This window comes from Zea mays, chromosome 2 (assembly GCF_902167145.1).
Source record: "Zea mays cultivar B73 chromosome 2, Zm-B73-REFERENCE-NAM-5.0, whole genome shotgun sequence".
Taxonomy (NCBI): Eukaryota; Viridiplantae; Streptophyta; class Magnoliopsida; order Poales; family Poaceae; genus Zea; species Zea mays.
Genome location: NC_050097.1, coordinates 104,902,268 through 104,974,356, shown reverse-complemented (window position 1 = coordinate 104,974,356; position 72,089 = coordinate 104,902,268). Strand labels below are relative to the sequence as shown.

The following is a 72,089-nucleotide window of genomic DNA, read 5'->3' as shown; positions in this document are numbered from 1 at the left end:
TATGTTTAGGACCGTCAGTATAGAGCTTATCTGTACTAGTGATAGTTATAAGACCACGGTTCGATTCCTCACAACCGCGTAGCGCGCGAAAAATGCCGCGACTTGCGACTTTTAGAATGGCGGGTGGGGTGGTCCTAATACAAATAAATTTTTTTACTATTTTTAGAATCTGTTTTATGTTTTCTGAATCGATTTTCACTGGCGGTTACGAAAAACGTCACTGTAAATATGTTTAGGACCGTCAGTATAGAGCTTATCTGTACTAGTGATAGTTATAAGACCCAATCGACCGAAACTTGACGTAACGTAAAATACAACAATGAATACGTGTCAAGATTCTGAAAGTTTTGTCTCATTATTGCCTATGCATGATTACAACGCACTTTGTCTATTTCAAATTATACGTCGTGTCTTCTACAGTTTTTACTATAATGAACAAGGTACATAGAAAAACTACACACATACCAAATTAAACCAAAAAAAATTGTCGGAAGTAGGGGTGAAAACGGTCGCAAATGATCGGTAAACACTAAAACCATTTTTGTTTTCATATTTTTCTCGGAAACGAGATCGAAAACAGTAACTCCGAAAACGAAAACGACATCGATAATTCGTTAACATTGGAAACGAAAGTTCGGTATGAAAATTACACCATTTACGATCGGAATCTAAAATTCGAATAGTAAAACTGTAACATGTACCCTCAATTGACTTAAAAAATTCACGCAAGTCAAACATTCATATAAAATTAATAATAATATATAAGGTAGGAGGTCACAATAAATATATAAAGTTAGAAGTCATACAATAATAAAATCATTATTATGTATTTAAATAAAGTAGAATCAAGATGTGTATAATGATATGACACTTACATTATATTTGTACTCCTACTACTTGGCGTAGTCAATATAATTAGTGTCCACTTGATATTCTTAAGTACTCGTGCAAATTATGAATATATGTATCAAGAGTAATAACAAGTAAGAAAACATAAATAAGATTTATAAAAGTTTCAAACGATTGTAAACTATATACCATTAGCTAGATCTTAATTTTAGAAAAATAATAAAATTAGTTTCATAGTTTCTAAGGTAAGATGAATTTATAAAGATCAATTTAGATTTAATATTTTTCTGAAAAATACCGAATTTATTACCGACGGTAAAATACTGAATAAAAACGGTAATTTCCGGAAACGGTCGGTAGAGACCCAAACCGTTTCTGTTTCCAATTTTGAATTTTTCTACTAATTCCGTTTTCGTATTTTCGGTGACCGCTTCCATTTTCTTTTAGACCTAAATTCCGGTAAAACTTCAAAAACGATTCTCGGTATTCGAACAGTTTCATTTTTCACCCCTAGCTGGAGGGGACATTATGGATGAATTTATGGTCTATTTAGCAAAACTTCACTTCTAGTTTTTCTAGCTCTGTACTTTATAATCTTGTGTGATTCTACTTGATTATGGTGGGAGAGTGGGGTGTGTAGAGTAGGTGACAATTTATTCCAAATAGCATTGGAGAGCAGTTTTTTTTAGCTCTCACGTCTAATAATTCTAATAGAGAAATGACATATTAGTGTCCATCCTCATGCTATCTTCTGCAACTCTCCAATCTTATCTCGTATATCAACTTCTATTTTAAAATTCACTCTGCAATTGTCAACAGCGTAAATCAGTGTTTTACACGACTATATGCATGATTAGTTCGATACAGCCTCACTTGAAGGTATGTAAGATTTAGTTGTTTGGCTAGAAACGAGAATCAATTCCGGTGGCAATCAAACTGATTCTTGCGTTCTCTCTATAGAATCTCTTTAAACGGAGAAGTGATTATTATCTAGTGTCTACCCCACATTTGAATGTATGCGAGACTTAGCTATTTGACTACGAAGGAGTAGAATCACTTCCGAATTCCAATGGCAATCAAATTGATTCTTACGTTCTATTTAGAATCTCTATTACTGAAACTACAAATACATTCCAACCTATTTGTATTCTTCCCTTTTCTGAAAACAATTGTAATAAATATAAAAAGGGAAATATGCCATATGATATTTCTACAAGTTTTGGTGATTAAGTGCCCAACACACCATCTTGAACTAATTTAGTTAATGTGAGTATGAGCACAGATCCATTAAAGTCAATTTGAAGAGATCAAGTTCAAAAGAGCTCAAACAAAGACCCAAATATGCAACTTGAAGTAAAATGATATATTTGTGAGGTTTGCACTCTTAGATATGTTGTGTAGGGCCATTCCAATATTTCTATTACTTGTGTTTGGGATCAAACCCCTTTTTAGAGAAAAGTGCAATTCGGACTTGGTTTGAGAAAATTCAGAAGCTTCACTGAAAATCTAAGAAAGAGGTATGGTTCTCACACTCAGTCAATTTGATTAGGTACTAATAATGTTTATCTAAGTGTTGGGGTCTGCTTCATCGCCGAAGATCCTGTAAGAAGAAACACCTTCGGAAGATTAACACAGAAGCAACGCCGAAGCTACTATCCGGGGAGCTTTGGCATAGTGACACGCCTTGAGACGAAGGGTGACACCGACTTAAAGATGAAAAGATCGATCGACCCATGATAATCTGTGTCATGATTGTAACCAGTTATAAAGGACATGAATGTAAATCCACACAGGCTGCGCCATGTGCCTATAAATAGATGAACAGTACCCCCGTACTATTCACGCTGACTGGTGCTCGCTTGTGCATCGCGCTTGTACTTTCTGTCTTCTGTCAAGCCGAAGGTACAAATGTAATTCAATATTGCTCTCATTCATTTATAATTATATAATAGAGGATATATTATGATGTCATATAATTATCCATGTTATTTCTCTTGTTTCATATGCTTCATCTTTCATTGATATATACTGTGATGATGAAGGTACGTCCTTCATAACCTTCGTACGGAGATCGTTATATCCTTGAGGAAATAATGCTTCGAAGGACGAAGGACATTAACCATTAACCTGTTTTTGTGTTGCCTTGTTCTTAATTCATAGCATTTGAGAACAAGTCCCAAACATTGGTGCCCACCTCCGGTGAACTCACTTCCACTTTCGAGCTGATGGCTTCGTTCAACAATCATGTCGAAGCACCTTCGGCTATGAAGCTGGTGCTTCCGATAACAGGCGGCTCAGGTTCATAACCGGCTAACAAGAAGCAGAAGAAAGAAGCACAGAGAAGGGTATAACATGTTGGGGTGCAGGGACCCTTCATCAAATCAAAATGGTCCCATATCCCAATCACCTTCTCCCAAGATGACCTTCAGCTCAAAGATTACCCTCACAATGATGTTATGGTCATATCTTGTGTAATCAAGGGATTTCTGGTCCATAATGTTCTGGTTGATATAGGCAGCGCAGCGGATATCATATTTTCTAAGGCCTTCAGACAGATGCAAGAACCAGAGAATAAGATTCATGATGCTACACATCCTCTATGTGGCTTCGGAGGAAGGCAAATTGTAGCACTCGGCAAAATCACAATGCCAGTAACCTTCGGCTTCGTTCATAACACAAGGACTGAACATGTCGTATTTGACATTGTTGACATGGAATACCCCTATAATGCAATCATTGGTCGTGGAACACTTAATGCTTTCGAAGCAATACTTCATCCAGCATATCTATGCATGAAAATACCTTCGGAACAAGGGCCCATTGCTATTCATGGAAGTCAAGAAGCTGCCAGAAAGGTCGAAGGAAACTAGACAGATTCAAAGGCAATCCATAATATAGATGGAGCCGAAGCCTGTGAGCAGTATAGATACAAAAGAGAGAAGGCTGCTTCGGCGGATCAGCCGAAGTCTATGCTTCTATGTGAAGATATAGCAGAGCAAAAGGTACTGCTAGGGTCTCAGCTATCTGAAGAGCAGGAGAAGAATTTGATAAGATTTCTATTCAACAACAAAGATGTCTTCGCTTGGTCAGCCAATGATCTTTGTGGTGTCAACAGAGATGTCATTGAACATTCGCTCAATGTGGATCCATCTTTCAGGCCAAGAAAACAAAGGTTTCGTAAAGTGTCTGACGATAAAGCTGAAGGTGCTCGGAACGAAGTAAAGAGGCTTCTTAGTGCTGGCGTTATCAGAGAGGTGAAGTACCCAGAGTGGTTAGCCAACATTGTTATGGTGAAGAAGGCCAACGGTAAATGGAGAATGTGCATTGATTTTACAGATCTTAACAAGGCTTGTCCAAAGGATGAGTTTCCATTACCAAGAATAGATTCTCTAGTAGATGCAGCAACTTTGTCAGAGCTCATGAGTCTACTAGATTGTTACTCAGGCTACCACCAAATCTGGATGAAGAAGGAAGATGAGCCGAAGACTAGCTTCATAACCCCTAGTGGTACATATTGCTATCTTCGGATGCCTGAGGGGCTTAAAAATGCTGGAGGAAGCTTCAACAGAATGACAGCCAGAGTCCTTCATTCTCAAATAGGCAGGAATGTGCTGAACTATGTTGATGATATCATAGTTAAAAGCACGAAGCAAGAAAATCACATTGCTGATTTGCAAGAGACATTCGCCAATTTCAGGCAAGCTGGTTTGAAGCTAAATCCAGAAAAGTGTGTTTTGGGGGTATAGAAGGGCAAGTTCCTTGGATGTCTGGTATCAATGAAGGGAATTGAAGCCAACCCAAGCAAGATTGAAGCTATCCTTCGGATGGAACCACCAAGTACAAAGAAAGGGGCTCAACAGCTGGCAGGCAGATTAGCATCATTAAACAGATTCATATCCAGATCAGCAGAAAGAAATCTGCCATTCTTTGAAATACTGAAGTCAGCCAAAGTCTTTCAATGGGGCCCGGCTTATCAAAAAGCCTTCGAAGAATTGAAGCAATATTTGATTGATTTAAAAAAATTAACTCCACCTTCACCAGGGGCTCCATTGCTCTTATATGTTGCAGCTTCGCATTCTGCAGTAAGTGCAGCACTTGTGCAGGAGAAGCTAGATGGTCAAGTCAAAAAGCAAGCTCTAGTAAACTTCGTCTCCAAAGTTTTAAGTCTGTCAAAGAAAAATTATACAGAATTGGAGAAGATGCTATATGCTGTGTTAATGGCCTCCAGAAAGCTTCGGCATTATTTTCAAGCATATCGCATAATTGTTCCTTCGTCACAGCCTCTGAAGGACATTATGAGGAACAGAGAAGCTACTGGAAGGATTGGAAAATGGGTTGTAGAACTTAATGAATTCACCATTGACTATGTGCATAGATCCTCAATTCAGTCCCAGGCGTTAGCAGACTTCATTGCTGATTGGACGCCAGAGGCTCAGGAAGAAGAAATATACCAAGACGCCAAAGCTTGGATGGTGTTCTGCGATGGATCCTAGGGAACCTTCGGTGCAGGAGCGGCTGCTGTCCTAGTGGCACCTTCAAAAGTTAGAACATGTTATGCAAGCAAGCTTGACTTCAGTTGCACAAATAATATTGTTGAGTACGAAGCACTTCTGTTGGGGCTTTGGAAGTTGAGAGCAATGGGCATAAGAAGGGCCATCCTGCAAACTGATTCTCAAGTCATTTCTAGCCATGTAGACAAAAGTAGCAAGGCCAGAGACCCGAAGCTTGAAAAATATCTGGATACAGTCCGAAGATTGGAGGCTTCCTTCGAAGGGTTTACTGTCAAGAATATTCCAAGAGGTGAAAATGAGCATGCAGATTTGCTAGCCAAATCAGCGGCTCAGGGGCTCCCTCTACCTTCGGAACTATTTTTTGAAACAATAAAGGCACCTTCGGTTGAACTCATGGAGAGAGTAGTGCTTACTATTTCTCCAGTACATAGTGAAGATTGGAGGACTGAAATTATATCTTTCCTTCAAGGTAATTGCCTTTTAGATGACGAAGCTTATAATAAGAGGATGGAGGCAAGAACAAGACCGTATGTGATAATAGAAGGGGAATTATATAAATATGGAGTCTGTTCTCCACTTCTCAAGTGTTTATCAAGAGCTGAAGGTGTTGAATTAATGAAGGAGATACATGCAGGTCTGTGTGGATCTCATATTGGGTCTAGGCCATTGTTGGGAAAGGTGTTTAGACAAGGATTCTACTGGCCGAAGGCAACTTCAGATGTAGCAAAGTTAGTTAAAAAATGTGAAAATTGTAAAAAATGTGCAAGAGACTAGAAACAACCTTCATCTCTCACTCAGTTAATACATCCCACCTAGCCATTGCAAAGATGGGGCCTGGATTTGCTAGGCCCACTTCCACCAGCGCAAGGCAATTTGAGATATGTTGTGGTGGTTGTCGAGTATTTTTCTAAGTGGATTGAAGCGAAGCCTTTGGCAACAATAACTTCGGTCACAATCCAGAAATTCTTCTGGTAGAATATTGTTTATTGTGACACCCCAGTGTCACCTAGGGTTTCTCTCAAATACCAACCCAAGAACCATTATTTCATGTGAATCAAAGTAAGCATGAGCATCAAAATAACTTAAGTAATAAAGAATTCACCAAGTACATACTTATAAGTATCATGATCAAAACAGTTGAGTCTTTGAAAAGGGTAAGAATGTGCAACCCTAATAAAAACCCTAAGTGAGCCCTATAAGCAAAATGCAAGAAAAATAAGAAAAGGGGGATAAAAAGTTTAAGATTTTGACTTGAGCCAATTATAAAAATTAAAGTATATTTAATGAGAAACAAGAAATATTGAGAAAGCTTAGCCAAAATAACTCAAATAAATCCCCAAATCAGCCCTTGAACTATGAACCCTTAGAGAAATTCAGATTTCTGAATTTCTGAATTTCAGACCTCTTCCCAATGATCATCTGCGTTCTCTGTTTTTCGAAACTCAAAGCCAAGAGATCCAAATATCAAAGTTGTGCCAAATTCCCTTGAACACATCCTGGAAAAGTTTGAACTCAAACCAAATTCATTTGACACGGTTTTGGCGCAGTTTGACCTCGGGACCAGGCATTCTGACACTAGCACCTTGGTGACGCTACAACTCCCTGTCCCTAGCCTAAAACCGCGCGATGTCCATACACAAAAGACAAAGCTTGGTCAGGTGAACAAATCCTTCACAGCGATCTTGCCCAAATTCGCGAAGATTTGCACCCAATCGGCGCTTGAACATGGGCAGAGGCAACGGGAACACGTGTTCGACCGTGGCTGACACCCCCGGTTCACGCCCGTTCGCGCACCGCGCCTCCCAGTGCACGCCCGCGCGCACTCGCTGGTCCACGATCGCCCGTGCACCGCGCCGTGCCTATAAAGCCTTCCCAGGCGCGCCCCACTTCGCCCCGCACTCACCCTCACCGGCCAGCCACTTTCTCTTAGCTCCGGCGAGCTCAATTCCGCCCGCCATTGCCGCCAGAGCTTCGGCCACCGTGGCCAGCCCACTCCAGCCATCCTCAAGTCGAGCCAGTGCTTCGGCTAGCTCCGCCAGTAGCCCGTGAAGCTTGCCAAGCCCTCGGACCCGGTCGGACTTCACCGGAGGCCCGAGATCGACCTCACCGGACTTCGGTCTTCCGCCGCCGCGCGTGGACCGAGCTATCCAGTGAGTCTCTGCCCAATTCCTTGCGCTCATATCTTCTCTGGCATCTCGTGAACCTCTCTGACCCATCCAATTGAACTATCTCGCCGTGACCAGGCCAGACTCCTCGCCGCCGACGAGCATCCCCGCCTGCGCGCGTGGACCGATCGACTCCGGCCATCTCCGACGGTGACCCGCACACCGTTGTGATCCCCGAGACCTCCCCTTCGTCCTTGACCACTTCACTGGAGCAATCTCGCCGCCGGTAAGCCCCTCCGCATTTCTTCCGCCGCGGTTACTGTTTAAGGTAGAAGAAGGACCTCGGGTTAGGATTTGTAGAACCCGAGGGGTTTTCTGTAACGTTAGTGACTCATGTGAATAGTAGCTTAAAGATTGATTCGCGAAGAAAACTTAGAAAACCCGCCAGGGACCCCAGTGCAAAGTGGATTTCCATTAAACCAATTCTGTTATTCTTTTTAAAATGACCAGAGAACTTAGAAAACCCATAACTCGATGAATTCTTCATAAAAAGTTATCAAACCAGTTTTGCTAGCTTTTGAATATTGTGAACTATCATTTAAAAATGATAAACCCTATGCTTTCTGTTCTAAATTTTAGAGTTTAAAATTAAAAACAGAAACCCACCAAACCTTGTTTAATTAAGGAAAATTAGTTTTTCTTCTGTGCTGAACTTAAGAAAATTTGTAGATGTTCAAACCTCATTTAGACACTGTTTAAAAATAGTAGGAACCCCAGCATTAGAAATTATGATGTAGTTATTCATTTAAAGCTATTTTACCCAAAACTTAGAGAAAATCAGAAAGGCATTAGAAATTAATGAACAGTGATTAAGATTATTTTTCCTAGTTTACTTATGTAACAGAGAACATAGGAAAAACACAGAGACCATTAATTTGGACCAGTTTTAAATTAAAATGTTTTATTTAGCCTTGTTTGGACTAAAAATCAATTATTAGAGTAGCAAAACTATAACCAAAATGAATGATAAAAATCCAGTGGACTTACAACCACCAGAGCCCCACTACAAAAATAAAGAACACCTCAGCCCAACTTTTTAAGTAAGGAAAATAAATACAAAGTGATAATAGGGCATTTTCCAAATAAATCATAAACAACCCCTAATAATGTGATAATGGGCAACCAAAAATTAGCTAAGTCCATGATGAGATAAACTACCAGGGAAAAATGCAAACCCATGAAAAAGAAGCAAACTTACACCAATTGCTAATGAGTTAAGAGAAAGGCCACTCAATTCAAATAATGCATACCACCCCTTCCCTTAAGCAAAAAGATGCCAACCTTCAGAATGATTGCTCTTGCACAAAATAATAACCAAGAAAAATAAGAACTTTGTTGTTTGATGTTTTTCAAATATAGTGGTAGTAGAAAGCACCTATTTGGCTAGAAACTTGAGAAAACCATAGAAAAATAATTAAAAGGTATTAATGACTCGAAATTTGTATCAAGTCATGTTATAACACCTAAAAGCCAGCAAAAATAAGTTTTGGAGAATTACCCACTGTTAAATAATAGTTGTAGTTCAAAGCACCCCTTCTGCCCTAGAATTTAATAATTTTGTCCAGAGAAAACTATTCACTTTCTGATCCCCACATTTTGAGACAGAGAAACATACACCAGTACCCAGCCACTGTAATTTTTGCAGAATTTTTAGAATTTTATAAAAGCAACTTGTAGTTCAAACCTACCCCAAAACATTAAAGAGAATAAAAGAAAAGGGAAGAAGAAATAAACCTCACCCCAATAAGTCTAACTTGAGAACTTATCAATTCTCCCTAGGACTTAAAAGGAATTCAGTGGAACCCCAAAAATTTAATCTACCACTTCCCTTAGCTAAGTTTAACCCGAATTACCAAGTATACCACTAAAGGGTCTTACATAAGTAAAGTTAACCTTGTTTAACTCAAAAGATCATACACCTTTAAAGTTGTGATTTCTAAAAGCACATATCATATCATGCATATATCTTACGCATTGCACTCATTAGATTGCAATCTTGCCGACGGAGAGTACGTGCTCATCCCCGAGCAAGGACCTATCCAAGAGGAGGACCAGGAGCAGGCTTCAGAGGCTGCTATTGAGGATCTCCCCGCAGCCACAGCAATTGAAGGCAAGCCCCGTATTATTATATGCTACTTTACTACACTTAATGCTTGTAGGATTGAAATGTGCACTTAAGTGTAGGAGTTGCTTGAAACCTCTAGTTGCATGAACTTAGGATTCCTTTTTGAGATGAATACTAGTATGCTAGGTCGAGTAGCTGCTTGCTAATCAGGATCTCGGTAGAAGTCGAGTGATTTTTCTAGCACTCGCGCGAGGTCAGGAATTGATTGTATTCATCTTGATAACGGGATATATGTTAGTCTATGGACTTGGATCTAGGGAGGATGCCTTGTCCATGAGACGGGAAAAATGAATTAAGGATTAATGTGTGGATACCTGAGTCAAGCTTTTGAACGTACTAAGCACATGCCCGGAAAAATGGTAACCGGTAAACCTAGTACCTGAGTGAAGCTGGGCGCGGACTTTATCCCTCATGCGACCTGAGACTGGGTCTCCCATGCTAGCTATGGTGGGTACAAGTGCGGTCACTGCACGGCGGCAGCCGGGGTCAGTGGAGCATTGTATGCCAAGGCGGTGAGGCCTGGACGCGGACGGGGAATCGATGGGGACGGTTGTCATGTGTGGGGTCGGAGTACCCTGACATGCCGTGTGTTTAGGTTTACCTTGCAAGGTTAAAACTCGATTCGAATCGTCTGCTTCTCGCAGCTAATGAGACTGCTTGATTCCTTGTACTGCATCGAGTAAGAAGTGAAATGTGGTTACATGAGATAACTTGTTGATTGAACTAATTGATTGTTACCATGTATGTTTAGAAGGAGCAAATCTAGCTAAGTTAATGATGATAGAAATTGAAAAGCTAAAATTTGCTTTTAGAAACAGCTAGTGCTTTTAGCAAACCAAACCCCTTAGCCAAACAGCTTTTAGAAACAGCTGCATGTAGAGGAGTAGACTCCTCACACCGGTTAAGTCTAGCTGAGTATTAGTATACTCAGCCTTGCTTGTGGCACAATTTTTGCAGGTACCATTCAGGAAATGGTTGATGGTGCGACTTGGCCTACCACCCTGCCACCGGGTTGGACGGTCGAGTGGGATGTTGCTCCGGCAGGAGAGGAGCACGAGGAGTTGTGGGCTAGGCCTTGCCCATTTCCTCGTTACCGACGACTTCGATTATCCGCTGCACTTTATGTTGTGAACTTTATTTACTACGCAAAAACTCCGATTGATGTAATAACTCCGCACTTAATTTGAGGTTTCCTGCTTTATTGTATTTCTTTTGTGACTCACCTTCGAGTGAGATTGTGGAATTTGATCCTGGTTAAGTGGCTCCATCAGACTAGATCTGAAGGACTGACGGGTTATTCCGATTTAAGTGTGTTACGGCCCCTGAGGCGTGACATGGGCACTTAAGCTGGAATAATTCGGGTGGTTCTGCCACAGCTGGTATCAGAGCAAATTCCACAACAGAGAAGGACAATAAACCATGAACACCAATTTTCAAAATCTAAAACTTGCCAAGAAACTGCTATGGATCGTCAGGACTAGACCGCTAGACCTAGGACGAAAGGCCTTAGGCATAGAGGGAGAAATAGGTGGCTAACTAATTAGGCCCCGTGGGCCAGTGCTTATATTTTTAAGGATGCCCTAAAAAGCACCCTATTTTCTTTTTGAGAGGCAACGTTACTTCCAGCATGCATGCATTATAAAACCCAAAGAGGAATTAAAAACTTGAGCTAACCCACTTTCTTTAAAACCATCCGGGCTCTCTTTTTTCTTTTTCCTTCCACCATAATCTTTACCTTTGATTCCCTTCCGCAGATGAATTCACCCACCCCCGCCAGTGGAGGAGACTCTCGTTTCAGTTCTGACTTCCTTTCTCGCGATGGCTTTCCTTCCATCTTGTGGGAAGTGCTTAACTCTGCCGGTTACCCTACGCCCCCTTTGTACACGGTGCAGTTGTATGAGGAGCATCGGGTACCTCGTTGTCGGGTCTGGCTGACTTTGGAGGCTCATCCCCTTCAGCCGGGTTGGCGTTCTCTTGACTCTGAGACGATTGGACTCAGGACGGACGACACCGTTGAGGCAGCAGCCATGAAGACTCTGACGACTTTCTGTGGCTACCATCCCCTGGAGATGGTGATGCACCCCTTGGGACTCTTTCCTGCTAAGAAGAAGGATGATCCCATGTGGTGTAACCACGTGAGCCATGTGAAGGATGTGTGGGCGATGTATCCTGACTTGGTTGGGAGGGTCACCGTTCAGTGCATGAGTGCGCTGTACCGCCTTCAGGCCCTTCAGAGCGATGCTATGGCACTTCTTGCCAACACCGCTCAGACTGCCAAGCTCACTCTCAACAGTCGGGAAGATTTTGTGGTCGACCTATCCACGGAGTTGGTGGAGAAGGATCTGCAGGTGGAGAGGCTGAGCCAGCGCATTGCCACCTTGGAGCAGCAGGTGGAGATCCGAGACAACACTATTGATGTCTTGGAGAACCAGCTTCACGATGTGTAGAGGGAACTCGAAGAAGCAAATGACCACTTGGACATGCACCACCTGGAGATGGAGGCCAATGAAGTAGGAAGTGAGGGAGAAGAGGCTCCCGAGAAGCTAGGACCAGCCCCTGGTGCCAATGGGACTACCTCCGCGATGCCTCCTCCACCCGTATCCAGTGTCGCTTCCACCGCTTAGGGTTAAGCAGTCACTTCGACACTTTTAGGCGGATAGAAACCTATGCGAGCTTAGAAATATCACATTTTGGACTAGGCTTATGGGTACTTTCCCCTGATTGATGTAACCCTGTAAACTTTTGAAATCTGTGGGATCTTTGTCACCATTTTATCTTCATTTCGAACCTAATATTATGATTATGGCATTTTTCCTTCCATATGAGATGATATCTTGTCGTTCGAAACCGTGAGTTGGGATAACAATGGCGGCAATCTCTGTTTTCAGATGGCAGCTAGGCAGCGTCGTGGGCATAACGAGCAGGTTCCCCCGCCATCTCCTCCAGCTCCCACAGTGCAGGAGCTGATGGCCCAGCAGAATGAGATTCTGCGACAGCTCTTGCAGCACCAGCCCCACCCTCAGCAGCATGGTGGAGGCCAGCACCAGCGACCTCCGGCAATGGCAACTTACCAGGAGTTTCTGAGCACGCAGCCACCCTTGTTCACCAAGGCAGAGGATCCGTTGGACGCCGACGTGTGGCTTCGCGTCGTCGAGTCCAAGTTTCCCCTCCTCACGGGAGACTGCCCTGATGAAGCCAAGGCTCGCTTCACCGCACAGCAGCTTCGCGGCCCTGCTCGGACTTGGTGGGACCACTTCCGTGCTATGCTCCCCGCTGATCGTGAAGTATCTTGGGAGGAATTCAAGACTGCCTTCAGAGGACACCACATCCCAGCTGGCATTCTTGATCGGAAGTTGAATGAATTTCTGGCCCTTAATCAAGGAACCCGCACGGTACTGCAGTATGCGCAAGCCTTCAACGACTTATGCCAGTATGCAGGGTATCATGCTGATTCTGATGAAAAGAAGAGGGATCGCTTCCGCAGGGGTCTCAATACCAAGCTGCGGGAACGACTCAACACTGTCCGGGCTGATAGCTTCAATGAGTTGGTCAACATGGCCATCTCCCAGGAGGATTGCATTGTTGCTCACCGGGCAGAGAAGAAGAGGAAGGCACCAATGGCAGCACCATCCGCTCAGGCTCAGAGGTTCCGGATTGTTTCTCACAATCAGAGCAGGGGTTTTCAGCAGTAGGCAGGCAGATGGGTGATCAGGCCACCTCAGCAGCAGCAGCCGGCACCCAACCGCTATCCAGCTCTCGCCCCAAGGAACAATCAACCTCCGCAGTAGCAGCAGTTCCGCCAGGGCAATGGGAACAAGTTTTTCACTTGTGGCAATGTGGGCCACTATGCCAAGAATTCTCCCAGGAACCAGTAGAGGCAGATGCCAGCACCAAATCAAGACAAGGGAAGAAAGCAGAAGGTGCAAGTCACGCAAGGGAAGCTTAACTTCACTACTCTGGAGGAAGTACCTGAAGGAGCTCCTATCATGACCGGTACCTTTTCAGTTTATAATCAACCTGCTTTAATTCTGTTTGATTCTGGTGCATCTCATAGTTTCATTAGCCAAAAGTTCAGTGCAAAATGCAAACTGCCATTCTCTCACTCAAAAGGGTCATTCATGATAGTCACACCTGGGGGTAAAATTTCAACTAATCAATTAAACCAAAGTGTGCCTATTCAACTGGGAAGCCACATTGTCAAAACCACTCTTCTTGTGTTGGGATTGGAAAATGTGGACATTATTCTAGGAGCAAATTGGATGACCTTGCACCAAGTTGTGCTCGATGTAGCCAGCCATACCGTGGAAGTTAATTCTCCATTCTGCGGGAATTTCACTTTAATTCTGCCTAGTCAGGGTTCTTCTCAGTCATGTGCTTTCTCTATGACGGAGCTACCTCTGAAGAAGATCCCAGTGGTCTGTGAGTATGCAGATGTCTTCCCTGATGAATTGCCAGGAATGCCACCAGACCGGGATATTGAATTCGCCATCGAGTTGCAACCGGGAACGGCCCCAATTTCCAAGAGGCCCTACCGAATGCCACCCGTTGAGTTGGCAGAGTTGAAGAAGCAGTTGCAAGAGTTGCTGGATAAGGGTTTTATTCACCCAAGCACTTCGCCTTGGGGATGTCCAGCACTATTTGTGAAGAAGAAAGATGAAAGCTTGAGGCTGTGTATAGATTACCGCCCTCTTAATGCGGTAACTATCAAGAACAAGTATCCTTTGCCTCGTATTGATGTTCTTTTTGACCAGTTGGTCGGGGCCAAGGTATTTTCCAAGATAGACCTTCGCTCTGGCTACCATCAAATCAAGATATGAGCAAGTGATATTCCGAAGACGGCATTCTCAACCAGATATGGGCTATATGAATTTTTGGTGATGTCATTCAGGCTGACAAATGCACCAGCATATTTCATGTATCTGATGAATTCTGTTTTCATGCCGGAATTGGACAAGTTCGTGGTGGTTTTCATCGATGATATTTTGGTGTACTCAAAGAACGAAGAAGAACATGCCGGGCATTTGCATGTAGTACTTCAACGTCTGCGAGAGCACCACCTTTATGCCAAGTTATCCAAGTGTGATTTTTGGCTAAAGGAAATCAAATTCTTGGGTCACACTATCTCTTAGGCTGGAATAGCTGTTGATCCTGATAAAGTGCAAGAGGTGATGAACTGGAGGCCACCAACAACTGTTCGCCAGATTCGGAGTTTTCTGGGATTAGCTGGTTATTACCGAAGATTTATTCTGGACTTCTCTCGAATTGCGAAGCCTATAACTGAGTTGCTGAAGAAAGAAGTCAAGTTTGTGTGGAGTCAGAAGTGCGAAGATGCCTTCCATGCATTAAGGCAGCATCTGACCACAGCACCAGTATTGGCGCAACCCGATAACAGCAAGCCTTTTGATGTATATTGCGATGCCTCTGGCACCGGGCTAGGTTGTGTCTTGATGCAAGACAACCGAGTCATTGCGTATGCCTCAAGAGCACTCAGGCCTCATGAGCAAAACTACCCCACTCATGACCTCGAGTTGGCAGCAGTGGTTCATGCATTGAAGATGTGGAGGCACTATCTAATGAGAACCCACTGCAACATCTTCACTGATCATAAGAGCCTTAAGTACATTTTTACCCAGGCTGATCTCAACATGAGGCAGAGAAGATGGCTAGAGCTGATCAAGGATTATGACCTGGAGGTACATTATCACACAGGAAAAGCTAATGTGGTAGCAGATGCCTTGAGTCGGAAGTTGCAATGCAATTGTGTTCTGATGGATTCTCGCATTAACACCTTGTGTGATGAGTTGAGCAAGATGCAAATTGAAGTAATTCCTTCTGGTTCATTGTCTCACATTTCTGTTGAGCCAGCTTTGCAAAACCAGATTATCATGGCCCAGCTCAGTGACAAGGGAGTGCAGATTATCAAGAAGAATCTCCATCAGAAAGTTGAGAAGTATAATTGTTTCCGCCAAGATGAGAAAGGTGTGTTATGGTTCAAAAGCAGATTGGTGATTCCTAAAGACCAGGACCTCAAGAGGAAAATCTTGGATGAGGCTCATCTCTCCAAATTCTCTATGCATCCGGGAAGCACCAAGATGTACCATGATCTGAAGCCTTTGTACTGGTGGACCAGAATGAAGAGGGAGATAGCCCAGTATGTATCAGAATGTGACACCTGTCAGAGGATAAAGGCAAGCCACTTGAAGTAACCTGGAGCTTTGCAACCACTGTCCGTACCTTCGTGGAAGTGGGATGACATCAACATGGATTTCATTGTGGGTCTGCCCAGCACCTCTCGTCATCATGATTCAATTTGGGTTATTGTGGACCGATTGACGAAAGTGGCACATTTTCTTCCTGTGCACACCACTGATAAGGCTCAGAAATATGCAGAATTGTATATTGACCGGATCGTGTGTTTGCACGGATTACCTCGGACCATTGTTTCTGACCGAGGAGCCCAATTTGTTGCCAGATTTTGGGAACAATTGCAAGAGTCTTTGGGAACCAAGCTAATCAGGAGTTCAGCTTACCACCCACAGACTGATGGTCAGACAGAAAGGGTAAACCAAATTCTGGAGGATATGCTGAGAGCTTGTGCAATCGATTGTGACAAGAACTGGGATAAGCACCTCTCCTTGGTAGAGTTTGCTTATAACAATAGTTATCAATCCAGCCTAAAGATGGCACCTTTTGAAGCTCTCTATGGAAGAAGGTGCAGGACACCACTCAATTGGTCTCAACCTGGTGAAAGAGAAGTTTTTGGACCTGATTTAGTGACTGAGGCCGAAAGGAAGGTCAAGCTAATCAGGAAGAATCTAGAAGCTGCTCAGGCCAGGCAGAAGAGCTATCATGATAAAAGAAGGAAACCTCTCCAGTTCGAGGTGGGAAGTTTTGTATACCTTAAGGTATCACCCACCAAGGGAGTGCAGAGGTTTGGGATCAAAGGCAAGCTAGCCCCTCGTTACATTGGACCTTATGAGATCATAGAAGCATGTGGACCCGTGGCATACAAGCTGAAGTTACCTTCCAAGATGTCTGCCATTCACAGTGTTTTCCATGTATCTCAGCTGAAGAAGTGTGTTCGATTGCCGACCGAGATCATAGCAGAGCCAGAATTGGAGATAGAGCCAGATCTATCATACCAAGAGTACCCCTCCAAGATTCTGGATTGCAAAGAAAGATCAACTCGGGCTAAATCGATCAAGATGTACAAGGTCCAGTGGAGTAATCACTCAGAGGAGGAAGCTACTTGGGAAACCGAGGAATTCTTGAGATCCAACTTCCCTGATTGCCTACCTAAGGAAGCTGGTACGTAATCACCCCCATCCCCTCCTCCTGCCCTTCGAATCTAATTTTCAAAAATATGATCTTAATTCAGAATGAAGTAACTATGAAGTAAAACTTAAAAGGACTTCCTTCTGAAGTTGCAAAGAGAATGACATTCGAAGAGCAGTTTTACCCTAATAATAGCAACACTCACCCATTTCCTATAAGTCTCACCCTTCGCTTCACCCTGGGAGGACTCTGGCCAAAATCTCGGGACGAGATTCCTTTAAGGGGGGAAGGCTGTGACACCCCAGTCTCACCTAGGGTTTCTCTCAAATACCAACCCAAGAACCATTATTTCATGTGAATCAAAGTAAGCATGAGCATCAAAATAACTTAAGTAATAAAGAATTCACCAAGTACATACTTAAAAGTATCATGATCAAAACAGTTGAGTCTTTGAAAAGGGTAAGAATGTGCAACCCTAATAAAAACCCTAAGTGAGCCCTATAAGCAAAATGCAAGAAAATAAGAAAAAGGGGATAAAACGTTTAAGATTTTGACTTGAGCCAATTATAAAAATTAAAGTATATTTAATGAGCAACAAGAAAGATTGAGAAAGCTTAGCCAAAATAACTCAAATAAATCCCCAAATCAGCCCTTGAACTATGAACCCTTAGAGAAATTCAGATTTCTGAATTTCAGACCTCTTCCCAATGATCATCTGCGTTCTCTGTTTTTCGAAACTCAAAGCCAGGAGATCCAAATATCAAAGTTGTGCCAAATTCCCTTGAACACATCCTGGAAAAGTTTGAACTCAAACCAAATTCATTTGACACGGTTTTGGCGCAGTTTGACCTCGGGACCAGGCATTCTGACAATGGCACCTTGGTGACGCTACAACTCCCTGTCCCTAGCCTAAAACCACGCGACGTCCATACACAAAAGACAAAGCTTGGTCAGGTGAACAAATCCTTCACAGCGATCTTGCCCAAATTCGCGAAGATTTGCACCCAATCGGCGCTTGAACATGGGCAGAGGCAACGGGAACACGTGTTCGACCGTGGCTGACACCCCGGTTCACGCCCGTTCGCGCGCCGCGCCTCCCAGTGCACGCCCGCGCGCACTCGCCGGTCCACGACCGTCCGTGCACCGCACCATGCCTATAAAGCCTTCCCAGGCGCGCCCCACTTCGCCCCGCACTCACCCTCACCGGCCAGCCACTTTCCCTTAGCTCCGGCGAGCTCAATTCCGCCCGCCATTGCCGCCAGAGCTTCGGCCACCGTGGCCAGCCCACTCCAGCCATCCTCAAGTCGAGCCAGTGCTTCGGCTAGCTCCGCCAGTAGCCCGTGAAGCTTGCCAAGCCCTCGGACCCGGCCGGACTTCACCGGAGGCCCGAGATCGACCTCATTGGACTTCGGTCTTCCGCCGCCGCGCGTGGACCGAGCTATCCAGTGAGTCTCTGCCCAATTCCTTGCGCTCATATCTTCTCTGGCATCCCGTGAACCTCTCTGACCCATCCAATTGAACTATCTCGCCGTGACTAGGCCGGACTCCTCGCCGCCGACGAGCATCCCCGCCTGCGCGCGTGGACCGACCGACTCCGGCCATCTCTGACGGCGACCCGCACACCGTTGTGATCCCCGAGACCTCCCCTTCGTCCTCGACCACTTCACCGGAGCAATCTCGCCGCCGGTAAGCCCCTCCGCCCTTTCTTCCGCCGCGGTTACTGTTTAAGGTAGAAGAAGGACCTCGGGTTAGGATTTGTAGAACCCGAGGGGTTTTCTGTAACGTCAGTGACTCATGTGAATAGTAGCTTAAGGACTGATTCGCGAAGAAAACTTAGAAAACCCGCCAGGGACCCCAGTGCAAAGTGGATTTCCATTAAACCAATTCTGTTATTCTTTTTAAAATGACCAGATAACTTAGAAAACCCATAACTCGATGAATTCTTCATAAAAAGTTGTCAAACCAATTTTGCTAGCTCCTAAATATTGTGAACTATCATTTAAAAATGATAAACCCTATGGTTTCTGTTCTAAATTTTAGAGTTTAAAATTAAAAACAGAAACCCACCAAACCTTGTTTAATTAAGGAAAATTAGTTTTTCTTCTGTGCTGAACTTAAGAAAATTTGTAGATGTTCAAACCTCATTTAGACATTGTTTAAAAATAGTAGGAACCCCAACATTAGAAATTATGATGTAGTTATTCATTTAAAGCTATTTTACCCAAAACTTAGAGAAAATCAGAAAGGCATTAGAAATTAATGAACAGTGATTAAGATTATTTTTCCTAGTTTACTTATGTAACAGAGAACCTAGGAAAAACACAGAGACCATTAATTTGGACCAGTTTTAAATTAAAATGTTTTATTTAGCCTTGTTTGGACTGAAAATCAATTATTAGAGTAGCAAAACTATAACCAAAATGAATGATAAAAATCCAGTGGACTTACAACCACCAGAGCCCCACTACAAAAATAAAGAACACCTCAGCCCAACTTTTTAAGTAAGGAAAATAAATACAAAATGATAATAGGGCATTTTCCAAATAAATCATAAACAACCCCTAATAATGTGATAATGGGCAACCAAAAATTAGCTAAGTCCATGATGAGATAAACTACCAGGGAAAAATGCAAACCCATGAAAAAGAAGCAAACTCACACCAATTGCTAATGATTTAAGAGAAAGGCCACTTAATTCAAATAATGCATACCACCCCTTCCCTTAAGCAAAAAGATGCCAAACTTCAGAATGATTGCTCTTGCACAAAATAATAACCAAGAAAAATAAGAACTTTGTTGTTTGATGCTTTTCAAATATAGTGGTAGTAGAAAGCATCTATTTGGCTAGAAACTTGAGAAAACCATAGAACAATAATTAAAAGGTATTAATGACTAGAAATTTGTATCAAGTCATGTTATAACACCTAAAAGCCAGCAAAAATAAGTTTTGGAGAATTACCCACTATTAAATAATAGTTGTAGTTCAAAGCACCCCTTCTGCCCTAGAATTTAATAATTGTTTCAAGAGAAAACTATTCACTTTCTGATCCCCAAATTTTGAGACAGAGAAACATACACCAGTACCCAGCCACTGTAATTTTTGCAGAATTTTTAGAATTTTATAAAAGCAACTTGTAGTTCAAACCTACCCCAAAACATTAAAGAGAATAAAAGAAAAGGGAAGAAGAAATAAACCTCACCCCAATAAGTCTAACTTGAGAACTTATCAATTCTCCCTAGGACTTAAAAGGAATTTAGTGGAACCCCAAAAATTTAATCTACCACTTCCCTTAGCTAAGTTTAACCCGAATTACCAAGTATACCACTAAAGGGTCTTACATAAGTAAAGTTAACCTTGTTTAACTCAAAAGATCATACACCTTTAAAGTTGTGATTTCTAAAAGCACATATCATATCATGCATATATCTTACGCATTGCATTCATTAGATTGCAATCTTGCCGACGGAGAGTACGTGCTCATCCCCGAGCAAGGACCTGTCCAAGAGGAGGACCAGGAGCAGGCTTCAGAGGCTGCTATTGAGGATCTCCCCGCAGCCCCAGTAATTGAAGGCAAGCCCCGGTTTTATGCATAACCGTATTATTATATGCTATTTTACTACACTTAATGCTTGTAGGATTGAAATGTGCACTTAAGTGTAGGAGTTGCTTGAAACCTCTAGTTGCATGAACTTAGGATTCCTTTTTGAGATGAATACTAGTATGCTAGGTCGAGTAGCTGCTTGCTAATCAGGATCTCGGTAGAAGTCGAGTGATTTTTCTAGCACTCGCGCGAGGCCAGGAATTGATTGTATTCATCTTGATAACGGGATATATGTTAGTCTATGGACTTGGATCCAGGGAGGATGCCTTGTCCATGAGACGGGAAAAATGAATTAAGGATTAATGTGTGGATACCTGAGGCAAGCTTTTGAACGTACTAAGCACATGCCGGGAAAAATGGTAACCGGTAAACCTAGTACCTGAGTGAAGCCGGGCGCGGACTTTATCCCTCATGCAACCTGAGACTGGGTCTCCCATGCTAGCTATGGTGGGTACAAGTGCGGTCACTGCACGGCGGCAGCCGGGGTCAGTGGAGCATTGTATGCCAAGGCGGTGAGGCCTGGACACGGACGGGGAATCGATGGGGACGGTTGTCATGTGTGGGGTCAGAGTACCCTGACATGCCGTGTGTTTAGGTTTACCTTGCAAGGTTAAAACTCGATTCGAATCGTCTGCTTCTCGCAGCTAATGAGACTGCTTGATTCCTTGTACTGCATCGAGTAAGAAGTGAAATGTGGTTACATGAGATAACTTGTTGATTGAACTAATTGATTGTTACCATGTATGTTTTGAAGGAGCAAATCTAGCTAAGTTAATGATGATAGAAATTGAAAAGCTAAAATTTTCTTTTAGAAACAGCTAGTGCTTTTGGCAAACCAAACCCCTCAGCCAAACAGCTGCATGTCTAGAGGTAGAGGGGTAGACTCCTCACACGGGTTAAGTCTAGCTGAGTATTAGTATACTCAGCCTTGCTTGTGGCACAATTTTTGCAGGTACCATTCAGGAAATGGTTGATGGTGTGACTTGGCCTACCACCCTGCCACCGGGTTGGACGGTCGAGTGGGATGTTGCTCCGGCAGGAGAGGAGCACGAGGAGTAGTGGGCTAGGCCTTGCCCATTTCCTCGTTACCGACGACTTCGATTATCCGCTGCACTTTATGTTGTGAACTTTATTTACTACGCAAAAACTCCGATTGATGTAATAACTCCGCACTTAATTTGAGGTTTCCTGCTTTATTGTATTTCTTCTGTGACTCACTTTCGAGTGAGATTGTGGAATTTGATCCTGGTTAAGTGGCTCCATCAGACTAGATCTGAAGGACTGACGGGTTATTCCGATTTAAGTGTGTTACGGCCCCTGAGGCGTGACATGGGCACTTAAGCTGGAATAATTCGGGTGGTTCTGCCACATTTATCGCTTCGGCGTGCCGAAGGCTATAACTGTGGACAATGAAATACAGTTTGATGCCGAAACTTTCAAGTATTTCTGTGATCAGATTGACACGAAGATTCATTTTGCATCAGTTAGGCACCCAGAGTCAAACGGGCTAGTAAAAAGAGCAAATGGCATCATAATGACGGGAATAATGAAGCTAATCTTCAATCAGCCTAGAGGAAAGTGGCCAGATGAGTTGATTAAAGTGGTGTGGAGCCACAATACAACTGTATCAAGATCAACAGGTTATACACCTTTTAAACTATTATTTGGTGACGAAGCTATAACCCTATAAGAAGCTAAAGCAAGGTCAATAAGAACAGCAGCTTCGACAGAAGACAAAGCTGATTATCACGTGGCAAAAGATACTATAGAAGGGACCAGACTTCAGGCTATGGAGAATATCAATAAATATCAAGCCGAAACAATAAAATGGCGCAACAGAAAAGTTCGGTTGAAAAATATTAAGCCAAGACATTTGGTGCTTCGGAGAATGGCTAATCCGGATACAGTAGGCAAACTACAGCTGAAGTGGGAAGGACCTTTTCTGGTGGTATCTTCGTCAAGGCCTGGTTCTTACAGATTGAAGGATATGGACGGCAACGACATTCCTAGATCTTGGAGTGCGGATGAGCTTCGACGATATTATGTGTAATTTGATGTAATCTTTTTTTCATCTTTTCTTATGGCACCCTTTTCCTTTCCAAAGGGGGAGAAAGGTTTTTAATGGGGCCATAGCTTGTAATTTTTCTTTTCTTATTCAGCTCTACGAGAGCAAAATCCCTCAAAAGAATGTAAAATCTGAGCATGCACCATCGAGTGCAGAGAGAGAAAAAAACCAGGGAGAAGCTCAAAAGTCGTCCCCAAGGGGATGCAGAGCATGACGAAGCTACAAAAAGTCGTTCCCAAGGGAGCGCAGCGTAAGTTTTCTGCTCAAAAGTCATTCCGAAGGGAATGCAGAGCCAAATACCGCTGAAATATAAGGCAAAGAAGTTCAAAAGACGTTCCTAAGGGGATGCAGAACTTATACCGCCAAAATAGAAGGCAAAGAAGTTCAAAAGACATTCCTAAGGGGATGCAGAACTTACACCGAAAAGTCAACGGTGAACACCGAAAAATAAACGGTGAAGAAGACTCCAAAGTCGTTCCTAAGGGGATGCAGAGTCTGGGTGTGGCTTCGTAAGCGTGTGTTTGGACATTCATTTGCTCATTACATCACATCATGCATTGCATTCATACGCATTCATTTAGACATTCGTAGGATCATCATCATCATACTATAGTGTACAGACAGTTGCTTCTGCTCTAATGACAAGGCTTCGATGAGTACAAAAGAAGCAAATTTACGCTTCGTTGTGTACGAAAAGAAGGGAAGGTGTTTTTCGCCTTTGGCTCAAAAAATACAAGTTTCGTCCACATCAAAGCAGTTCATACATGGATGGAAAGGTAAAAATATATTACAAGGTATGGACAAATTTACACAGTAGTGTTCAATTCCTAAATTACAATATCTTTTACAAGGTTAATTCAAAAATTCCTCAAGAACTTTTTTGTAGCAGTGTCTTCAGCTTCATCACTTCATCACTATCCACCAAGCTTCGGATCATTGCTCTTCGGCTTCGGCATCCTGTACATAACAAAGCGATATAAGGAAAACACAAATCTCAAGGATAAGGTAAGCAATAGGTACAAGTGTATTACCGGCTTGAGATGACTTCGAGCTTCGTCACCAGCTAAGTCTCGTCCACCCTTCGTCCAGATTTGAGTTATGAATCTATTTCCAATGCTTCGGGCTAGACTAGGGATGTCAGTTAAATCCGCTGGTGACAGGCTGAAATTTGGCCTGTTCACGATCTTCCCATGCGTGCAACCAGTCTTCATGAAAGCAACAGCTGTGCCTCGAGAAGCTAGCAGGGCACAGAAGTCACCGTGCCCAGCTATAACTTCGTCAAGTGCATCAACTTCGCCCTCAATATGATCGAAGGTGCCTGGCAGGTCTTCAACCGAAGGTTCAAACTTTTCAGAACTGGCTCCAACTGAGTTGAAGACCTGCTTCAGTTGTTGCACGCACCGGTTGCCGAAGCTTAGGCATTTGTCTTGATTCTCTTTCAAGGATTTTTGCAAATTTGAACACTTTTTGACTTCGGCTTTAAGCTTCATATCGAAATCCTTCTTTTCTCGCTCGAAGTTTTCTGATTTCAGGAGGAGTTCACTGTTTAATCTGGCAATCTCAACTTGGGCTTCTGTCAGTGAACCCTCCATCGTTTGAAGAACAAAATCTTTCTTTTCAAGAGCAGCTTCATGATCTTTAATTTTGCTTTCCAAGCCTTCAATAATAACCTCATTTTTCTTATCTTCGAGGTCCTGTTGCATCCTCAAGGCTTTACTTAATAGCATACTCTGTGCAAAATAACCTTCATCAGCAATTACCTTCATCGTAAAACAATGAAAAGCCGAAGGAAAAAAATTTTACCTTGAAATTAGAATAGAATAAACTACCGACGATATGCTGTCGTCGATAGCGACTGATGTCGGCTTCAAGCTTCGAGAAACCAACACTCTTCGACAGAGTGCTGATAACCTTCGCTCCAGTTCGGTCTCGGATGCATCCTAGGCTTTCTTCGTTAATGCCACCAAAGAGCAACACCCCTAGTTGGTAGCCACAGGATATAGAATAATCCTGCAGTTCCTCTTTCTCAGCCTTAGATAACTCTTGACCAATTAAATTTTGAAAATTGAAGTCCTTTTCCTCCGAAATATATTTGGCGATCTCCTTCCCTTTTCCAGGCACTGTGGCCAGGGTTTCTTCAGCAGCTGCAGCAGCTTCTTCTGCGGCCATATCCAAGAGTATTTTATCAATATCAGATAATGTGCTCTCTAGATTCATGGCTTCAGCCATTGTAGCTTCGGCAGTTGTAGCTTCTGTGGGAGCAGCTTCGGTAGCTGTAGCAACTTTGGCAGCCGGTGTTATTTTTGACACTGAGGCCGACGTTGGCGTTTCTTCAATTGCTTCAATTATAGTAATAATCCTCCCTTTTTGGTCCAGCAGACTTCTTGGCTGTCGAAGGCTCCTCCTTCTTCTGTAAAAGCTTCATCAGATGCGGCCCCAGTGGACTTAGCTTGATAGGTAAGGATTCAGTCATTACCTTTAGAATTTCTTCTACGTCAGCAGCACAAGGTGTTGAAGGAGTCTCTTCCTCTATCTCAGTTGTTTTTGGCTTCGGAGCCGCATCCTTCCTCTTCTTCGGAGCAGACACCTTCGGCTCAGGGCTAGATTTTTTCTTTTTCAGAGTTTCTTCATCTTCTTTCACCATCCTAGCAGCTTGTCTTCTCAAAGCACTAACAATCCTTTTTCTCTTTTGCCCTTCGACACCCTTGTTCAATCGCTCATAGTCAGGATATTCAAAGTTCAAGACATCCATCACCCGATTCAACCTTCGTTTTGGTCGGGTGTTAAAGGCTGCAGTCATCAGTTGATCTTCTTTTTTAGTGTAATTACCCAAAATTTCATTGCACATAGTTTCTATCATTTCTAACCATTCTTGGCATGGCCCTTTGAACTGTTTCTCAAATTTGAACCGATAAGGTAGTCGCACAAGTTCATTCTTTTCCTTTGTCCCCTTTAGCTTCAGCATATTCCATTCACTTAGCGTCAGGAACACCTTATAGGCCAGATATTCCTGGACTAGATCTCTGGTGCTGATCTGCTCGGCTACCACCCTGAATTCTACCATTGCTTGTTGGCACGGTGACCCCGACGTCATGCGGCATAGGGGCCTAGTCAACCCGAAGCTTAAGCTCAACGGGCTCAGTACTAGCGTCTTTAGCTTCTCCCTCTTCTTTTCATCGGCCTTAACATAGAACCACTCATTTTTCCAACCGGTTGGCCACTTGGCGCGATAGCTAACCACCGGAGCCTTCATATCGTTGCGGTAAGCGAAGTTATAACAACCAAAATTCTCATGAAGCCCATCTTCTCTGGCCTTTGTCTGATAATGAAGCTCATGCACTCGGCAAAAAGCTTCGGCATTCGGGTCTATTCCTTGGCTTCGGAGTGCCCAGATGAAGACGCTGAGCCTAACGATAGCGTTAGGAGTCAGCTGATGAAGATAGATTTCGAAATTTTCCAAAACTTCCCCAATAATCTCGTTCAAAGGAAACCTTAATCCCACTCTGAAGAAACTCCTGAAAACTACCACCTCATCATTTTCCGGTGTCAGAGTGGTTTCTTCCCCGACAAAATGAATCAGATTCTTCTCAGCTTCTCCGAAGTAGCCTAGCTTTATCATCATGGGCATATCAGCCTTAGAAACAGTAGATTCTCCAAAGTCCAAGTGGCTGGGTTTGGCTGGCATGAGAGTGTTATAATCTTCCTCTTCTTCATCAACATCATCTTCTTCGACGTCAGCCTGTTCAGCTTCGGCAGCAGGTGCACCTTCGTTAGTAGCTCCCTCTGTCACAACCAGCCCCGATTGTCTCATCACTTTAGAGATTGGGGCAGTCTCTGTGGCTTCGGTCTCCTCTCCGTCATGGGTCACCCTAGCAGTTGAACGTACTCTGGCCATCAGGTGTTGAATTCCTTGCAGTTCTTATGAATGTTGATGATTTTTACAATTTTGACGAAGTTCCCTCTTATGCCGAAGCTAGATCAAAATGTTGCTTTGCTTGAGAATGCAATGAGAAAGCTTTGTCTACGGTTAAATTTTTCAGTTGCATAACAGTGCAATGGCAATGAATGTTGTGGTAACTTCACACCTACCTGTCTGTTTATATAGTGCTGCAGGTGTGAAAGTGAATCATCAAGTCGCCCGCACTCGCTCAACAGTCTCCCGCACCCACTGAATGGTGGACCACGGTGCGTGGGAAATGAATCGCCAGATCGCGCGTACTCGTTGCATGGTGGGGCCACCTTGCGCTCGGAATGTTTTAATCATTTCTCATCACTGAGATCAGGGAAGGTGTTTTCGAACCTTCAGCATTCCGAAGCCTAGGATAATTTTTCATGGATCAAGCTCGTTACGAAAAACGATCTAGCGCCGCGAAGGGGCTACTGTTGGGGGTCTGCTTCGTCGCCGAAGATCCTGTAAGAAGAAACACCTTCGGAAGATTAACACAGAAGCAACACCGAAGCTACTATCCGGGGAGCTTCGGCATAGTGACATGCCTTGAGACGAAGGGTGGCACCGACTTAAAGATGAAAAGACCGATCAACCCATGATAATCTGTGTCATGATTGTAACCAGTTATAAAGGACATGAATGTAAATCCACACAGGCTAAGCCCTGTGCCTATAAATAGATGAACAGTACCTTCGTACTGTTCACGCTGACTGGTGCTCGCTTGTGCATCGCGCTTGTACTTTCTGTCTTCTATCAAGCCGAATGTACAAATGTAATTCAATATTTCTCTCATTCATTTATAATTATATAATAGAGGATATATTATGATGTCATATAATTATCCATGTTATTTCTCATGTTTCATATGCTTTGTCTTTCATTGATATAACTATGATGATGAAGGTACATCCTTCATAACCTTCGTCCAAAGATCGTTATATCCTTGAGGAAATAATGCTTCGAAGGACGAAGGACATTAACCATTAACCTATTTTTGTGTTGCCTTGTTCTTAATTTATAGCATTTGAGAACAAGTCCCCAACACTAAGTAATATGGAAACCCCCTATATCAGGAGCTTCACTGAAAATTTCTAGTACTAATTATGTTCGGTTCAGGAGCACTACGTTAGGATGGCTTTAGTTGAAACATCTAGGACAATGTCAAACTCGACATAATCAAACATAGCTAGTACTAATTACTTAATATTAGTACCGGCTGTGGAAAACAACCGATACTAATATATTTTGCATGGATCTTCATATTTAAACCAATATTGAAGCCAATATCAATACTAGTGTTAAATTAGCCAGAACAAAAGTTGCGAGATGAAAGCCATGTTCCAGTAGTGATAGCCTGAAATGTGCCATGTTGGTCACTTGCTTTTGATTACTTCATGGTATCAAAAACACGGCAACCCAAAGTTAGAAGATGGTGTCCTTCTTCCTTTGGTTACCTCTTCTTCGAGGGGTAATCTAAAGGGAGAAGGTAAGAAGGAGAAACACATATGAAGCAATAGTGTATGGCAATGTAAAGAAAGAAAAAACATGTTACTCATCTCATGTGCCCTAGCATTGTTCGTTCTATCTTTCTTCATTTATAATAAACATATAAATGTACCTTCAACTTCACACACGAGACAGCTTGAAGGTACTTCGAAGGCTAAGAGAAACGAAGCCTATGGCCCTCCAAAAGGTACTTTATGTATGACATTGTTCACCTATTTATAAAGGAGGGATACAACTTCGTGTGTAATTACAAACATGCCCACGAGGTCTACAAATATGGTTTTCAAATATTACAGGGGTGTCATCATCTTTTTCTCTTTCTTTCTTGTCGCCCAAGTCCTCAATGCTTTCCCTTTCCCTTGCATCATGTGCGAAGCTTTTCCGGATGCCGAGGGTGGTGGCTACGGTGCATACCTTCATTAGGTGCATGTTCGAGGCAAAATCCTTTACAAGCTGCTTCGACCGAAGGCCAACTTCGTCTGTCCTTCGCGTAGCACCTGAAACATACTTTCTCAAGTTAAAGGTAAGGTGATTTGAGGATCTTCGGCAAAGTAGGTCCCCAACAATAGCCCCTTGCGGAAATGAGTTCGTTTCTTCATAACGAGCTTAGATCACAAAAAACACAATTGGGAGGCCTTGTGTCGAAGGTCCGAAAAACACCTTCCCGAAGCTCTTTATAAAATGTTACTTTTTGGACCATTCTAGTCGGTGAGTCCAAATGCTTAGTGATTGTAACAGTTTAAATTTAAAAGTGGCCTATATATAAAAGGAACAACAACCGTGGGCGTTGGCACAACATTTGTTGTTTGTACTCTTTGTTTACGATAGTTTGCTCTGCCTTCGAAACTTGCTTCAAACGTGTTGTTGCCTTCGAACCATTCTTAGACAACACAAAGCAAGTAAAATATTTTTTTTCTTAGAAATGTCCAGAGAGCAATCCACCCCGAGCTATCTTTGGTGCCTTCTTCAGATGAAAAATTGGTCGTGGCTGCAGAAGCCACTTCTTCACAAGTCGAAGCTACTATTGTGAACCCATTTGAAGGACTGGGCGAGGACAACGATGATATTGATACTGAGGAGGACAATACTATGATCCGTCCTACAAAGCCAAGCCATGTGGACTTCAGAAAGTCAAGATTAAAGGAGGACACATTGAGGTATTCACTCGGTTTGATTATATTGACAATGTTGAATGGGTTCAACTAGAGGCAATGACTTAGTTGTAACACCATGTCCACTTCTGGATTGGTGGTACTTACTCCTGGCAACCCTCTAGGACCATAGATCATGCTCATAGACCAACAAGAGTCTTTTGTGCGCACTTTGTCCTCACTCATGCGCACCTGAGAAAACTTCCTAGTTGGTCACCCATCAAAAGATTGCTCTAGGTCAAGTATGCTTAACCTCGAGATTCTTTCAAGGTAGACTTCCGAAAAAGAAGACGCATCTTGTTGATATGAGTACTCTATTAATTCTATAAAGCCTTGGGCCAGGATATCACAATCCACTCCCTTAGAAGACTGATGTTCTCGTCGGTCAACCCCAAACCAGGAACCTCCCCTCTTAGCCACATTTGTGTGTCTAGTGTTATCATATGCCATGTCATGTGACCACGCTAGGCCTACATGCTCTATATACCCAAACCCCTCGCCCACACACACCCATGAAACCACGAGGTTGGCTCTAATACCATTTGTAACACCACATCCACTCCTAGATCGGTTGTACTTACTCCTGACAGCCCTTTAGGACCATAGATCATCCTCACAGACCAACACGAGTCTTTTGTGTGCACTTTGTCCTCACTTATGCGCACCCGAGAAATCTTCCCAATCGGTCACCCATCCAAAGATTGATCTGGGCCAAGCACGCTTAACCTCGAGGTTCTTTCGAGGTAGACTTCCGAAAAAGAAGATGCACCTTGTTGGTATGAGTACTCTATTAATTCTATAAAGCCTTGGGCTAGGATATCACATTAGTGCCAAAACTAAACGGAGCTAAAGTTGTTGTTTTCCAAAGCTTTTTGAAAGCTGGACTTATATTTTCATTACATAATTTGATAGTTGCTGTTTTGAAAAGGTTTACCATATATCTTCATCAACTTACCCCAAATGTGATAGTGTGGTTAAAAGTTTTCATTTAGGTCGTGCAAAGCCAAGGAGTTGAGCCTGATGCCGAAGTTTTTTGTCAGATTCACGAGTTACACTTTCAGACGAAGGCAACTAGGGGCATTCATAACAACTTTGGATGCTATAATTTTGCTTACTAGAAAGGTTCTATGTTTTTGGCTCTTGCGTACCGAAGCAAATGACCAAACGAATGGGCAAAGGAGTGGTTCTATATGAAGAATGATTTGAAATACATGGGGTATTATGGAAATTATTTAGACTCCCATCCATACATGCTTCGAGTACAAGAGGTAGACATGCTATATCAATTTCGAAGCTTGGGGCGTATAGTGGTTTTTAATGTTGTATGTACACATTTGGAACAAGAGATCTTGTGTAGGAGTATTTAGCATTTAGGACATGGCCACTAAAGGTTGAGTGGGAGATGTCAAAGATGACCGAGAAAGATGCTTCGGATCTGGAGCCTGGGCTAATCAGACTTCGTTATAAATAAAAGTTCCAAGATGAATTTGGGGGGCCTTGTGACGAGTGGCTAGATTCTATCGAGGCAAAGTGCAATAAAATTATTGGCAACTATATCAAACAGGAGGCCGAAGCATTGTATAGAGCCTTCGCGACGCGAAAGAAACGCCAACTAAATCATGTTTTTGATGCTATTAGTTTCTTTTACCATAACTACCCTTATGTGGTTCAGGAGACCAAAAAAGAGAAAAAAAATCAAATGACGAAGGTGACGACAAAGCGCCACAAAATCCCGAAGATGAAGCCCGAGGTGATGACTTCTCAAGCATCGGATGAGACATAGACACAATGAAATTCGAAGCCCACTATTTATCTTAATACAATTTTGTTAATTTAACCACCTTTTGACTTTTAGCAGGCTACAACCGAAGCTGTGGTGCTTCCTACCATCGAAGAGACCCTTAGCAATTGTTGCTTCTGAAATAAAGGAAATTACTGCCTCGGAGCATCTGCTGAGCAGCGAAGAAGAAGAAGACGAAGAACACATAGCTCCAGTGATGAGTTCGTTCTTTTCTGATGACGATGAAGACCACTATGCACAAGCCAGGGCAACTACTGTAGCGGTCATGACAAGAATGGATATGATACAGCATGCTACAACTGCAATGGTGCCAGAAAGCCTGAAGGTCTAGACAACGCCCCCAGCGGCGATACCTTCGATGATTATAGTTGCTAAAAAAATTGGGTCGATGAAGCCTACAATCGAGGCTAAAAAGGGGAAAGGGCCCATAGAAATTGAGGAGGCCAAAAAAGCTATTGAGGAGACACGCCTCTAGCGGAAGGGCCCTTTGATCAAGAGTTTGGAAGCTGGCGATATAGAGTTCACCATTCGCCAGGAAAAGTTATGGGTGCCAAACAACTACCTAAAGCTATGGGCTTCGCCGAACAACTTGGTTACCCTTCAGGGTGTACAATCTTTGGGGCAGGTCTGGATGATTACTTATACTACTGTTAAGATAGCTTGGAGACCGAAGTATGCCACTATATGGCGGACAATATAGGTTTTCCGAAGCTAGAAGCCATGCTATCGACTATGCCTTCCGAGGATTTTTCAGACTTTCAATGATTACCTACACAAATTTGAAGGTATAACTTGCATTGATTTTTTTCTGCTTTGGATTGTTAGAATGTTGTATAAGTTGATTGTTTTTTATTTTGACATTGCAGTGCCTGATTTGCGCAAGGCATTGAAAAATAGGGAAAATATTGAGGGCAAAGCTGCCTAGAAGGAAATTATAAAACTTAAGTTTGAAATATCTGAGCTTCGCTTCGATTGTGAGGAAAAAGAAAATTCTCTTAAAATTTTGGAGAAGGATTTCATTGAAAGTCCCACCGAAGTTCAGACTTTGACTGAAGAGAAAATAGAGACTTTAAAGCTTAAGGAAACAATGGGCAACAAGATATTGGAGCTCGAAGCTTTAAACCTGGAAAAAGATAAATGCCTTGCAGCGCTCGAGGTTGAACTGAAGCAGGCAAGGGAAGAGTTCGAAGTAGAAACTGATAAAATAAGACAAGTGTCTGCTGAAGCAATTGTTGATTTAAAACTTGCTCAATTAAAAACAGAAGATCTCACATCTGAAAGACATCATTTGAGACAACTTTGCGAGAATTTTCAGATTTTGAAAAGCATATGCTTTACTCTGGCCAAAAGATGCTGCAACGAGCTAGAAAAGACCTTCTCCTCTGTTGGAGAGAAGTCTCGAGCAATAAATTTTATAGATGGTGATATTGTAGTCATGCGATCAATTCTTAGTGAAATCCGTGCATATAAAATCATTCTCTCAACACGAGAGGACTACTGTGCATCGATAGGCGCCCGAAGCACTGCTTCGTTTTTACTAAAAGTTGGATACGCCCATATGAAGATTTGCATTGATCCAGACTTCGAAGTTTTTGTGGATAGTGCCAGAAGATCAATTTGGTGAAGCTTCGGAGGGGGAGTTCTTTTCTCACATATGGTCAAAGGGCGAAAAAGAAATATGTATTTAGGAGTTGATGAAAAATAAGGAGAAGTTTTGAATTTAGTTACCTTTGTTCTACCTTTTGCGAAGCATGCACATTTTCTAATGTCCAGCTTTCTGCTGGCTCGAAAGGCGGCTGAAAAGGCCATGGCTATAAGGAGAAGTATGCAATCCAAGGAAGCCAAGGGTGCCTTGATTTTATGTTACTTTTGTGGACTACATCGTGCACATGCTATTGATTCTTCTCTAACTTTTTACTGGGAAGTTTTTACTTCGCAGGCTATAATTGAAGTCATGCAGACTAAAGTCGAAGCCAAAGCCAAAGCTACCGAAGCCGAAGCAGCGAACAAAGTTGCAGATGACGTCGTCTGGAAAATTTGCGAAGATATTTACGACGAAATAATGCAAGGGCAGTGATCATTTGAGAAAATGTCTTTTATTGTAATATGTGTGATGCAAAGAGCATGAACACTCAAAGCTCTTTGGCATATGTACTGTAATATAAAACATCCTCGCTTTGGTTTACTGATTGCTTGCCTTTGTGATGTGTGAAACTTGAGTCTTACTTGTTTTTTGAGCCGAAGGCGAAAACACCTTCCCTTCTCATGCATTACAAAGGCAATACTCTTCGTAGTCATAGCTTCGACGTATGTTAAATTCGTAATTGCAGTCCCTTAACGATGGTAACACATCATAAACATGAATTTGTTTATTCCCTTAGGAATGACTTCGGGGCTTTTTCACCATTGCTAGATGATTGAATAAAGCTCTACATTCCCTTAGGAACGACTTCAGAGCTTTTTCACCATTACTAGATGATTGAATCGAGCTCTGCATTCCCTTAGGAATTACTTTGGAGCTTTTTCACCTTTACTAGATGATTGAATCGAGCTCTTCATTCCCTTAGGAATGACTCTGAAGCTTTTTCACCATTACTAGATGATTGAATTGAGCTATGCATTCCCTTAGGAATGACTTTGGAGCTTTTTCACTTGAGCGCTGCATTTCACTTAGGAACGACTTCAGAGCTCTTTCACCTTTACTAGGTGATCACACTTGAGCTCTGCATTCCCTTAGGAATGATTTCAGAGCTCTTTCTATCTTTCATATGAAGTTTGATTGTGATACTTTCTATCATTTCACTCGAAGGTGCCAACACATTATTACATGGAATTTTAGAGAAAAAAGTTTTGCATGTAGACGTGAGAGTGTGCAGAAGTATCTTGTTTGTAACTTTGGTTATGCTTACCCAGCCCCTTAGGGTCTCAGTATATGTGCTTCATTTCTGGGACCATGTTGTTGAGTGTGCGAGCTTTGGAGCTCTCCCTTCTATCTTGTTGCTGCATGTGTTGCGCTAGGAAACTGGAGTGACCAGTGGGGACCTAATTATAAGGGGGTGGTCGTAGGATGAAGGAAGATGATGGCAACCACACGCTCATCACAGGGTTGCTAGAAGCATTTGAAGCCAAAGGTTGATGTAACCGAGGCTCCTGAGGTTGAGGTTGTGGAACATAAGGTGAACAAGATGAAGATGTACTAAACACTTCCTTTGGCTAGGAGGACTGAGCAGCTGATGAAGCAATTTATTTTTGCTTGTTGACGGTATGATGTCGCGTTGTTGTTGTGTGGCTTTTATCTTCACCACAGAACAGATAGAAAGGCTTTCTTAGGGGTGCGTTGAACCTACCACCAAAGTTTCAGCCTCCCCTTCCCCCTCTCAGAGCTAGCGGGTGGAACGTGTTGTGAGAGGATTGCTGCTGAGAGATTGTCTGATGTTGGCCTGAGTGCCCCTAAGACTAGACTGCCTTTTCTTCGATATGTGCTGGGTTATGGATGCATCGAACATATCTGGGATGAAATCTCCCCCCAAAGCCCCTCGCGACTTTGGTGTATTTTTGGAGCTCTTCCTTCCTTTGGTGGAAATCATTATCAGCTCTTACATATTCATCCATCTTTTGTAGTAGCTGCTCAAGGGAGCTTGGAGGCTTACTAGCAAAATATTGAGCTGCTGGTCCTGGCGTAAGTCCCTTGACCATAGCTTCAATGACGATGTCTTCTGGGACTGCTAGTGCCTGAGCCCGAAGACGGAGGAACCTTTGAACAAACGACTAAAGGTATTCATCTGAGTCTTGTGCACACTAGAACAAGGCTTGGGTAGTAACGGGTTTGGACTGAAAACCATGAAAGCTGGTAAGGAGCATGTCCTTTAGCTTCTGCCATGAAGTAACAATTCTTGGCCGAAGTGATGAATACCGAGTTTAGGCTACATTTCTGACCGCCATGACAAATAACTTTGCCATGATTGCTGAGTTGGCACCATAGGAAGATATAGGGGCTTCGTAGCTCATCAGGAATTGCTTCGGGTCAGATAGACCATCAGATATACCATCGTACATGGGCAGTGTAGGTGGTTTGTATAGTGGTGGCCAAGGTCTGGCTTGCAATTCTGGTGTGAGCAGGGAAGCTTCATCATACAGGTAGTTTTAGAAGTTGTACACCTCTGGACGGAGGTTGTTGAAGTTGTGTCCCTCGTGACGAAGGACTTTGTAATTGTACTGGTTTTCATGTGATTAGATGTTGCACATTTCTTCGGTTGCTTCGTCAATCTTCTACTATAGCTCAGAGAGATGAAGCATCTTTTCTCTGAGCTTCTCCACTTGTTGGTGTATTGCTTTGAGATTGTTGATTTCACAATCAAGTTCATGATCTTGTGGCTCGAGGCTGATAGCTTTTCTCTTCTGCATCCTGGCCTCCGAAAGGATAGCTTCGTCTCCTTGGTTGGTGTCCAAGGGCGTGAGGACAGCACCGGTTGCCATTGTATTTTTTGACGACATGATGAAGCTTCTTGTGGTCATTGTTAGTTCATCGGAGGTGGGCGCCAATGTTGGTCACTTTCTTTTGATTACTTCATGGTATAAAAAACAATGCAACACAAGTTAGAAGATGATGACCTTTTTCCTTTGGTTACCTCCTCTTCGAGAGGTAAACCAAAGGGAGGAGGTAAAAAGGAGAAAAAACATATGAAGCAATAGTGTATGGCAATGCAAAGAAGAAAGACGAAACATGTTACTCATCTCATGTGCCTTATCACTCTTCGTTCCATCTTTCTTCATATATAATAAACATAGAAACGTACCTTCGGCTTCACACGCGAGACATCTCGAAGGTACTTCGAAGGCTAAGAGAAACCAAGCTTATGGACCTCCAAAAGGTACTTTATGCATGTCACTGTTCACCTATTTATGACGGAGGGATATAACTTCGTGTGGACTTACATACATGTCCACGATGTCTACAAATATGGTTTTCAAATATCAACAAATATGGTTTCCAAATATTGCAGGGGTGTCATCGTATTTTTCTCTTTCTTGCTTGCCGCCCAAGTCTTCAACGCTTTCCCTTTCCATTGGTTCACGTGTGAAGCTTTTCCTGATGCCGAGGGTGGTGGCTTCGGTGCACATCTTCGTCAGGTGTGTGTTCGAGGCGAAACCCTTTACATGCTGCTTCGACTGAAGGCCGACCTCGTCTGTCCTTCATATAGCACCTGAAACATACATTCTCAAGTTAAAGGTAAAGATGATTTGAGAATCTTCGACAAAGTAGATCCCCAACACGCCACTTTGATTTTTGTTTTCTCTATACTGATTAAAATACATAATAGTGAATCGGGTTGTTCTGGAATATCTGGATCTTGTCCCATAGTAGTCTAGAGAATTTAACCTCGTATGAAAACGTAGTATATTGGTGGTCGATGTTTAAAAAGTTTAACCATATATATATATATATATATAATTTACATTTTAGAACTAGAGAGATTAGTACTTTTATCGGACAACCTCCAAAACCTACTTCAATCCTATCTTTTTAACATGGTTGAAAAAAGAGACAATACGCCGGCGGTGGCCCCCTTCACCATCCTCCATGGATACGCCACATCCTCTTCTTCTCTGGTCGCGCCAGCCAGCCTCCCACGTCGATGTGTCCATTCCTCCCTGCCCCTCGCCGTCATGGCCGATTGGCCGTCGGCTGTGATAGGAGTGGTCGTCGGTCCTAGGGTGCACCTTGTCGTCATGGCCAGCGCTCCACCTCGCCGACGAGCCTGCCACACGGCAGAACGAACAACGGTCGCACTGGCCCATGCTACCGAGGCGAAGCTAGTAGGTCTGTTTGATACAGTTCCACTTGAAGTCACTGAACCAGTCTAAATCTATCAAAATCGAATTTATTTATTTATTTATTTACTCCATCCATGCCAAATTAATATCTGTTTCAGCTCTTTATTTTTATATATTAAATACTCCATCCGTTTCAAAATATAATTCGTTTTAGACTAAACATACAAAAATTAATCAATATATGAATGTAGTTTATATATATGTCTACATTCATCATCATTTATTTGAATGTGAATAGAAAAAGGCTAGAAAAAAATATATTTTAGAACGGAGCGAGTATATAAAAATAAATTTAGATACATATATAAAATATAAATACGTAAAATGTTATACGAATCTGTTAAATTGTAAGCGAAATTTAATTGGAGTAAATGATAAAGATATGGTAGATGTTGCTTATCGTTATAACCTATCTTCTTCCCGTAGGTTCCATCTGCCCTTCCTTGGGTGGTTGTGTCGTCCTCCACAAGTCTTAGTACGTCGTCGCTTCCACACTTTGGTGTAAACAATGTAAAGTTGTAAACTAAAGGATAAAACAATGGTTTAATATGTGTTTAGTTGTAAACAACTGGCGCAGCTGAAGACAACCATTTTCACCAGCGTACTCTCTCATCCGTTAGATTCAATTCTGACGGACAGCTAGAGACAGTCATGGGATGATCTTGTTCTAACGTTTGGCTCTAAACCAAACAGAATTATTCCATCACATCATGTCATTGTAACTAAATACATCCTTAGACGACAAAATGTACGATCTAATGATATAGCATGATCCCACCCACGGTTACGAGTGCATGTCTGTGTTACTATGTATGAGCTGCGCCAAGTCCCATCATGGCAGGCCGTGCCGTCTCCTGCGCCCAACCGAGCCATGTTGTGGCGCTCATCGGCCTTGCCCCTTCCCCGCGTCCCTGCTGTGCCGTGCGCCTGGGCCTGCCATGGCCAGCCGCGCCTGCCCTCTGCGTCCACACTCCACAGCGCCTAGCCTTGTTGTTGTTTTTTTTTTGAATGAATGAATGGTATTGACACGTGGGTCCATCTCAGAGGCAAAACAAACTATTACCAAACGGCTCCTATAAGCCCGTCCCTCTCCGATCCCTCGGCCCGCGCTCTCTGCTCCCATCCCCGCCTCGTCCGTTACCATAAATCTAGCTTGGGCTCTAATCTAACCGAGGGAACAGGTGGGATATGAGGAACTCGGTGTCGGAGCGGAGCTTCCTCATCGAGAGCGACGATGACGACGATGCCGCCGTGGAGGACGGGAAGCGGCGCGGCCTTGGCGGCGGCGGCGGCGGCGACGACGACGACGACGGGTCCGACTCCTCGTCGCCGTGCGACAGCCCGCGGGTGGTGGCGGCGCGGTGCAGCCAGCCGAGTTCGTACACGCAGCAATGGCCGCAGAGCTACAGGTAGGTAACTGCTAGCCCCGCCCATCGTCGTCGTCTCTTCCGCCCCCGTGGCGGCGGACGGCACCACGTAGGAAACAGGAAGGGTGCGGCCGCCGCGCGCGTCGGCCAAACTTTTTCCCCCTTTCTCTTTCCTGGATTTAATTTAATTATTGTTATTATTATTCAGCCCGCGCCCCTCTCAAATTTTCCAGAGTTGCCTGCCGCGTGCGCGTGGCACCAGATGTTATTACTACCGGCGTCAGCCAAACCAAATGTTTACACCCCAATCAAGTGAATTCAAACTACTATAATGTCCCTAGGAGTAAGAACACTTGGATCAGCCATCAGAAAATAACATGGCTAGACTTACTGATCCACAAGGATGTGAGTACAAATTCGAGTGGAGGTGAATCTTGCGTGGTAATTCAAGGCAGTATCAATATCCAAAATGGCACTTATCTAGGACCAGAAGAATAAGCAATGCACCAAATCGTAGTGTGATTAGTATTTTTTTTCAGAGAAAATTAATGAAAAATACACTGACTACTATTTTTTTGTCTGTACTGCTGGATTGTCCTGTAGCACCGCTACACTTCGAGAGTCCCATCAAACTCGTCTCTGATGTGGTTGTATGTGGAATATCCGGGATTGCTTAGGCGTGCGAAAATGATGGGCGAAAAAAGCAGCCTGTGGTCATTCTCGGTAGGAGTCTACGGACATGTGGCTTTTTTCACTATTTTTTTAAACGCTTGGGGCTTCATTAGTCTCTGATCCCCTTGGGGCTTTTTTAAGTACTCGAAGGGGCGTGTTTCTCCTTTCAAATATAAATGAATATTTCTTTTAGAAAAAATATTATCACCCATTAGTTTCTTTATAAGGGTGGAGCTGTACAGGTAGATGTGTGGACGAGATAACACCGTTGGGACCAATGTTATTCATGTGCCATTAGTATGTGCACTTGTCTGGATGTCTCCCTCTTTGTTGGGGTCCCGGCCCAGTTGCATTTGTCTGCTGCTGCTAACGTGGCAAATTCAGTTGGTCCAATCTGCTGAACCAAGTATATTCTGCATCAAAGATCAAATCTAAGAGGAAATCATATGGAGAAATGGGAAACCTTTGAGATAAATCGACCGGAGATCGTATTGGGAGATCAGATCATTACCTTCTTCTCTAACCCAGAAGTTAATGATGTGATCTCAAATTACCACTGAGCACTTCATGTCACGTTAGATTTCCTGACAAACGCTTTAGACATTTATGCCTCAATTTGAACCTTTCTATATGCATCCCGTAACGAAAAATAGTAAGTACATTTTCTTCTTCTTCGAGCAGGCAATCCATTGACATGTACAGCAGTGTGCACTCTCCCAACCTGAGCTTCTTGGGCACGCCATCACTGAGCCGGTTGTCCAACTCGTTCCTCACAAACTCATTCCGGGGGAAGCCACCTGAGATCATCTCCAGCTTAATCAAGCCATTACTGCCGACAAGCATTGCTTCCGCCAGCGATGACCAGCAGCAGCAGCAGCATGAGGACGTCCGGAAGAGCTCCCATTACCTGCCACCATCACGCAAGGCGTCGTCGCTGCAGAGGATCCCCGAGGACCAGAGACCTATGGTTGGGGGCCATGAGGTGGGTCCCTACCGGCAGTGCTCCTATACCCAAGGGGTCATGAACGGTAAGTAGTTTCACAAACTTTGTTGGTTTCAGTTTTAAATTTATGAGCAATGCATGGTTGTTAAGATTTAAAGTGAGTCTACATAGACAGGAACAAGCTATTTAAGCTACGTAATAGAGTTTGTATCATAGAGAACGTGAAACTTTCTCCTTTCACTATTTAAGCTACTTAATAGAGTTATCAATCTTAACTTGTACTACTTTCATTTATGTAAGACAAATCTTCAGCTCCGTTACTTGCCTGTCATATGCAGGAGTGAATGTCTTATGTGGTGTGGGGATCCTGTCAACACCTTATGCTGTCAAGCAGGGTGGCTGGCTTGGACTGGTGATACTAGCGGTATTGGGTGCACTGGCTTGGTACACTGGCATACTTCTGCGCCGTTGCCTGGACAGCAAGGATGGGCTCGAGACTTACCCTGACATCGGACATGCTGCCTTTGGTACTGCTGGCCGTATCATCATCTCGGCAAGTATTTTCTGCACTAGCAACGCTCACCAGTTGTCAGTTTTGTATTATTCATATCATGCAGTGTAATGGAGTGTGGTTTTTTTTTTTTGCTAACTCTTCTGCTTTTGTATGCCTTTGCAACCTGCAGATAATACTGTATATGGAACTATATGTAAGTACAGAGTACATCTCTTTATGCTCTAAAACTATAAATCTGTTCCTCATAAAAAAACTCTAATAACCTGTCTGATATATTCATGATAGCTGTGCTAGATTGTGTGTGGAAGAAAAGAAATACATTCTAATAGAAAAATTCTATTATGGTCATTATGAGAAAATAAGGACAGTTGGCAACACTTGAATAAACTGCCTGAACTTTCAATTGTGCACTGTTGAATCTTTTCTCTCTAAACTACAGGAGTCCAGTAAAAAATTAAGAGCTAAAATGAATACTATTTTGGAACGGAGGGAGTATATGCTAATTGGTCCTGATCCTTTCTTGCAGGCATGTTGCATTGAGTATTTGATCTTAGAGAGCGATAACTTATCAAAGTTGTTCCCAAATGCACACCTAACCATGGGTAACTTGACTCTGGATTCACATATGCTATTTGCCATCTTGACTGCTCTTGTCGTCATGCCTACCACTTGGCTTCGTGATCTCAGCTGCCTCAGCTTCATTTCAGGTACCAATTCACTTGTTGCCTCCATTGTTCATTTCACAAAATACACTTTCCTGTTCCATAGTTAGCTGAACCAAGGCAATGAGAGGAATCTCATCTTGTAATTTGTGCATCTAGCTGGTGGAGTCATTGCATCTATCGTCATTGTCTCCTGCTTGTTCTGGGTGGGACTTGTTGATCACGTTGGCACAGTCGAGAGTGAAGGGACGGCACTGAACCTTCCTGGAATCCCCATTGCCATCGGGTTGTATGGGTATTGCTACTCAGGCCATGGAGTGTTCCCAAACATCTACTCTTCTCTGAAGAAAAGCAACCAGTTCCCTGCTGTTCTTTTCACCTGGTAATAAAATCATACGAGCTGTAAATTGTTTGCAGATATTCATTTTTCTAACGTAATTTTCAGATATTCATGATCCCATGCTTTGGTTTATGTTTGTTTCAGTATCGCTCTGTCTACTGTTCTGTTCGCTGCTGCTGCAATCATGGGATACATTATGTTCGGTGAATCTACAGAGTCCCAATTCACACTGAACTTACCCCCAAATCTTGTGGCTTCCAAGATTGCGGTCTGGACTACGGTAATTGTTCTTTTCTGGACTCTAGATAGAAAAGAAATCTATGACCACTAGCTCAAGTCACATAATGCATATAATAATGAAGTATAATCAAGTTTAGTCGCATTATGAATACTTAAATGCTTTTATGTGGCAAGTTATATTCTTCTGACATTGTGTTTTTTGTTTTTTGGTGCAGGTGACGAATCCAATAACCAAATATCCTTGGACTTCTACTTCAGCTTTCTGTGTGCATTTGTTCCCATACTTAACAAGTAACATTACATGATATCTTACTTTCTCTAATCACATGTAACTCCATGTAGCCATCTAGGTTTGTGCTAATCAAACATATTTTAAATTTTGACTAGAAATATCTATAAAAAGTATTATCTTAAATAAGCAGAGTTATTTGGTTTTAATAAAGAATTTAGCAATGTCAATGTTATTTTTCTCGTTCTATATAAATTTTGGATATTCATGGTCAAAGTTAAAAAATATTTGACTTAGGACAAATATAGATATACCTGCATTGTTATTTTAGTGAGTCCTATAGTTCTCCTCCCCAAACTTTGCTATCAACATCTAACAGTTAATCCAGTTTTCATGAATAAATGTAGTTTCAATCGTTCTGTGTTGTTTAATAATGTTTTATGGATCGCATGCTATGTCCTTAACTAATACCTACATATGCGCTGACCATGACTCCTCTAGCCCTGAGTTTGGAGGAACTGCTACCTCCAAATAAGCAGACATACCCGAACATAATGATGCTTAGATCCGCTCTGGTGGTATCTTCCCTTATTATTGCTCTGTCCGTTCCATTTTTTGGTAAGTTTGTCCGTTCCCTTTAGATTCAAAAGACTTTCCTTTTTTCTTTTTTATCTGACTCTCTGCTTCAATGGTTGTTGAGCCTTTTCAGGACTTGTCATGTCACTGGTCGGGTCTTTTCTCACCATGTTTGTGGTGAGTTCACCTTACCTATTTCTTGGATTCTTCGCTTGCATTTCTTTGTACCTAATTTGTATTTCCCTCTAGGCCTATATTCTACCATGTGCCTGCTTTTTGTCTATCCTCAGGAGTAAAGTGACCTGGTATCAGGTAAAATCTGTTTTTACTTGTGCATTAATTATATATTTTTCTTAAACATCCCTTTTTTAGAACTCATTTATATTAATCTTCAAACGTTTTTCTGGCTTGAAAACTAATATACTCTTTCTTATTTATTCTCCAACCGTTTCATTCAGAACCTTCACTTTCTTGGCTGCAGATTTTTTTGGCAGAAAAATACAGTGTTCCATGTGTTCTTGATTCAGCTTATCATCCAAATATATATAATTACAGTTACTCTTAAACTGGAGCATGTGCGGATTTTTAATGAACCCTATTTCTATGCAGGTAGTACTGTGTGTGTTCATCATTGTCGTTGGACTTTGCTGTGTTGGTGTTGGCACGTACTCTTCTCTTTCTAAGATAATACAAAAGTACCAATGAATTGTGCCCTAGAATTATGTATGATGTGTCCATGTGTTTTCGAATAGCCAGTTTTCTTTTCTGGGATGGTGGCGCTGGTCTGGAAGGGGGAGGGGGATGTCATTCTTTGTAAATTTTTTGTTGGCATGAGAGGAAGTGGAGGAATTTGATAAAATAGGGCAGGTTGTGTTATCGAAGGAGTATTTTGTCTGAAATTGTTCTCGTGACGGTAGGTGCTGCTGGGAACGACCTTCTGTTGACGCTGCCATTTTCGTTTGACCCATATTGTCTCTTGTCTTATTTTCTCGCATGCTGGTGGGGGTGGGCTATTTGTTTGATGGAGCCATATATGAATAATACAATAAGTTTCGAATACAAAAAAATATAACAAACCTTAAATTTAAAGTTCAAAATGAAAACATGGATAAAAATATAATATACATAGTTGACATCATACAGCTAATTTAAATTATAGGCATAAAAGAGGAAATAGATTAACAAACTTACAACACATGATATGACTGAGTTGTTGATCAATCTCTCATTTCTAATGTTGATACTCGCAACAAGAGGGACTAGCGTTGACTTGTTAATGCTAGCAATTAAAGTGAATGTTGCTACGATTTTTATTTATGCTTGAGTATATAATATAAAATATAAAAATATATGTGTTCTATTGTTTAGGTGAGTATGAATATAGGTTTTGAGCCAACAACCATGGTTCAAATCCCCATTTTGTGTATAATTTTAACTTTGAGTAAAATGCGCTGGCGGTCCCTAAACTTGTTCAGGTGTGTCAAGCCGGTCCCTAAACTCTCAGAATAGTCGATTAGGCCCTTAAACATTGTTTTAGTGTCATTTTAGTCCAATCGAACATGTAGGGACCGGCTTGACACACCTGAACAAGTTTAGGTACTATCCGTGCACTTTACTCTTTAACTTTGTATCATTTAAAATATGGGAGAGCACGACGACTGTGGAACCATGAAAAATAGTACTTTATATAGTAGAGAATAAGGAAAGACAAGGTAAAAGTAACAAAACCAATCCTTCAAGTTTTAGTGATTATTTAGTGGAAGTAGTTAAATTTTAGTTCATTTAACCCTCCCACTAAACAAGTTTTAGGTTCACTCTATGGTAATACGGCTCTAATAACACCTGTGGGGGACCCCCAATTTGCACTTAGTTTAAATGGATCGGCAATCACTCCATCATGAGTAAAGAATACATGTGCTCACCCTATGAGCTATCCACGCAAATCTCCACCTTAAAAGGTACATGGCCGCAAGACAATCCACTTAAAACGAAAGCAAATCCGGTCGTCCCGGTACATGTCACGCCAGGGTGAAAGTCACTTAGAGGGGGTGAATAGGCGAATCCTAAAATTTATCACTTAATACAAAAACTTAAACCCCGTGTTAGGCATTAGAACAAGATGCAATTCAATTGGAGTGAGGGAGAGGCGTTCTTCTTGTAAGTGTTGTTCTTATGATTACAGAATAACATAGGAGCAACACAAATTATTTAGAATCAAACACAATCAAGAGAACTTAGGAGAGGGAAGGGATAAATCGCAGACAACACAACAAAAAAGACACGTGCGATTTATTTACGGGAGTTCGGTTTTCAAAAGAAACCTGCGTCTCCATTGAGGTGTCCCTAAGGACATGTCTCTTTCAACCCTCTCAAATGATTCCAAAGATCAAACTCGAGCCCTCTCTTTCTTCTCAATCAAAGCACTTATGTCCCCGCAAGGATCTCCACACAACAGAGTCTATTGCTAGCATTTACAGAGAATATGAGAATCAAAACACAAACACAAGAGCAAAAGAATGCAGCAACCAACTCAACACAATCACACACACAAGACACTATCTCTTCTCTAACTCGAATCTCTTGAATATGGCACTTGTGCGGCTTTGGATGGCTCAAAGTTGTTTCAATGAATATATGAAGGTTTGCTCTAGTTGTTGTGTCTTTAATGTGCTGGTCGGGGTATATTTATAGCCCCTAACAACCAATATAGTTGTTGTCATTGAATGCTAAAAACTGATGTCCGGTGGTGCACGAGACTGCTGTCAGACTACCCAATCAGTAGTTGTTCTGAACTGTCAGGAACTAGTTGTTGCGCTCTAACAGGTCAGTGTACCAAGTACTCCGAAGCTTGGAAAGACCTTTCTACGTAATAGGTCTAGTGCACCACTGGTGCGCTAATGCCTTCGAAGCCTAAAAAGGACCTTTTCTGTGTAAGAGGTTTGATGTGCCACCGCTGTGCCAAAAGAGAGCAAACAAAGTCAAACTTGGGCATTTCTTCTTTGATTTCACTTGGCTCTTCTCATGGGCACTTCCATGACTTAAGACAATCATATCTCAAGACCATCCAACTAGTCTAAGTCATGGAATTTGAACATTTTGATTTCTCTAACACATATTCTCATTTTGGCTCAACTTAGCTCCAAAAGAGTGAAATTTCGAATTGGAGCTTTATAACCACTCTAGATATATCAGATTGGTTCCTAGAGGTGTTTAGAACTTATCCTAAGTTCAGAACTATTGTAAGTTCATCTTCTCCAAGTTTTACCCCATTATGGATGGATTTGAGCTGTTTTCTGACTTAGAAACACAATTGTCGATCTTATGAACATGTGTCCAAACACTTAGCAAACTAGTTAGCTCACATGGTTGTGATGGCCATCAAGCACCAACACAAATCTAGAAATGAGTTAATAAACGCCATTTGCCTTTAAATCTCCCTCTTTTGGTGATTGATGCCAACACAACCAAATCAAATATAAAATTTCAGAAATGTAAATAGTTTGCTATGTTTCAAGGTGTTCATAAGATACTAAATTATGATCAATTCTAAGCTAAATATGAGTTGTTTGTAGATTTAACATATTGGATCACATTTTCACCTTATTAAATACGAGTTGTTTGTAGATTTAACATATTGGATCACATTTTCACCCACTTGAATTTTGTTTTGCAAAGCTTTTTAAAAAAATTTTAGGCATTTATAAAGTTTGAAAATGTCTCCCCCTTTCTTAATTGCTTTTGCTTAACAAAACTAAGTTATAGTATTTCACAAAATGTTTCCCCTTTTAGGTGATTGAGCACAACCAAAGCAAATATGAAATTGCAAAAATGTAAATAGTTTGCTATCTTTCTGAAAGGGAAATGTGCCCTTGTGCCATTTCTATATTGTTTTGGTGATTAAGTGCCCAACACATTTAAATATGCTCTCATGTGCTAAATAAAGAGAGAAGTAATAATCAAGGCAAAGGTATGGTTCTAGACTTAGTACATTGGTTTTTGTGTGTACTAATATATTTGTCTAAGTGCTAGAATCAGAGAAAAGAGAACAAGAAAAGGACTTGGCTGGAGCAGCCAAGACTCAGCTCGGTCTAGCACACCGGACTGTCCGGTGGTGCACCGGACAGTGTCCGGTGCGCCAGGCTGGACTCTGGCAAACAGGCCACTCTAGGGAAACTTTGGCGGCGTACGGCTATAATTCATCGGACTGTCCGGTGGTGCACGGGACTGTCCGGTGAGCCAACGGTCGGCCGTGCAACGGTCGGCCGCGCAATCCACGGGCGACGCGTGGCCCGCGCCAACGGTTGGCTGGGGGCACCGGACAGTGTCCGGTGCGCCAACCAGCCCAGAGTTGCAACGGTCGGCTGAACCAGCATGGTGTTGTCTTTCTTAGTGATTATTGTGATTCGCAAGAGCTCACTCTATAGCCACTTGGTTCTTTTGAGCACTAACATCCTTAACCAAGTTTTGTGGCTATTAGTTGTTGAATTTTACAGGATCACCTATTCACCCCCCTCTAGGTGCTCTCAATTGGTATCAGAGCCGTTCTCTTCACGCAAGGGACTAATCGTTCGAAGAGATGGATCCTAAGGGAAAGGGGATGGTGGTCAACGACAAGGAGAAGGAGTCCTTCCTCAACGAGCCTAGAGATGACAGGCCCACTGACTCTGGCTCGAGTCACAAGAAGAAGGACGAGAAGAAGAAGAGGCGCATCAAGAAGATCGTCTACTACGACAGCGACGAGTCTTCTTCTTCACCAAGAGACGATGACGACGAGAAAAAGAAACCGGTTAATTCAAATTATTCATTTGATTATTCTCGTATTCCTTTTAACTCAAATGCTCATTTGCTTTCAATTCCTCTTGGTAAACCTCCACACTTTGATGGAGATGACTATTCTTTTTGGAGTCACAAAATGCGTAGTCATTTATTCTCTCTCCATCCTAGTATTTGGGAGATAGTCGAAAATGGAATGCAATTTGATAGTACGGATAACCATGTATTTATTAACGAGCAAATTCATAAGAATGCACAAGCTACCACTGTTTTGCTAGCTTCGTTGTGCAGGGACGAATACAACAAGGTGAGCGGCTTGGATAACGCCAAGCAAATTTGGGATACCCTCAAGATCTCTCATGAGGGTAATGATGCCACCATGATCACCAATATGGAGTTGGTGGAAGGCGAGCTGGGAAGGTTCGCAATGATCAGGGGAGAAGAGCCAACACAAACATACAATAGGCTCAAGACCCTGGTCAACAAGATTAGGAGTTATGGGAGCACAAGATGGATGGACCACGACGTCGTCCGACTTATGCTAAGGTCATTCACGGTAATTGACCCCCATCTTGTTAATCTAATTCGTGAGAATCCCAGGTACACCAAGATGACGCCCGAAGAGATTCTTGGAAAGTTTGTGAGCGGGCGCATGATGGTGAAGGAGGCCCAATATGTGGACGACGCTCTAAACGGTCCACTCCCCGTCCACGAGCCTCAAACTATTGCCCTCAAGGCAACAAGCAGCAGGGAGGCGCTACCAAGCAAGGTGGCACAAGTTGAGGCGTCCAGGCTAAACGAAGATGAGATGGCTCTCATCATCAAGCGTTTCAAGACCGCATTAAAGGGACGCATGGAGTACCCAAACAAAAATAGAGCAAAGGGAAAGCGCTCCTGCTTCAAATGTGGTAAGACAGGTCATTTTATTGCTCAATGTCCCGATAATGAAAAATGACCAGGGGGAAGAAAGACATGGGAAGAAGGTGAAGAAGAAAAGCTATAGGAAGGCTAAAGGCGAGGCGCATCTTGGCAAGGAATGGGACTCGGACTGCTCGTCATCCGACTCTGATGATGAAGGATTGGCAGCCTCGGCCTTCAACAAATCTTCTCTCTTTCCCAACGAACGCCACAATTGCCTCATGGCAAAGGAGAAAAAGGTAAACGTTCGAGAAACCCCTAAGTATTCTACTTCTAGTGATGAGGATTCCAGTGATGATGAAGTAGATTATACTAGCTTGTTCAAAGGATTAGATAGAGCTAAAGTAGAAAAGATTAATGAATTGATTGATGCTTTAAATGAAAAAGATAGGCTACTAGAGAGGCAAGACGACATTTTGTATGAAGAACATGACAAATTTGTTAGTGTTCAAAAATCTCTTGCCTTAGAAATTAAGAGGAATGAATTACTATCTTCTGAGTTATCTACTTGCAATGAATCTATATCTAGTTTAAAAACTTTGAATGATGATTTAAGTGCTAAGATAAAAGTAGCTAATGAATCAAGTTCAGGTGTTGAACATGTTGTTATTTGCAATAGATGCAAGGATTTTGATATCAATGCTTGTGATGAACATCTTGCTTCTATTACTAAATTAAATGATGAGGTGGCAAGTCTTAATGCTCAACTTAAGACTTGCAAGGTTGATTTTGATAAACTAAAATTTGCTAGGGATGCCTACACTATTGGTAGACACCCCTCTATTAAGGATGGACTTGGCTTTCGAAAGGAAGCCAAGAACTTAACAAGCCAAAGGCTCCCATTTCCAACAAGGAGAAAGGGAAGGCCCCTATGGCTAGTAGTGTTCAAAATAATCATGCTTTCATGTATAATAAGAAAATTGTTAGTCATAATAGGAGGTATGATTATGATGTTTATGATTCACATGCTATGTTCGCTTCAAGTTCTAATAGTAGGCCTAGGAGAAATTTTGTGTCTCATGCTCCTATGAAAAGTAAAATTGTGAATCATGTGCCTAGAAGAGTGTGTGATAAACCTTCTACAATTTACCATGCTTGCAACACTTCATTTGCACTCGTATGTAAAAATGAAAAAGTAGTTGCTAGAAAATTGGGATCCAAATGCAAAGGAGACAAGGCTTGCATTTGGGTACCAAAAGCTATTGTAACTAACCTTGTAGGACCCAACAAGAGTTGGGTACCTAAAACCCAAGCGTAAATTGTCTTGCAGGTTTATGCATCCGTGGGCTCAAGCTGGATTATCGACAGCGGATGCACAAACCACATGATGGGGGAGAAGAAGATGTTCACCTCCTACGTCAAGAACAAGGATTCCCAGGATACAATTATCTTTGGAGATGGGAACCAAGGCAAGGTCAAAGGCTTGGGCAAGATAGCTATCACAAATGAGCATTCTATTTCTAATGCATTTTTAGTAGAGTCGCTAGGTTGTAATCTCCTGTCGGTTAGTCAATTGTGCCACATGGGCTACAATTGTTTGTTTACAAATGTTGATGTATCTGTCTTTAGAAGGAGTGATGGTTCATTAGCGTTTAAGGGTGTACTAGATGGCAAACTCTACTTAGTTTATTTTTCGAAAGAGGAGGCCGATCTAGATGCATGCTTAATCGCTAAGACTAGTATGGGATTGCTGTGGCATCACCGTCTAGCACATGTTGGGATGAAGAACCTTCACAAACTTCTAAAGGGAGAGCATGTGTTAGGACTAACCAATGTATGCTTCGAAAAGGATAGACCTTGTGCAACTTGTCAGGCAGGAAAACAAGTGGGAAGCACTCATCACAACAAGAATGTGATGACAACATCAAGACCACTGGAGCTACTACATATGGACCTCTTCAGACCCGTCGCCTACCTAAGCATCGGGGGAAGTAAGTATGGTCTTGTTATTGTTGATGATTTTTCCCGCTTCACTTGGGTATTCTTCTTGCAGGATAAATCAGAAACCCAAGGGACCCTTAAGCGCTTTCTAAGGCGGCTCAAAATGAATTTGAGCTAAAGGTGAAAAAGATAAGAAGCGACAACGGGTCCGAGTTCAAGAATCTGCAAGTGGAGGAGTACCTTGAGGAGGAAGGCATCAAGCATGAGTTCTCCGCTCCCTACACACCACAGCAAAATGGTGTGGTACAGAGGAAGAACAGGAAGCTTATCGACATGGCAAGGATGATGCTTGGAGAGTTCAAGATGCCTGAGCGGTTTTGGTTGGAAGCTGTGAACATAGCTTGCCACGCCATAAACCGGCTCTACCTTCATCGCCTCCTCAAGAAGACCTCATATGAACTTCTTACCGGTAACAAACCCAACGTATCATACTTCCGAGTATTTGGGAGCAAATGTTACATTCTAGTGAAGAAAGGTAGAAATTCTAAATTTGCTCCCAAAGCTGTAGAAGGGTTTTTACTAGGTTATGACTCAAATACAAAGGCGTATAGAGTCTTCAACAAATCATCGGGTTTGGTTGAAGTCTCTAGAGACGTTATATTTGATGAGACTAATGGCTCTCCAAGAGAGCAAGTTGATCTTGATGATATAGATGAAGATGATATTCCAACGGCCGCAATACGCACCATGGCGGTTGGAGATGTGCGACCACAGGAACAACAAGAGAAAGATCAACCTTCTTCCTCAACGATGGTGCACCCCCCAACTCAAGAAGATGAACAGGTTCGTCAAGAAGAGGCGTGTGATCAAGGGGGAGCACAAGAAGAACAAGTTATGGAGGAAGAAGCACAACCAGCCCCTCCAACTCAAGTCCGAGCGACGATCCAACGGAATCACCCCGTTGACCAGATTCTGGGTGACATAAGCAAGGGAGTAACTACTCGCTCACGTTTAGCAAACTTTTGTGCGCATTACTCTTTTGTCTCTTCTATTGAGCCTTTCATGGTAGAAGAGGCCTTGCAAGATCCGGATTGGGTGCTGTCCATGCAGGAAGAGCTCAACAACTTCAAGCGAAATGAAGTTTGGAGCCTGGTGCCACGTCCAAAGCAAAACGTTGTGGGAACCAAGTGGGTGTTCCGCAACAAGCAAGACGAGAACGGGGTGGTGACAAGAAACAAGGCTCGACTTGTGGCAAAAGGTTATGCCCAAGTCGCAGGTTTGGATTTTGAGGATACTTTTGCTCCTGTGGCTAGGCTAGAGTCTATTCGCATTTTGTTAGCCTATGCCACTCACCACTCTTTCAGGTTGTTTCAAATGGATGTGAAGAGCGCTTTCCTAAATGGGCCAATCAAGGAGGAGGTATATGTGGAACAACCCCCTGGCTTTGAGGATGACAGGTATCCTGACCACGTTTTTAAGCTCTCTAAGGCGCTCTATGGACTTAAGCAAGCCCCAAGAGCATGGTATGAATGCCTTAGAGATTTCTTAATTGCTAGTGCTTTCAAGGTTGGGAAAGCCGATCCCACTCTTTTCACTAAGACTTGTGACTGTGACCTTTTTGTGTGCCAAAATTATGTCGATGACATAATATTTGGTTCTACTAATCAAAAGTTTTGTGAGGAGTTTAGCAGGGTGATGACACAAAAATTTGAGATTTCGATGATGGTCGAGTTGAACTACTTCCTTGGGTTCCAAGTGAAGCAACTCAAGGACGGCACCTTCATCTCCCAAACGAAGTACACTCAAGATCTTCTCAAGCGGTTTGGGATGAAGGACGCCAAGCACGCAAAGACGCCAATGGGAACCGACGGACATATCGACCTCAACAAAGGAGGTAAGTCCGTTGATCAAAAGGCATACCGGTCTATGATAGGTTCCTTGCTTTATTTATGTGCTAGTAGACCGGATATTATGCTTAGCGTATGCATGTGTGCTAGATTTCAATCCGATCCAAGGGAGTGTCACTTTGTGGCCGTTAAGCGAATTCTTAGATATTTAGTTGCTACGCCTTGCTTCGGGATCTGGTATCCAAAGGGGTCTACTTTTGACTTGATTGGATATTTAGACTTCGATTATGCTGGATGCAAGGTTGATAGGAAGAGTACATCAGGGACGTGCCAATTCCTAGGAAGGTCCCTGATATCTTGGAGTTCTAAGAAACAAACCTCCGTTGCCCTATCCACCGCTGAGGCCGAGTATGTTGCTGCAGGACAGTGTTGCGCGCAACTACTTTGGATGAGGCAAACCCTCTGGGACTTTGGCTACAATCTGAGCAAAGTCCCACTCCTATGTGACAATGAGAGTGCAATCCGCATGGCGGATAATCCTGTTGAACACAGCCGCACTAAGCACATAGACATCCGGCATCACTTTTTGAGATATCGAAGTGTTCTATATTAGCACCGAGAACCAGCTAGCCGATATCTTTACCAAGCCTTTAGATGAGAAAACCTTTTGCAGGCTACGTAGTGAGCTAAATGTCTTAGATTCGCGTAACTTGGATTGATTTATAGCATACATGTGTTTTATGCCCTTGATCAAGTTACTTTATGCATCTATGAGATTTGTTGTTTATTTATGGTGCTCAAGTTGTGCAAGGGATCCCCAGACCTCACAAGTCCATGTGTGAATGATGCACATATTTAGGGGGAGAAGTGCTACAACTTGACCCTTTGAGACTAACATTTGTGCTTGAGTTTACTTGATATAGTCTCAAAGGTGAATTGAAAGGGAAAGGTGAACTTGGACCATGCAAAGACTTCCACTGCACTCCGGTATTATTGTACTAACCTCCAAGTTCATTCTTAAACTCCTATTGCCTTTTTGCTCTTAATTGACATTTTTTTGGTGAGGCAATCGGGTTAAAGGGACAATAATGATCTCGTTTTGGTGCTTAATGCCAAAGGGGGAGAAATTAAGGCCAAAGCAAATGGATCAGCTACCACTTGAGAATTTTGAAAATAGTAGAGTTAGAACTTTTGATTTGTCAAAATACTCTTATTGTCACTTTTGATTTGTCAAAATACCCTTATTGTCAAAATTTGGTCTCTTGTGGGGAGAATTTATGATTATGAGAAAAAGGGGGAGTTTTTGGTACTCGATCAATTTTTTCAATTGGAATATCTCTCTTTATGCCTAAACATGTGTGTTTGGATTAGAGATAGGAAAACGATTTTGATTTGCAAAAACAAACCAAATATGCCAAATTAAAGTCAAAAACAATTTGGTCTTCAATTTGAATCAATGTTGCATGTTTTGCATTTGCTTTTTGATGTGTTGGCATAAATCACCAAAAAGGGGGAGATTGAAAGGGAAATGTGCCCTTGGGCCATTTCTATATTGTTTTGGTGATTAAGTGCCCAACACATTTAAATATGCTCTCATGTGCTAAATAAAGAGAGAAGTAATAATCAAGGCAAAGGTATGGTTCTAGACTTAGTACATTGGTTTTTGTGTGTACTAATATATTTGTCTAAGTGCTAGAATCAGAGAAAAGAGAACAAGAAAAGGACTTGGCTGGAGCAGCCAAGACTCAGCTTGGTCTTGCACACCGGACTGTCCGGTGGTGCACCGGACAGTGTCCGGTGCGCCAGGCTGGACTCCGGTGAACAGGCCACTCTCGGGAAACTTTGGCAGTGTACGACTATAATTCATCGGACTGTCCGGTGGTGCACCGAACTGTCCGGTGAGCCAACGGCCGCCAGCGCAACGGTCGGCCGCGCAATCCGCGGGCGACGCGTGGCCCGCGCCAACGGTCGGCTGGGGGCACCGGACTGTCCGATGTGCACCGGACTATCCGATGTGCACCGGACAGTGTCCGATGGGCCAACCAGCCCGGAGTTGCAACGGTCGGCTGAGCCAGAAATGGAAGGAAGTCGTGCACCGGACATGAACAGTGGTTGTCCGGTGGTGCATCAGACTGTCCGGTGCGCCACCCGACAAAAGGCAAGATTAGCCTTCCAAGATTGTCTCCAACGGCTCCTAGCTACCTTGGGGCTATAAAAGGGACCCCTAGGCGCATGGAGGAGTCATCCAAGCATTCACTAAAGCAATTCTAAGTCTCCACTCTCCGTTTCCACGCACTTGATTGATCGTGTTAGTGATTTGAGCTCCGTTCTAGCTGTGAACTCTCTGTGCTTCATTTGAGCTCAAGTCTTGGCTTGTGTGCGTGTGTTGTGCTGCGGATTTGTGTGTGTTGCTCCCAACCTTACTCTTGTGTTTTCATTGCGATCTTTGTTGTAAGGGCGAGAGGCTCCAACTTGTGGAGATTCCTCGCAAACGGAAAAAGATATAAGCAAGAAAAGCCGTGGTATTCAAGTTGATCATTGGATCACTTGAAAGGGGTTGAGTGCAACCCTCGTCCATTGGGACGCCACAACGTGGATGTAGGCAAGTGTTATACTTAGCCAAACCATGGGATAAATCACTGTGTCACTTGTGTTGTCTTTCTTAGTGATTATTGTGATTCGCAAGAGCTCACTCTATAGCCACTTGGTTCTTTTGAGCACTAACATCCTTAACCAAGTTTTGTGGCTATTAGTTGTTGAATTTTACAGGATCACCTATTCACCCCCCTCTAGGTGCTCTCACTTTCAAGGTGTTTATAAGATACTAACTTATGACCAATTCTAAGCTGAATATGAGTTGTTTGTAGATTTAACATATTGGACCATCTTTTCACCCACTTGAATTTTGTTTTGCAAAGCTTTTTTAAAAACTTTTGTAAGCATTTATCAAGTTTGAAAATGTCTCCCTGTTTCTTAAATGCTTTTGCTTAACAAAACTAAGTTCTAGTATTTGACAAAATGTTTTCTTTTTGCCAAAAAATGTCTCATCTTAGATTCAAGATGGTTTTCACCAGTTTTGGAAATACTAATTGAAATTGTTTTAAAATCTCAAGTGGTGCAGTTCATTTGCTTTGGCCTAATAATTTCTCCCCCTTTGGCATCGAGCAACAAAAATAGAGATAATTTGTGCGGCCTTCTCAACAAGAATAAGATAATTTAAGAATATGACTTGGAGCAAGGGATCTTTGATACCGATCAAATATGTAGTGGAAGCGTAGTCCTTGCCCAAAAAACCCATTTCCTTTCAATTTGTGACTAAGAACAATATAAACTTGAAAAACACATTAATCTTAAAGATTTAAAGTGCAGACCATTGCTGTCACACCCAGTTTTGGAACGCAAACCGAGTGCAAACCATGTACGTGCCAGGATCAGAAACTCACGTACACAACGATTACATAGTTGGACATCATCACATATTGCTCAAAATAATAGCGGAAATAGTACTTTATTACATCACGATGTTCAAGACATCCACAAAGTCATTAACTTAAGTCATAATCAAAGTGCTGAACGAAACGCAGTATGATAAGGCCTTCATAGGCAGTGTGACGGAACCTCCCAAGTCATTAGGCCCACCTACAGTTGTCCTTGTCCAGCGGACCTCAGACAACCCTGTAGATGTACCTGATCACTCGACAAGTTCGGTATTTGTATCCTTTACCTTTCCCAAGAGCGTTTTACCCGTCACGCAGATATTACAACACATCGGAGGAACGAATAAGTGGAAGCAATTACAGTAACTTAATTTACATTAAAATATAGAAAGAGTGATATTATTATAGACCAGCGGTATATGAGTGCGGAAGTATTATTATTACAAACCCAGGAGGCAAAAACCCCTCCCACTTAAAAGTATAATGTTTTTAAAAGGAGGACAACATCCTCCCGAGGCTTCGCTCTTGAGATTCTTCCTTTGGCACCACCTTAGAGCAAAAATAACAAAAGTTTGGTGCTTCCTCACCTACAACAACATGGGTTCAAAAACCCTGAGTACGAAGTGTACTTTCGCAAGTCTTACCCATCAAAATAAAAGACTCTCAAGGATATGCTGGCTTGAGGGAGTCAAGGTAAGGCTTAATCAAGAATGAAGACTCTGTTTGCAAAAATGCTTACTAACAGTGGATCCTTAAAAATCTAGTTTTATTAGCAAGTTAAGTCATTACCTGAATCTAGAGTTCTTTCTACCCTAGTTCAAGCACTTGGCCTATACTAGCCATCCTTTTATCATCACTTTAAGTTCACTTGAATGGTACGTGTAAGTCAGTGACCAAGTCTTCATGTCCGAGAAGTAACGGTGATCTGAATCGATTAATACTCAACTGAGGATCTCCAATCACATGACATATGTAGCACTTAACCCTTGCATATGTCAACTCGCCACCGGGGTTCTTAAGACTAGATCAGGTTCACGCCAACCGAGAGCACAGATACACCACCGTCCAGCCTCTTGTCACGGAGGGTACACGCTACTCTCGCCATCTCTCCACTCCCATTGTGTGTTGTCTTATTCTGGTATTAGTCTTCCCAAGGCAAAGCTTACCCATGATGAGGCATGTGACCAGTTAAAGGGTCCTCGGTCAGCAGGCCTACATCGACACGGTCCTTAAGCGACTCAGACGGAGACACTACACCGAGACTCTCTTCTCGTGCAAGTCACCCGCCCAGTCTCAGCTTTGTCATTTCAAACCCAAAATTTGGTACCTGACAGAGGTACATCTTTTCCGATGTTGAACCCATCAAGGCCCTGATGGATCCACCATCAAGTTTTATTTTTGAAAACATCCCATCCCACTTGAAGCATCATATTTTGTCAAAACAAAACATTTTGTTTTTCTAGAGCAAGACTAAGCATCAGAAAAACCTTTTCATAAAATAGGTGATCAAGGAAAAGTAATCAGTTTTCCAAGGAAGGAAATGCATCAATTGTTTAGCACACAACTCCTATCACCTAATGCATCAAGCAAGTGAGAAAGATTTTAAAATAGCAAGGAGGTGGCAAATGCACCGGGGCTTGCCTTGTGTTATAGGAGAGTTGGGCTCTGCTCCACAAATATCGAAATAAAAGCAGTTCCCGGCAGGTGGGTCTTCAGGTGGTGGTGGTGGTGCAACTCCTTCTTCATCATCCACTACTTCTTCCTCGTTCTCTATATATAACCATATATAACCATGAATGCTTATGTAATGCTTATGAAATGCAGTAATAGAAAAGGTTTATCAAGTTGTATCTTGAATACAACTTTCCTTCATGGTACTCTGGGGAACTAGGGTTTTTGGAGTCAGCATTTTATTTCACAGAGCAGACACTACTTAGAAGAATAGGGTTTTGGGGTTTAGGTATCAAACATTTTCCAAATCAAGTCAAACTTCACCCAAGGTTTCTAAATATCATTTTAAGCTTATCCAAAAAGTTTGGTGATTTTTTGAGTTACTAATTAATTTCTAAAATTCCAGGAGTATAGGTTTTAGCCCCTTTTAATACTGAACAATTCTTGGTTTAGACTAAAAATCCTAGAACTATTTTTATTAAATACTATAGAAATTTAGTAATCCAACAAAATTGGTCTCATATTTTTAGCCTTTTTCTACAATTTTCTATGAATTCTCTAATCCTGGCAGAAAAAGAAAAAGAGAAACAATGAATAGTGATGGGCTGAAACTGGCCCAAGTCGGCACGTGAACAAGCGAACGTGCCCGCGCGCGCGCCCGCGGTGGACAGTTTGCACAGAGAACCCTGGGTATTTGAGAAACCCATAAAGAGTCTGCAACACTATTTCTTTGAGTCACTGACAAATGCAGATAGACCCTCCCCTTTTCTATTTCTTCACAAGGTGAAGTCCACGACCGTGGACGGCGGAGCAGGAACTCCGGCGAGCCCATACCGTCTGAATAACTCAACTACTGGTGCTCCGGTGCGGTTGACACCAAATTTGACCCCAAATAACCATTTCCCCTCCATCAATTGCAGAGTTCTAACTCTAAATTGCTCTGTCCACGGTGACGGCACAAACCGAGGACAATCCGTGGTGTTCCCGGTGACCTGGCCAATTAATTGGCCAGGTGGCTAAGCATCTACAGCACACAGAGACGTTGAAACGAGAGCAAGGAAGCCATGAACAGACTTGTAACGAGCTAGCCACGGTGAGCTCACACCGCACGTCGTTTTTGATTGATTTGGGGGAAATCCCAAATTGGAGTTGTTTGGTGAATGATTTGAGACACGAGTGGGTGCGCTGGGTGCTTGAATACCTAGTGGAGCGGAGAGCATGCTCAATTTAAAGGATTCATGAGCGGTGGCGGCTAAATTGAAGAAGACGCGCAGCGGCCGGAGAGGGGGATGAGTTTCTAATCGCTCAGTCGTGGCGCTTGCCGGTGCAATAGCTCTTGAAGTGGTAAATCCAGATGCGCCATGATTCCTACAACATGGTAAAGGACTACGACGTGACATATTTGGGGTCGTTGGCGTACCACGGCGACACCGGTGATCCGGCCACGTTGCGCGGCTATAGGCGCGGTTGATAAGCTTTAACCCTCGATCAAATCCACTCCCTTTCTGATCTTTTCACCCTCCCGGTACTATCCTGCCCGAGTTCTACACGAATCACTGCGATCAGCGCGACTCCTTGCGCGGAGGTCGCCGGCGGTGAGGTTCACTGAATATGATCCTATCCAGTCACTGTACCATTGGAACCGTTCATCAGAGCGCCTGACAGAGCAGATTAAAGGCCTTGGTTCTCCATTTTTTGTGTGACAACTTGATAAGCCTTCTGTAACAAAGTTGTTGTTCTATATATCAACTACAATTCGACTACAGAGACCTTGCTTATTTACTTACTCCCTCGAGCTAGAATCGAATCCAAAGTTCATCCCAAGCCACTGTCAGTAAAATTTCAGTTTCAGAGTGGACTGACAGCCCGACTTAAAGTTCATTTTACTCCAAATTTTGTATGACATCAAGGTTTAATCACTTAAGCAAAGTTATGCTCCTATAGTAGCTCTATAATCTTGATGTATTGATCCTGGGCAAATTCCTTGTAAATCTAGAATTATAGAGCGACCACCCGATAAGATCATTATGTTAATGGGAACATGGAGCGACCACTCGGGAAAACAGTGCTACCATAAGGGTAGTATGGGATGCCCTTGGCTGATTAACTAGGAAAGCTAGTGGATGACTACCTTACCCGATAGGGGCAAGGGCAGTAGGGGAGTGGTCAGTGTAGGGAGGTCCTTGGGTTGATTTTGCTGCGATGGCGGTCAGGCGAGGGATCCCTGCACTGGAGCTTCCTATAAACTGTAGCGGGTTTTCTGAAGCTAGTGGAACTTTGTAAAGGCCTTGTAGTGTTACCCTGCCTCGCCTCCTCGGTAGAGGTGTATGGGATTGGCCGTCTCTTGGTAGATGGGTAACATGACTTGTGGGTAAAGATGTGCAACCTCTGCAGAGTGTAAAACTGGTATACTAGCCGTGCTCACGGTCATGAGCAGCTCGGACCCTCACATGATTACTCTATGGAATTAAAACTCAATTTGTCATTTGCATCACATTGGGATTATTTTATTATAACTTTTATTTATTATTATCATGGTTTGGTATTCACTTACACTTAGTAACTGCTAATAAAATTTTGAACAACTTATAAAAGCAATGCTCAGCTTCAACCTTTATTTTGTTGATCAGCCTTACACTTCACATGGACTCCCACCTTTGGTGAGTTCATGCACATTATTCCCCACAACTTGTTGAGCTATGAACGTATGTGAGCTCACTCTTGCTGTCTCACACGCCCATAGGAGAAGAACAGGTGGTCGAAGAGGAGCCGCCTAACACTGAGGCTTTCGACTTGATCTAGGTGGCGTCTCCTAGTCAGCTTTGTGGCGCCAGAGAATAATATTTAGTTCACTTTATTTTATCATTTATTTTTGTAAGACTTCCACTATGTAATAAGTACATTTAAGATATTTATGACATTTATCTCTATGCACTCTGTTATTATATGTGTTGTCTTCTCTAGCGCATATATGAGATGCACCCGACCTTGTTCGTTAAATCCGGGTGTGACAGAAGTGGTATTAGAGGAAATGTTGACTATAGGACAAAACCTAGATAGAAATGGACAAAACCCTTACCTACTTACCTTATTCTCAGGATATTCCAGTGGTATGTGAATTTCCGGATGTCTTTCCCGAATACTTGCTCGGATTGCCTCCTGAAAGGGATGTGGAATTTGTGATTGAGTTGAAGCCCGGTACGGCTCCCATTTCTAGAAGGTCGTACCGTATGCTGCCTAATGAACTGGTAGAACTCAAGACTCAACTACAAGATTTATTGGAGAAAAGGTTCATCATACCCAGTTCATCACCGTGGGGATGTCCAAGAATTTTTGTCAAGAAGAAGGATCAGACACTTCGAATGTGCGTGGACTATAGACCCCTTAATGAGGTTACCATCAAGAACAAATATCCTCTTCCTCGGATCAATATTTTATTCGATCAACTTACTGGAGCCCGGGTATTCTCCAAGATTGATCTCAGATTGGGCTATCACCAGATTCGTATTCGACCCGAGGATACACCCAAGACCGCATTCACCACGCGGTATGGGTTATTTGAATATCTGGTCATGTCTTTCAGATTAACAAATGCTCCAGCCCACTTCACATACTTAATGAACTCGGTATTTATGCCCGAGTTGGATAAATTTGTGGTGGTCTTCATTGACGACATTTTGATCTATTCCAAAAATGAAGAGGAGCATGCAAAGCACTTACGGATCGTGCTAACGCGCTTAAGGGAACATCATTTGTATGCCAAATTCAGTAAATGCGCGTTCTGGTTGGAGGAAATCCAGTTCCTTGGACATGTATTGTCTGCTAAAGGGATTGCGGCCAATCCCAGCAAAGTCAAGGATATTCTAGAATGGAACTCACCTACTACAGTGCATCAAGTTCGGAGTTTCCTTGGACTGGCTAGATATTACCGCAGATTCATTCCGGATTTCTCCAAGATTGTTAAACCCATTATGGGATTATTGAAGAATGATACAAAGTTTGATTGGTCCTCAAAATGTAATGAAGCCTTTGAGCAGCTAAAGGTGTTGTTGACCACTGCCCCGATGTTGGCTCAACCGGATATTGAAAAGCCTTTTGATGTGTATTGTGACGCGTCAGGCAGTGGACTTGGATGTGTCTTGATGCAAGAAGGACGAGTCATAGCTTATGCTTCAAGATAACTGCACCGACATGAAGAACACTACCCAAGTTATGACCTGGAACTAGCTGCATTCGTTCATGCCCTCAAGATTTGGCATCATTATCTGCTGGGAAATATCTGTCGTTTATATACGGATCACAAAAGTCTGAAATATATCTTTACCCAGTTAGAACTGAACATGAGGCAGAGAAGATGGCTTGAGCTAATCAAAGATTATGACTTGGAAATCCATTATCACCCAGGAAAAGCCAATGTGGTGGCAGATGCTTTAAGTCGCAAGACATTTTGTCATTGTCTTACAGTAAGGGCACCTGACACCACTATATGTCAAGAAATGGAGAAGTTGAATCTGGGGATAGTGCAACAAGGAATTTTGGCAAATGTGAAGCTTGAGTCAGTTCTTCTACAAAGAATTATTAACGCTCAAAGAATAGATAAGGGTATGAAGTACATTCATGAGAAAATGGAAGCCCGCAAGGCAAATTGCTTCAAGAAAGATAATCTGGGAGTAATCTGGTTTAAAGATCGCATAGTAGTGCCAAAAGATGTTGAAGTCCGCCAACAAATTTGGACGAAGCTCATCTTAGTCGATATTCCATTCATCCTGGGAGAACTAAGGTGTATCAAGACTTAAAGCAGCATTATTGGTGGACTAAAATGAAGATTGAAATTGCACGCTATGTGGCAAAGTGTGACACTTGCAGACATGTCAAGGCCATACATATGAAGGTTGCTGGGCCATTACAATCTTTGCCAATCCCAACCTGGAAATGAGAAGATATTAGTATGGATTTCATTGTGGGATTACCCAGGACAGCAAAAGGATTTGATTCTATCTGGGTCATAGTTGACCGGCTTACAAAGATAGCTCATTTTCTACTAGTCAAAACATATTATCCGGTCATTACTTATGCTCAGAGATATGTGGCTCGTATTCTCGGTTTACACGGAGTTCCAAAAACAATAGTGTTAGACTGGGGACCGCAATTTGTATCCAAATTTTGGGAAGAGCTGCATAAATCCTTGGGTACTAAATTACTCCACATTTCGGCTTATCATCCTCAAACAAGTGGACAAACTGAGAGAGTAAATCAGATACTTGAAGATATGTTACGGGCATGTGTCCTGGAGTTTTCGTAGAAATGGGATGATTGTTTGCCATTGGCAGAACTTTCTTATAATAACAGCTATCAAGAAAGCATTAAGATGGCACCGTTTGAAGCATGGTACGGACGACGATGCCGGACACCCTTAAATTGGTCAGAACCCAGAGAAAGGTGGGTTTTCAGGCCTGACTTGGTCAAAGAAACAGAGGAAAAAGTTCAACGGATAAGACACCACTTGAAAGAAGCTCAAGCTCGGCAGAAAAGCTATGCGGATAAACGACGCCGACCTTTGGTCTTTCAAGTTAAGGATTATGTATACCTGAAGGTATCACCGATGAAGGGTGTTAATCGGTTCGGGGTAAAAGGAAAGTTGGCACCCCGATATATTGGTTTGTTTCCCATTCTTGAACAATGCGGACCAATGGCGTACAGACTTCAACTGCATGAATCATTATCTGTGGTACATAACGTGTTCCACGTATCCCAGTTAAAGAAGTGCCTTCGGATTCCTGATCGAACCATTGACGTGGTGGATGTCACTTTAGAACCATACTTGACTTATTCGGAACATCCTATTCGAGTTCTGGATCAAAAGGACAGAATCACTCGAAAAAGGACTCTTAAATTCTATAAGGTACAATGGAACAAGCACACTAAAGATGAAGCTACCTGGGAAACTCAAGATTTCTTGGAGAAAAATTTTCCTAGGTTTTTAGCTTCATGTAACTTGTAAGATATGTACATCTGATTGTAAAATTGAAGCAAACCCCATACCACCCCTGCTCTGTAAGATAAATAAGGAAATAAAGATGTGACGTGTTCCTTTTCCACTACTTACCGTAGGACCTTAAATCTTGGGACGAGATTCTTTTATGAGGAAAGGATGTAACACCCTTGGTGTTACTGGCACTAAAACTTGAGCATAACATCTTATGCATTGACATTTCATGTTGTTTGTTACACCTAGAATGCATTCACTAGGTAAGGTTTCAAAACAAGTGTGATGTGGTGGCTTGAAGGGTATTTAACCCTAGGATTTGAACATATGGGTAAAAGTGAAGCCAAAATGAGTAATACCTCAAAAGTCATTGGAAATGTTCACAATATATCAAGCTTGGTGGATTTGAGTGACACATAAACCCTAGAGTGCTCAAAACCCTAAAAGGAACACTAGAAAACCCTAATTTGTACCCTAGGGGGTGAATTCAAATTCTATACATTTATGGACCAAAATGTAAATATCAAAGTGCTAGAACATCAAAAATCAAGCAACTTTTACATTAGAGGATTTTCAAGTAGTGTGGAGTAATTTGGACTTAATTGCAAAAATTCCTAAGAATACCTATGTGGCTAACTCTGAATTTCAGTGAGATTAAGCCAACTTTGGAGCCTTGTATTTCTTAATTCATGAGGATTTTTCCCTAGGTCACTACATTAGTCTTGTAGAGCTATGATAGGAGTACAACTTTGATTAAGTGACTAAGCATTGGTGCTGTACAAAATTTGGGGATAAATGGACTTAAAGTCTGGCTGTCAATCAGCCCTGAAACTGAATCTGGACTGACAGTGAACTGGGACAGACTTTGGGAGCAATTTCGAGTAGGATCCAGTGAGTATTTGATTATGGTTGCTATAGAAAAATCAAAGCTAGATTATAGAGCAACAACTTTGCTACAGATGGATGATTAAGTTGCCACACAAAAATTGAAGAACCAAGCACTACAAGTCGCTCTGTCAGAACAATTGAGGAAAAGAGCGATGGTGCAGTAACTGAATCAGATCGCCAAGTTCAGTGCACCGCCGCCAGTGATCCCGCATCGTGATCCTCGCTGGCGGTGTGATTTGTGCCCAATGGCGCGCGGATAATGACTCAGGGTGAAAAGATCTTGCCCGGGGATGAGATCGAGGCACTGTTACTGCCTAGTCACCGTACCCACTTGCGCTGCGACGTGGCCGGACGGTCATCGCCGTGGAAATCGCCGTTCACCACGATTGCGTCATGCCGTAGTCGATTGACCACATTGTTGCAAGCCACAAGGACTCAACAGTAACCGTTGTAGCTCGTTAACTAGTGACCGCCATGGTAGCTCGCGCTAGTAACTTACCCCCTCTCTCTGGCCGCCAGCGTTTCCCTGCCAAATTCGGAGCTGCCACTCAAAGCTTCTATAAATTGATGCCCCAGTCTGCTTCACCAAGTTGTTATGAACCCAGGACACCAACTCTCATATCCGATTAGCCACCATAGCTGGAGAATTTGGGTTTTCCTCCAAATTGGTCGTCTACGCCGCCATGAGTCACCCCGTCGTGGTCAGCCACCTCCAGGTCCGCTCTCGCCCTCCTCACCCTCGTTTCAGCACCCTTGGACGCTAGGAATACTTGTTGGCTCGACCAATTGAGCTAAATCGTGCTTAATCGCCAGGAGCGCCTCGGTTTGTCCTCGGTGTTCGCCGTCGTCGTAGGCAGAACTCTTGGCCGAATTCGTGCAATTAAGGGATGGATTAGGGTCGCCAGGGGTGGGATTAGGCGTTAACCAAGTTAGGGCACTGGTCATTGAGCATTCCGGCTGGTATAAGTTTGCCAGAGGGCACGCACGTCGTCGTTCACCATCGAGGACCTGGCGTTGTGAAGAGAAGGAAGTGCGGGGGCTTAAGTGTTAATGTTAGTGAGACGCGTGAATAGTGCCACAACTTCTGTATAGATTTTTCAAATCACTAGGGGCGTCTGCGCATGATGGCCAGCGCGGGCTGGTTTTCCAGGTTGATGGGCCGGTTTGGGCTGGTTTCAGCCCAATATTGTTCCTTCTTTTCCTTTTTCCTTTTTCTGCCAATCTTAGAGATTTATAGGAAATTATAGAAAAAAAGATAAAATCATGGGACCAATTTTACTAGACTCCTAAATTCCTATAATATTTAATAAAAATAGTTTCAAGATTTTTAGTGCCAACCATGAATTATTTAGCATATAAAGATGCCTAAACCTAATCTTTTAGAATTTTAGAATTAAATTGGTAGCTCCAAAAATAGTAAAACTTTTTGGGCGAGTTTAATATGATAATTAAAACCCTTGAGTAAAGTTTGACATGCTTTGGACATTGTTTGATCTCAAACCCACGAAACTAGCTTTCTAGGATTTAAATACCCAACCCTAATAAAGCACTAAACCAGGAAACTCTAGTGACTAGTGGGCACCGTGAAGGAAAGTTGTATTCAAGATACAACTTAGTGTGTTTCTATTGTAACTGCATATTCATATCATCACATGAGCATTCATGTATACATATTGTTATGTATAGAAAATGAAGAAGAAGAAATAGTTGAAGAAGAAGTTGCATCGCAAGCTGAAATTCCACCTGTCGAGAACAACTTCTACTTTGGTATCTGTGGAACAGATCCTGAGCCTCCTACAACACAAGGCAAGCCCCGGTGCATTTACCCCTTCCTTGTTATTTCAAACTCTTTATCACTTGAGATGATGCATTAAGTGATAGGAGTTGACTGCTAAACAATTGTTGCATTTCCTTCCTTGAAACTATTTACCATTCCTTGATACCTGTTTTATACAAAAGTTTTCTGATGCTTAGTCTTGCCTTAGAAAACAAAATGTTTTGTTTTAAACAATGATGGTGCTTCATATGGGATGGAAAGTTTTCAAAGAAAAGACTTGATGGTGAATCCATCATGGCCATGATGGGTTCAACATTGGAAACGATGTACCTCTGACTGGTAGAGAGATGGTGAGAGTAGCGTGTACCCTCCGTGGCAAGAGGCTGGACGGTGGTGTATCTGTGCTCTCGAATGGCGTGAACCCGGTCTGGTCTTGAGAAATCCGGTGGCGAGTTGACATATGCAAAGGTTAAGTGCTACATATGTCGTGTGGTTGGAGATCCCCAGCTAGGTATTAATCGATTCAGATCGATGTTACTTCTCGGACATGAAGACTTGGTCACTGACTTACACGTAGCATTCCAGTGAACTCAAAGGGTGATAAAAGATGGCTAGTATAGGCCAAGTGCTTGAACTAGCATAGAAAGAATTTTAGATGCAGGTAATGACTTAACCTGACAATAAAACTGGATTTTTATGGATCCACTGTTAGTAAGCATTTCCGCAAACAGAGTCTTTGATTCTTGATCAGCTTTACCTTGAATCCCTCAAGCCAACATATCCTTGAGAGTATTTTCCTTTGTCGGGAAAGACTTGCGAAAGTACACTCCGTACTCAGGGTTTTCGAACCCATGTTGTTGTAGGTGATGAAACAGAAGAGTTTTGTTGTTTCTGCTCGAAGGTGGTGCCAAAGGAGGAGGCCAATCAGTAAACTGTTTGGGGAGGATGTGTTGCCTCCCATTTTAAAACTCTAAGCTTTTGTGTGGGAGGCTGTTTTACCTCCCGGTTTTGTAATAATAAGTTATGCACTCATAACACCCGATATTGTAATAAGTACACTCTCTCTATATTTTGTAATGTAAGTTATGTTATTGTAATCCTCTTCCGCTATTTCCTTACTCTGGCTATGTGTGTAATATCTGCGTGATGGGTGAAGCCCTCTTGGGCGATCTTATGATGATACAGATGACCGAATATTGGGGGCCTTCTTCTCCGCCGAAGGTCCTCCAAGCAAAAACACCTTCGGCAGGACAATATGCAAGCAGACACAAGTATATGCCATAGCTACAATCCAGGGAGCTTCGACATGATGACACGCCTTAAGACGAAGGGCAGCACCGACTTAAAGAGGAAAAGACCGTTTAGTCCATGTTAACTTGTGTCACGTTTATAATTAGTTATCAAGGACATAAATGTAATTTCGACCGGGCTACGTCCTATGCCTATAAATAGGTGAACAGTAACCCCGTACTGTTCACGCTGGCTGATATTCACTTACACGTCATCCCAGGATTTTTTACCTTCTGTCAAGCCGAAGGTATAAATTGTAATTCAATATTATCAATGCTTGTTTATAATTATGTAATGAAAATATGGATAACCTGATGATTTGACATAGTTATTCATGTTCTTTACACGTCTTTTATATTCATGTTATTTATCATATGTTGATATGATGAAGGCTTGCCCTTCATGACCTTCGTCCGAAGATCATTAAATCCTAAGTGAGATAGTGTTTTGAAGGACGAAGGTCTTTAACCATTAACATTTGTGTTGCCTTGTTCTTAACTCATAGCATTTGAGAACAAGTGACCAACATTGGCTCCCACCTCCGGTGAACTCACTTCCACTGTTGAGACGATGGCTTCGTTCAACAACCAAGTTGTAGCACCTTCGGTCACGAAGCTGGTGCTCCCAATCACGGGCAGTTCAAGTTCAGAGCCAACCAACAAGAAGCAGAAGAAGGAAGCACAGAGAAGAGTGCAACATGTTGTGGTGCAAGGACCCTTCGTCAGATCCAAGTGGTCCCACATTCCAATCACTTTCTCCCAGGAGAATCTTCAGCTCAAAGACTATCCTCACAATGACGCCATGGTTATATCTTGTGTCATCAAGGGATTTCTGGTTCACAACGTTCTGGTTGACACAGGCAGTGCAGTGGACATCATATTTGCAAAGGCTTCAGACAGATGCAAGAACCAGAGGACAAGATTCATGATGCTACACACCCTCTTTGTGGCTTCAGAGGAAGATAGATTGTTGCACTTGGCAAAATCACAATGTCAGTTACCTTCGGTTATGTCCACAACACAAGAACTGAGCAAGTTGTTTTTGACATTGTTGACATGGAGTACCCTACAATGCAATCATTGGTCAAGGGACGTTTAATGCCTTCGAAGCCATACTACATCCAACATACTTATGCATGAAGATACCTTTGGAACAAGGGCCCATTGTTGTCCATGGAAGTCAAGAAGCTACCAGAAGGCCTAAAGGGAGTTGGATAGATTCAAAGGCGATCCATAATATAGATGGAGCCGAAGCTTGTCAACAATATAAGCACAAAAGAGAGAAGGCTGCTTCGGCAGATCAACCGAAGCCTATGCTCCTATGTGAAGATATAGAAGATCAAAGTGTACTGTTGGGATCTTAGCTATCTGATGAACAAGAAAAGACTTCGTTAAGATTTTTGTTCAATAACAAAGATGTCTTTGCTTGGACAGCCAATGATCTTTATGGTGTCAACAGAGATGTCATTGAACATTCACTTAATGTGAATCCATCTTTCAGGCCAAGGAAGCAAAGACTTCGGAAGATGTCTGAGGATAAAGCTGAAGGTGCTTGGAACGAAGTAAAGAGACTTCTCAGTGCTAGTGTTATCAGAGAAGTAACATATCCAGAATGGCTAGCCAACACTGTTATGGTGAAGAAGGCTAACGGCAAATGGAGAATGTGTATTGATTTCACAGATCTCAACAAAGCATGTCCAAAGGACGAGTTCCCATTACCAAGAATAAACACACTTGTAGATGCAGCAGCTTCTTCGGAGCTCATGAGTCTATTGGACTGCTACTCAGGCTATCATCAGATTTGGATGAAGAAGGAAGATGAGCCAAAGACTAGCTTCCTAACTCCCAGTGGTACTTATTGCTACCTTCGGATGCCTGAGGGGCTCAAGAATGGTGGAGGAAGCTTTAGCAGAATGACAGCCAAGGTCCTTCACTCTCAAATAGGCAGGAATGTGCTGACTTATGTTGATGACATCATAGTAAGAAGCACGAAGCAAGAGAATCATATTGCTAACTTGCAAGAGACATTTGCCAATTTCAGGCAAGCTGGACTTAAATTAAATCCAGAAAAGTGTGTTTTTGGAGTAAAGAAGGGCAAGTTCCTTGGTTGTCTAGTATCAACGAAGGGAATCGAAGCTAACCCAAATAAAATCGAAGTTATCCTTCGGATGGAGCCGCCAAATTCAAAGATGGTGGCTTAACGATTGGCAGGAAGGCTGGCATTGTTAAATAGATTTATATCAAGATCGGCAGAAAGGAATCTACCATTCTTTGAAATACTAAAGTCAGCTGAAGTTTTCCAATGGGGCCCGGCTCAGCAAAAGGCTTTTGAAGAGTTAAAGCAATACTTGATAGACTTGACAACTCTAATTCCACCTTCGCCAAGGGCTCCATTACTCCTATATGTAGTAGCCTCCCACTCTGCAGTCAGTGTGACACTTGTACAGGAGAAGCAAGACGGCCAAGTCAAAAGAAAAGCACCAGTATATTTCATCTCTGAAGTTCTAAGCTTATCAAAGAAAAATTATACAGAATTGGAGAAGGTATTATATGTTGTGTTGATGGCCTCTAGGAAGCTTCGGCATTATTTTCAAGCATATCATATAATTGTTCCTTCATCACAACCTCTGAAGGACATAATGAGGAACAAAAAAGCTACTGGAAGGATCGGAAAATGGGCTGCCGAGCTCAATGAATTCACTATTGATTATGTACATAGATCCTCAATTCAGTCTCAAGCGTTAGCGGATTTCATTGTTGATTGGACGCCAGGGGCTCAGGGAGAAGAAGTAACAAAACACGCCGAAGCCTGGACAGTCTTCTGTGATGGTTCTTGGGGAACCTTTGACGCAGGAGCGGCTGATGTTCTAGTAGCGCCCTCTAAAGTCAGAACATGCTACGCATCAAGGTTGGACTTCAATTGTACAAATAATGTTGCGGAATACAAAGCTCTTCTGTTGGGGCTTCAGAAGCTAAAGGCAATGGGAATAAGAAGGGTGATCCTTAAAACTGACTCCCAAGTCATTTCTGGTCATATAGACAAAAGTAGCAAGGCAAGAGATCCGAAGCTTGAAAAATATTTGGATACAGTCCGAAGATTGGAGGCTTCCTTCGAAGGATTCTCTGTAAAAAATATTCCAAGAGGGGAAAATGAGCATGCAGATTTGCTAGCTAAGTCAGCGGCATAGGGGCTCCCTCTACCTTTGGAAGTATTTTTTGAAACAATAAAAGCACCTTCGGTTGAACTCCTAGGGAGAGCAGTGCTTGCAATATCACCTGTACATAGTGAAGATTGGAGGACTGAAATCACATTTTCCTCCAAGGTAACTGTCTTCCGGATGACGAAGTTTATAATAAAAGAATGGAAGCAAGGACAAGACCATATGTCATAATAGAAGGGGAGTTATAAAAACATGGAGTCTGCTCTCCACTTCTCAAGTGTTTATCTAGAACCGAAGGTATAGAGCTGATGAAGGAAATACATGCAAATTTGTGTGGATCTCACATTGGGTCTAGACCTTTGCTGGGGAAGGTTTTTAGACATGGATTTTATTGGCCGAAGGCAGCTTCAGATGTAGCAAATCTGGTTCAAAAGTGCGAAAATTGTCAAAAATGTGCAAGAGACTAGAAACAACCTTTGTCACTAACCCAGTTAATACAGCCAACCTGGCCATTGCAAAGATGGGACCTAGATTTGTTAGGTCCACTCCCACCAGCACAAGGCAACTTGAAGTATGTTGTAGTGGCAGTAGAATATTTTTCTAAGTGGAATGAGGCGAAGCCCTTGGCTACAATAACTTCGGTCACAGTCCAAAAATTCTTCTGAATATTGTTTGTCGCTTCGGTGTGCCGAAAGCAATAACTGTGGACAATGGAACACAATTTGATGCCGAAACATTCAAAGATTTTTGTGATCGAATTGGTACGAAGATCCATTTTGCATCAGTCAGACATCCAGAATCAAATGGGCTGGTAGAAAGAGCAAGTGGCATTATAATGACAGGAATAATGAAGCGAATCTTCAACCAGCCCAGAGGAAAGTGGCCAGATGAGTTGTTTAAAGTGGTGTGGAGCCACAACACAACTGTGTCAAGGTCAACAGGATTTACACCCTTCAAGCTCATGTTTGGTGATGAAGCAATAACTCCAGAAGAAGCAAAGACAGGGTCAATAAGAACAACAGCTTCGGCAGAAGATGAAGCTGATTATAAAATAACAAAGGATACTATAGAAGGGACCAGACTTCAGGCTATAGAGCACATCAATAAATATCAAGCCGAAACAATAAGGTGGCGTGATAGAAAAGTTCGGTTGAAAAACATCAAGCCAGGACATTTGATGCTTCGGAGAGTGGTCAACCCAGATACGGTGGGCAAGTTGCAACTGAAGTGGGAAGGTTCTTTTCTGGTAATATCTTCATCAAGACCCGGTTCCTATAGATTAAAGGATATGGACGGCAACGACATACCCAGATCTTGGAATGCGGATGAGCTTTGGTGATACTATGTGTAATTTGAGGTAATATTTTTACATTTTTTCTATGGAACCCTTTTCCTTTCAAGAGGGGAGAAAGGTTTTTAATGGGGCCATAGCTTGTAATTTTTCATTCTTATTTAGCCCTACGAGGGCCAAATCCCCCAAAGATGTAATATGTAAAATCTGAGCCTACATCATTGAGTGCAAAAACAAAAACAGAGAGAAGCTCAAAAGACATCCCCAAGCGGATGCAGAGCATGACGAAGCTGCAAAAAAGTCGTTCCTAAGGGAGCGCAGCGTAAGTTTTCTGCTCAAAAGTCGTTCCTAATGGAATGCAGAGCCAAAAATTTGACGAAGATGCAAAAGTCGTTCCTAAGGGAGAGCAGAGTAAGTTTTCTGTTGAAAAGTCGTTCCAAACGGAATGCAGAGCCAAATACCACCGAAATATAAGGTGAAGAAGTTCAAAAGTCATTCCTAAGGGGATGTAGAACTTAAATGCCACCGAAATAGAAGGTGAAGAAGCTCAAATGTCGTTCATAAGGGGATGCAGAGCTTAAAAGACTCAAAAGTCATTCCTAAGGGGATGCAGAGTCTGGGTGTGGTTTCGTGTGTATGTTCGGGGCATTCATTTGCACATTACATTGCATCATTCATTGCATTCATACACATTCATGTAGCCAACTATAGGAGCATCATCATTATAACATGAAGCACAAATAGAAATACTTCAGCTTTGACAACAATGCATCGATAAGCATGAAGAAGCAAG

At 42.5% G+C, this 72,089-nt stretch overlaps 1 protein-coding gene across 2 annotated transcripts; it reads left to right on the top strand.

The window, feature by feature from the left end:
- Nucleotides 1-37,849: 37,849 nt before the first annotated feature.
- LOC100281395 (uncharacterized) lies at nucleotides 37,850-43,361 on the top strand. 2 transcript variants are annotated; one of them, XM_008669696.4, is made up of 12 exons: nucleotides 37,850-38,243; nucleotides 39,555-39,901; nucleotides 40,155-40,369; nucleotides 40,500-40,523; nucleotides 40,857-41,037; nucleotides 41,152-41,374; nucleotides 41,477-41,612; nucleotides 41,788-41,807; nucleotides 42,277-42,419; nucleotides 42,502-42,554; nucleotides 42,627-42,689; nucleotides 42,987-43,347. In XM_008669696.4, exons 1-12 carry the CDS (start codon nucleotides 38,023-38,025, stop codon nucleotides 43,080-43,082), a joined length of 1,722 nt encoding a protein of 573 aa, XP_008667918.1. In that variant the 5' UTR covers nucleotides 37,850-38,022; the 3' UTR covers nucleotides 43,083-43,347. The 2 variants fall into 2 exon arrangements, with proteins under 2 accessions (XP_008667918.1, NP_001354932.1); NM_001368003.1 differs by having other exon boundaries at nucleotides 37,951-38,243; nucleotides 42,511-42,554; nucleotides 42,987-43,361.
- Nucleotides 43,362-72,089: the final 28,728 nt, after the last annotated feature.

Bases quoted from the DNA above. Each gene is read 5' to 3' on its own strand.
- LOC100281395 (XM_008669696.4), top strand. From the start codon at position 38,023: ATGAGGAACTCGGTGTCGGAGCGGAGCTTCCTCATCGAGAGCGACGAT. The intron at 41,613-41,787 runs GTAATTGTTCTT...TTTTTGGTGCAG, and splicing joins AGATTGCGGTCTGGACTACG to GTGACGAATCCAATAACCAA. The intron at 42,690-42,986 runs GTAAAATCTGTT...ATTTCTATGCAG, and splicing joins GTAAAGTGACCTGGTATCAG to GTAGTACTGTGTGTGTTCAT.